Source organism: Pinus tabuliformis, chromosome Q (assembly GCF_031772625.1).
Source record: "Pinus tabuliformis cultivar Carrire ecotype Pingquan chromosome Q, CPIR1, whole genome shotgun sequence".
Lineage (NCBI taxonomy): Eukaryota > Viridiplantae > Streptophyta > Pinopsida > Pinales > Pinaceae > Pinus > Pinus tabuliformis.
In genome coordinates this window covers 953,841,846-953,913,934 of record NC_142296.1, presented here as the reverse complement: position 1 = coordinate 953,913,934, position 72,089 = coordinate 953,841,846, and the positions used below count along the sequence as shown (strand labels likewise).

Below are 72,089 nucleotides of genomic sequence, written 5' to 3'. Positions count from 1 at the left end.
TCAAGAGAGAGAAGATGATGTGATGATATGATATCCAAATGAGGAAAAGTGATCTCCTATTTATACACTTCATTTAGGATGAAGAGACACATCTATTGAGCTTCATGAGCCTACATTTGACTGGAGTCGACCTTGACAATTTGTCCATAAGAGAAATAAATTCATAATTCCATTTTTTCTTGTCAAAATTAGATTATCTTTATATCATAATTGTATCTCTCTGAAAGAGGAATCCAATGCAATAATCATCTCCATCATATGAGCTTTCCCAAGGTGGAAGTTGGCCCTAGTTTCCAAGTTTAACAAAACTTCATGGAAGATGTTCAAAGGAAGAAGATATTGAAGGTGAATAAGACTTAAATGAATTAAGTGAAGGAAGGAATGCAATAGAGGAATATGGAATTATTTCTTGGTTAGCAAACATAGATCTAATGTGCACCAAAGAAGCTCCCTATAAGAGACCAACCCTAAGTGAGGTTGAGGCATTTATCACTTAGTAGATAGTAACAAAAATTTAGTTCCAATTTTCAAAATTGATTATAAAAAATATTCTTTCAAAGTTTAAAGAAGAGAGATGGATATGATGGTGCTATATTTATTTATTATCCAATTAAACAAATATTTATCTATATTCATTTTAAACTTTATAAACAATCAAATCATATGTAATGCAAAATCTTAAAAATAATAAGTGAAAAATAGCATCTATGTTATAATTTAAATAATAAAATGTATTTGAAAATATATAAGTTGAATCAACAATTTCATGTGTTTTAAATACTCAATATATTGTTAACAATTCATAGAATCAATTTTAAAACAAAAAACATTCATATTCAAGTAGTAGTATAGTGCTCCACCACATAGTACATGCTTGTGTTTAATTCTGGACTAGGATAATTGAGTTTAATTTTTGACTAGGATAATTATAATTTATTAGTTTGATTCCTATCTATTGTAATTATAATTCATTTTCATATTAATTGATGTATGATTTTGAAAAAGAAAAAAAACCATTCTAGTTTTGAATATGGATTTTTACATTATATATGTGTGTATAATCATGGAGTTGGGAAGTTTTGGAAGAAGAGATTAATATATTATTTGTTGAGTTTTGTAGTTCATAAGGTATTTCTAGTCTTGTGTCTTGACTAGAAGAAGATTTATTTGCTTATTTAGGATCTTGCATGTGACATGCAAAGTGTACAAGTGATTTGCATGCATGTGAATGTGTATGTGACATGCATGAGATGTGCATGTAAAATAAGCTAAATTTACGACTTGGACTTGAGTTAAAGTAAAGAAAGCTAAATATAGGATAGTTCACTAAAGTAAAGTCACTTATCTTCAGTTAAATTTACGAGTTAATTTTGACCATCAATATTAGCTTAGGAAAGTTATCAATTGAGCATAAACTGAGGAGCTAAGACACAACTACAACAAAATATTGAGAGGGGCCTCACAGTGAGCGTGTGTTGGGTTCAAGAGAGTGTAGTGAGGCTAATGATTATTTTTGTATTTTCACAGCTGGGCTATTATCCTAAGACAAGAGCCAAGTAAGTTCTATGATTAATTTATTAATGAAGAACTATTGATTGGGCATAAATTTGTTTATGTACATGTGATTAAAATTGAGAAATTTTGCTTCCACTAAATATTTTTGTGTTAGGAACTTAGTGTTGAAGGAAATGTAACTAGGTTCGGTCTTCACAAAATGTTCTTTTGAGATTTGTATTTATTCAATAAAATAAATATTATTTTTATAATATATGCTAATGAGTTTCTTTCTCATTGAAGTAGGTCCATCACATGTCAAAGTACTATAGGTGAGTCAAAGAGTTAAAATAATTGAGTTTAAGACCTTAAGGGTATGTTACATTATGTATATTTCTGTATAAAAGTCAAAGAAGACACCTCCAAGAAAATTCAAGTATCCTCCAAGAAAATACATCATCAAAAGAAGCAATGGCACCATTAAAATCACCTATTGTAGCAAAGAAAATCAAGTCGGCCTAAACGAGGGACATACCTCTATATATAGAGGTTGTCCACTCCCTCAAAAGACAACACATTCCTCTCTGAAATCTGTGAAGGTACAAGGCAAGAAAAGGGTAACAATAGGACAAGAAAAGGGTCTCCAAGGCAACAAATAAAGGAAGAAGAAAATTGAAGTGTTAAAGGGCTAGTTACAACCACATGTGCGAGGAAAGGAGAGTTGTCTCTGTGGTTATGACAGCTGTAACTTATAGTTTACCATATATCATTGTTTAGGTTTCAAACTAGGCCTACAAGGCCTCTCTCTCAAGTGTGGAAGAAGGGTATGCAAGAGAAGGGAGTAAGAGAAGTATAACAGAGTTCTTGTGAGGGTATTCCCTCACATGTGTGAAGAACTAGGGATGCATCACTCCTACTCTAAATCTGCAATCTTTGTGAAAGATAAGAAGGCTCAGTTGCGAGGCAACAAGGTCATCTTCTCAAGTTAGGAAGGCTCCATCTCAAGCGAAGGAAGAAAAGCTCAAGGTTCATGCTTGAGCATACAATCTAAGGTCTCTACAGTTGTGGAATAAGTGTCGAAGGGAGGAAGAGAAATTGTTGGACGGAGAAGGACAAAGTGTTGCAAATGGAAGTAATATTGAAAGGACTTCATTTGTGCTTGGAGGATATTCTTATCAAGGGTCTAGGGTTTGGAATTAATCAATAGAAACTTCAATAATATAAATTCACAAAAGGGTTTTTCTCTCAAGAGAAGAGAGGTTTTTGTCTTGGCAGAGAACCAATATATTGTGTTCTTGTTCTTTTTTTTTTAGCAGTTTGATGAAGTACACACACATGCATTAATAAGAAGAAGAAGAATATTAAGCTAACAAGAAAAAGTAAAAAGACTCCACAAATTGTTATCAAGCAATGAAGAAACACACTACACATATTTTCCCTGGATTCTTCAACATGGTATCAGAGCTAAGTTGAAACATCAAGGAAAGGGAAACTCGAGAACACTTATCACCGAAGGACATCTACAAGGTTGAAGCATCAAACCTAGAAGTCTCAATCACTTCAAGGAAAATAAGGCCTATCACCTATAATTCACCAAGGAAGACTACATAGCAAGAAGAAGAGCCTTACATAAAGGAACCTACAAAGAAGAGCAGAAAGGTCCTACATCAAGCTACAAGTCATCAAGAAAATCTCATCATCAAGCAAGTCCACTTAGAGAAGGAAACTTGAAGAACATCAAGATCCTAGGAAGGCAAGCCATCAAGTCTTCAAGGAGAAAGCAAATCCGCTACATCTCAAAAGATATCAAGTAAGTACATGTCCCCTTTTGAATATAAATCTATGTCTTTTTGCAAGGAAAGCGATAAATTGGTAGGTACCAATAACTTTCTTACATGGAAGAAGAGGACTAATTTACTTCTCAAGGAGAATGAAATTCTAGAACATGTCAAATGGAATATCACTATCATTGTGTTGACGGTGTTGGATCCGCCAACATGTAAGGGGATCTCCCTAGTAAGAAGTCCCAATTAGACCTCAGACTCTTTGGTGTAGAAGTCCCAGTAGTGGGTCGTATGGTAATGCCTTGACTTCAATTTTGCACAGAGGCAAGTAGGATAACTCTATTGATAGCAAGGGTGTGATAGTTGTAGTGAGCCAAGGAAGGTGCATGAGAGGTTCTAACACATGGGGGGTTGAGGTGAGTGCGCCCCTTGGAAACCTGTGATAACACACAGTTAAGAAGGGAACACACGAGCAAAGATACATCACAAAATGGAAGGCAAGTTAGCAAGCAATCCAAAGTGATGGTTAAACCAATAGCACATTTCATAAAGATTCATACATACATACACAAATAGTTATACATGCATGTGTAAGAAAACCAATACATATATCATTTAGAGTAAACCAGATAACATAGAATACAATATAATATATGCATGAAACATGTTGGCTCTTGTTATATAAAGTGTGAGTTCCAGTCATACAATACATCCATGTCCAACCACTAGTTCTGATAGCGAAACGTTACAGCCATAACCGCCTGCTCCTCCAAAGAGATATACTAGCTCTGCGCAATGGAGAAGCCAAGGCTCATTACAATACTGTCCAAGCTCTCTCCAAGATAGTCTTATCGTAATATTGGTTGAGAAAAAGCTTTTACAATGAGTTATCAGTTTCTATTTATAACAAAGGGCGGGGTGACCCTTGACATTCCCCTTTGTGATAGTTCATCTACCCTCATGACTCTTCATCTACTCTATGGTTGTTACATCCAACTATCAACACTTGAACTTCCACTTGACAAGACATTACATTACAATGCACATGTGCTCATGTGAGACAAAATGGCTTGACCAAGCCATGCAAGACATCACTGACACCTGGGCCATTGTGGTGAGACCAACTCTTTGACATGCTTGTGATGGTGAAGGTGATGAGCCAATGCCAAGCTTGGTCGCCTGTGATGGTGTGCATGCGCTCAATGGTGACATCTTGTTGAAGCAAAATCTTGCCTCCATTGCATCTGGGTGCATTGGTGTGGCTCCTCCATCCAACCCGTCTGCTAACATGCCCATGGTCTTCTTGGGTGCATTCGATCTGGCAAAACACTGACACATAGTGTCCTTGTTGATCTTTCAATGTGTGTTGGTGGTCATGTGCATCAGCTGTCGACTACATGTTCAGCTCCAATTGGACTTACTTCTTGTCTTTGCCTCAGTGAGTGTGCGGAATGGGTGGGACCACATGCATGCACATGATGACATGCATGTTTTTGAATTCCCTTGCATGCGACTAATAACCCTGCTCACCATGTCTACCCTGTTCCAGCTATTAGGACGGATCTTTAACTTGTACGGGTGCAGTTTCATCTGTGAGTGCATGTTGTGCCTGATGTTGTACCTATTCTTTTTGTAACCCATTCTCTTGTCTATGCAACTCCTATTCTTCCTTGAGTTGCTGCTTGAGCACATGCAACTCCTTCTCTGTTCCATTCTCTACCTTCGTGTGATATTCATGTCATGCCATCACCTCATAGCTTGAGTCTCCAAAGTTGCTTTCATCACAAGTGGATCTTCTTGAGCTTGCAACTTTGTTTTGCCTCTATGTTGTCAACAACCTTCATCTTGCATTCGTTGTATCTGGTATGTTGTTTTTCATGATGTTTCTCATTGTGATGTTGTTGTCATCATATCTTGATGTCCTTGTCTACAAGAAACTTGATGTTTTCGTGGGTAGGCAATTCCATAGACACTTGATTAACTGTGTCCCCAAGTGTGCTCTAAACTATGTCTTCGACTCTTCTCTCTTGGAAACCATTGTACCTGTACTGTTGATAGGTAGGTGAACACCCGAGATACCTGGAGACATGGAAACACTCATGGCAAGAAATCTGTTAGTTGAAAATCAAAATGAACTTGAGAACTGACTTGCAACATACATGTGTGATTGATCATGAAGGTTGCACAATTTCCATAAGGAAGTCAGGATATTGACAGCTAAGACTATGCAAGGCACAATCTGGGTTGCTGGGAGGTTGACTGAATACTAGAACTGCACAATGCACAGTCCAATCTGGCTGTTGACTGCTAGAATTGCACAATGTGCAATCTTAGATGGCAATGGTTGCAGGCTGAGTGACTACATTGCGCAATTTTTTGGGCCAGCAGTCACTGTCCCTTAGAATTGTGCAATGAAATACTGGAGGACAGTCACTAGGAAGAAATGTTCATTTCCTGAGAGGAAGACAAAGCCTTCCCTCTCAGGATTGCACAATGTTGCCTTGGTGAGGCAAAGTCCGGGCCAAGGCTGCTCAGACTCGTCGACAGGCAACTAAAAGTGAATTTGAATGTGAATGCATGGCGATACCAAGTGTAAGCATAAGTGAATTATCGTGCATGAAAATGGTGAATGACAGCAGAAAACAGAACAACATGCATGTGGGTGAGGTGAGTCGCCGAATCAACGACCGTTCGTGAAAAACAGTTTCATGTATGCGACAACAATGAGATGTTAACGAAAACTAAAACGGTGCTAGTACAAGCTAGTATGTATCAAAATGACAACAAGCGCTCGTTGAAATCAAGAAGATAGCATTCATAAAAAGTGAAACACAAAAAGCGCCAGAAATGTAACACAAGACATTGAAAGTGGGCTTTCCCCAAAAAAATTGAGATGAATGTGTCGATGGCTCCTAGATGCAATGTGGGATGTCAAATTTGCAAGGTTGATGTTAGGAATGAGCTCTGCAGTGTCTAGTTCATGAGTTTTGATAAAATTGAGATGTGACATGCATGCCACAAATCTAGGAAGAGCGAAAATTGGTGGGAGGTTTCCAAGATGATCCTTGCATGAAACCTCTAGTTGCTAAAAGTAGATCCCTAAATCAAGGTATTCCTTTGCATGTTGCCTTGCAAGAAGTAGCCCATGCATGAAAATCAGTTTTTCTCGGTCCGGGAGGGAACCGATCAACTCAACTGCACATGCAAGAGGCTGCTTAACTGCTGGGAGAAAATTTGCATTTCTGGAAGTGAGTTGGTCTGGCTGCCCAGGGGATTTGTGCAATTTCTAGGCAGAGCAAGTGAATGCTGCAAAGGATTGCGCAATTTCTGCTTTGAGCAGCCCTGCTGGGAGGAATTGTGCAATTTTCTGGATGAAACCTAACTGGTAGAATTGTGCAATTCTGGAGCCTAGCACACTGCCAGACTAAATTACACAATGTCTAGAGGGAAGACTAGTTTCCCTCCAGAATTGCACAATTTCTTGAGGGAGCTACTCAACCTACAGCTGGACCAAGTTCGGACAAACAACCTATGAGGGGGGTGCATCAAGCTCAGATGGACAGGCTACCATTCTGCAAGAAAATCACTGAATCTTGTGTACTTGACGAAGCAAGACATGCTGATGTGAAAGGTTAGTAGGGAGGCTCCAAAACGAAGCTAAGGCAAAATTTTGGAGGGTGGTTGTAGCTGCTACAACACTTGGAAACACAATGGTAGAACTCAAACTCTTTGAATGGACCTTGTTCGTGAAAAGCAAGTCTAACACCTCCGAAAGTATTGTTTAGTTCTCAGTTTGTCTTGGTTTCCACACTTGCTTGATTGTAAGATGTAGCATCTACCAAGCTCTTGGTCGATTGAAACACATTCCAAGCCAAGTTAACACAGTTGTTTCAATTCAGGTTGAGGGTTATATCGGTGCACAAGAAGTATAGTTTTCAGAGTCTTAGTTTCATCTTTGGTGTTGCTCCACTCCCAGCAGGCTTGGACAATACCCCAGTGGAGTCACATAGGAGCACAAGCATGGCTCCGCTGCCAACGAGCCTGGTTAGTACCCCGGCAGAGTTACTTGCATCACCTCTCTGTGTAGGAAGCCTTTTTCTTCTTTCACCTTATTTATTTTCATTTTTTCAAACTTTTTTCATTTTTCATCTTCATAACTATGCATAACACTTATTCATTTCAGAGGCGGAATAGGGATCCTGACTTATTGAGAGTAGAAGAGGTTGTTCCTGCAAATAAGTAGTTTATTTATACCTCTGATGTGCTTGTTACTGTTTCCCCCTCACCTTACTCTACTTGACTGAGCTGACAAGGATTAACCCAAAACAATCGATTAGAGTAAGTGATACTAGTTAGCGCGCAAGCATTGTGTTTTCACCAAGATTCAATTCGAACAACATGTATTTTCCATTGACATATCATGGACTGAAGATAACAAGTTCTTACATAAGAGAGCGGACAACAGATAACCAAATGTTGATAGTTGTACAAGTCCTCTCATACTTTACCTAGCTTGTTTCACGAGTCATACATGGTTTCACGTGAAACTAACCTACGAATGAAACAAGAAAACCAACAAAAAACAAAGAAAAGTAGAAGCAAAAGAAAAAGAGAAAGAAAAGTGAGTAATAAAACAAGCAAGTAGACAAGCAAACCAACAAAGAAAGTAAGTAGCAAGCATGCAAGAAAATAGACTGAAAGAAAACACTACTCCTACTCCTAAATTAACGGTGCATGGGTCATCTTATGTGAAGTGACACTTCCAATGCAGCCACTGGTGCATTGGTTGACCCATGTTGGTGAAGGCATAGTTCACGAATAAGACAGTCGTGCTAACCAGCAAAAAAGAAAGATGTAACAGTGAAGAGAAACACATTGTTGGGCATGGAATCCCCCCACAGCATATTTTGGGGCTCAAAGCCCAAGTTTTGGTCAAATGTTTTGTAAGACTCCACGAATTTCGAGCGCGGATCATGAAGTAGAGGTTAAGTCATAGGGTTGTTCACGGACCATGGGATTGTATAAACAAATCGAAGCTCTAAGTTGTAAAGAGAGTGAAGGAATAAGAGAGAAGAGTACGATTGGTTTGAGCTTAGAGTAGGATTCTAATTGTATTGGGTCGTAGTAGTAGGAAGAGGCTCTACAGCTGAGTGCGCAGAGGCCTAGTAGAGTCCGCAGCTGAGTGCGTGGACCCCTGCAGCTGAGCACACAGGGCGGTGTCGAGTCTATAATCGGGATTGAAGATTAATAAAAGAGAATTTGATTCTTATTTTTGTGTATTTGTTGTACATTGCCTTCTTTACGGTCGTGTTGGTTTACTTGTCGCGCATTGATATGATTGTTGAATATGTTGTAATAACCATTAATATTACACACACAAGTTAAGTAATTAGATAATAACAGATTAAATAGCAAGAAACTTAGGTATTATATAGGTTGTGCCCCGACTAGGGCTGCGCAGAAACAGCACCACAATTTGCAAAGGGATAGCAAGTGCGCGTAGCGACAGGTCAGACTGCGGACCTTCAGAAGCCCATCAGACATCCCTAGCATTCAGAAACCTAGTTCTAGCACCCTCACATACTACTTTGGGTGAGACCTCAGTCTGCGCTCCACAGACTGTTGCCGAAAGGGCCAGTAGTATTGGGATTTGCTTGGCTAAATCATCTCTAAACCTGGGTCAGGCCCATACAAGCCAACAAATGGTTCTGTTATCGGGACCAGAATCTGCATAAAGGATGTATGATGTCGTGCCACTGGAATCCAGCAAAGAAAGAAATTGAAGAGTGGTTGTACAAGAATATTCATGAGTTCATGACACAAGAGAATAGAAATCTATGAGTATCTAAGGAATAGTGGTCGGAGCGCCACTTGTATACAGAAATCCACGAAATTTTCTTTTCATCCTTCCTTCTGAGATCTATGAGTGGATCACGAAGTTAACAGATAGCCAGGCAAGGTGTAGGCTCGATAAACCATTAGTGTGGACTCCAGAATTAGTGCGCAGACTAGAAGCACCAGGAGATAAGATAGCGTGATATGTGGACCATTGGCTCGACAGAATAATAGGAGGATTTATCACTGAGTTCGCGGTCGACACGACCATCAACTACAGTGAGGTGAAACGACAGTTTCTCAAGGGATCATGAGGTAAGTATATTAAATATTTGAACACTTGGATTAAAATGTTATTGTGTGAAAAGCGGGTTATGTGAATAAATTAATTTTTGGAACTACGTGAAGCAAGAAGATCTATAGAAGAGGAATTAGTGAAGAGTTGGAAAATAGTCCCTTAATTTCACCCTCATGGGAAATCAAGGAAGAGCTCGCGAAATTTTCTCTGAGAAGCGCAGTTAGCCTGATAAGGCAACGTATTCCATGTTTACAACCTCCACCCACACCACCACCCATTTCACCCCCCTCACCTCCATCTTCACCCACTCCACCTTCGCCACCACCACAGTTCAGTATGGCGAGCGCGATCAAACTACTAGTATTCAGAGGAGTGGGGAATGAAGATTCGGACCAATTCTGGTTCATGGTAAGAGCAGTATGGGAAGCACAGGGCGACATGGATGGTAATATTAAAAAGGCTATGCTGGTGATCATGTTGTAGGATCGTGCATTAACATGGTATATCGAGCATTCTAATGACCACCCGAATGCAGTAATAAGATCCAGGCTGCACTGAACAGGGAATTTAACAGGCCAAAATCAGAAACATAATCAATCATCGGGTTTAAGGAGATTACGATGCTCCCGGGCGAGACCCCCCGGGATCTGGACCAAAGGCTGAAGAGTACGATCCGCGAAGCCAATATGATGTTAACATATGCATAGCATCGCGCATAGTTTGTGGCCTCACTTATGCCACACTTAAGGATGGCGTTGTCACAGCAAAAATTTTCCACCCAAGCTAAAGCTTTGGAGATAGAAATGAGATTGAATGAGACCCCTATACCAGACCCTGGGTTGGGAGCCCAACAAATCCATGTGCAACTACAGAATCTGTGTCTAGAAATGCAAAGTTTGAAATAGGATAGGACACCTTGGCTGGAGATGCGCGAGGAATTATGGTGCTTAAAATGCAAAGGCCAAGGGCATGATAAGGACCACTGTTCAGTATTCTCGAACTACTTGGCAAGAGGAGGGTCAATGCCATTAATACTAGAGGCGCAGGTAGGGCCAAGTGTGGTGTCTATAGTATGGTGCGTGATTTGCCAGATAGGAGGAAAACACACCACGGATAATTGTCATTTGTTACAGAAGTATACGCAGACGTCCTAACAATTGTTTTGTAATTTCTATAGGTCGTTAGGCCATGAAAAATGCACCTGGAAAAGCTATAAACTAATGATGACAAGACTCCTGCCTATAGGGTGCAGACCAAAACATGAGCCCTCGACCCAAATTCAGGGATGGCGTGAGATGGGATTTAGGGGCGTAGTCAGGGTCAAGAAGGAATGGGACAAGGAACGGGTCACGGAAAAATAATTTGTTATAATTGCGGAGGGTTAGGGCATTATGCCCGCGATTGTAAAAACCCAACAAGAATATCACGTTGGTATTGTTAGAGTCGGTCTACTAGTCCTTCACCAGAGATCAAAGCTCTTTGCATTTCATGGTTAGGTGTCCCATCAGTGTGATCAGTTGCATTCCATTAGGCATGCCATAACTCTGATGGAATAATTTTGTGTCATTTATCCCCCTCGTGTTTGCCACTGGTGGTTCGGGTCTGTTTAAGTAAATAAAGTCTTCAAAGGTCATTCATCATCATGTTTTAAATTTCGAGGTTTTAGGTCTAGGGTTGAGTCAATTTTGTCTTGAGAAGTCTTAAAAGACCAGCAGGCCAGAGGGATGTCCTTCATAGAGCATCATTTCAATAATTATCATCATTGTACAGCTAAATTTGGACTTTGTTTTCAAAACTCTGTTTTTGAAAAACATAAGTCGCCATCTCGTTTTTGTAAAAAATTGTCAAAATTTCAAGTTCTCCAAATGTTGAAGCGTAGCCTTGGTTTCCTTTGCCAAAGCATTTCAGAGCTATCCCTGCAAAAATCATCAGAAGAAATCATTATTTCAACCAATTTATTTCAAAAAGTGAAACCAGAAGTCAGAGACAAAGATATGCTCCACCATATGAAGAAACATTACTGGGCATGCATGCATGTTTGCAAAGCGAAAATGAAGATCCTTAAGAGGCGATTAAGCAAGGCATTAAAACAGCGAAAAAGGCCCGATCCACTCCAAATTTTGGCCGAAGCCTCCTTGAAGGAGCATGGTACTTGATGATACACCCCCAGCTCAAATCTCAAAAAATTTGGAGAAGTTTTGGTCAATTTTGAAATTTTTGTATTGAAAACAGGTTTTTGCCCTCAACGCGTAGCGCGCCGCGCGCTACCCTGAAGATGGGGAGGTCCAATTCAGGAAAGGTTTGAATTTTTGGATTTTTCATGATGAAATACATCTTCTCAGCCACTGCCAAGGCATTTCATCAAGGTTTGGATCCCCAAAAGGTCAAAAAACATGCAAAAAATGACCTCACTGCCCCTTTTTGGACACACAGGTAGCAGTCTTCGGAGAATGCACTTTTGGAGGGGAAAATAGTCACCAAATTGAAAAATTCCACTTGGATTGGAAAGTAGACATCCAGATCTTTCCAAAAAGCCCATATGAGCTCAATTTGGATGCTGGGAAGTGCCGCAAAAGTGAGATGAAAGGCGCACTACGTGTAGGGTTTCGGCACGCTACGCATCAGGGTATTTTCTAAGTTTTTCATCTTCAGCACAGGAAAACGCAGCTATTTGACCAGTTTTGACTTTTGATGGGATTTTTCACCCTCTTTGATGTAATTAATGTATTTTCCTGTTGAAATGACACTTATTTACCTATTCTAGAAGATTCATTCATAAAATAGCAAAACAATAATGAATGAATTGGTTTCCTAGCTTATAGAGGCAAGTTGTTTTGATTGCCTAGATTGTAGTGCTTTGTTTAGAATTGGTTGAAACAGCTCCTAGGATGATGAGATCGACCCCTAGAGGCAAGGAAATGTGTTAGCTTGACTATATTATGTATCTTCTTAATCATTTTCATGGTTTGGACTCTTGAGGGATAAGCTTAGACTATATTACACATTGTATCTCTGCAATTTTGGCAAAGGAAAGACCAGGGTTTTGCAGCACTATTTGGGATTCCTGTGGTTATTTGTGTTGATGGTGTGTTTCTCTCATGTAATTGTAAGTTTTTATGTGTATCATTTTCCTACTATTCTCTTCTGCAAATTAAACAAATGAAGTGTTGAGGTAGAATTCATAATCTTGTATGCTATGCCTTTAAGTTTGTTTAATATCTATGTTTTCATCTGTTTAAGGAGAACTCCTGAAAGTTTCTCGCTCTCCTTAGCTCCTCACCAGTCATATCTATCCATTCAATTCCTTTAAAGACATCAGGGCGATTGCCTACCTTTCCCAAAAAAGACCTCTGCAAAAACTGTGTCACATCCCCGCACCCAAAATTGCCCTTCCCTGTTTTCCAACAAAACCCTAAAAATCTTAAATCAAACTATCTTTATCAATTTACTAGCCTAAAATCAGTATTCTTATTGGTCATCTCAGCCCCTTTGAAAACCTTTTGCCGAGATAGACCCGAAGAGAGCCCTCTCCTGTCCTCGTAGGGCTAGCTACGATACTGAGCTTGGTTTGATGTTGCCTTGAGTTTTTTGCCTTCCTCAGCCTGAGGCATATTCGAGCGCTAACATATTGGTGACCATACAGGGGAAGAACAAATGGTTTGCTGGTTTATGTCATTTGTTTTATAAGCTACAGACAGAGCCTGAAGTTATGCCAGGTAGCCTTCAAAACTCTTTGCTTTGCATTAGCGAAAGTAGATAAACGCTGCTTCAGTCAATCTCCGGTCTAGCTTGTAAACGTGACATTTAACTTGTTAATTACCCCAGTACATGTATCAAGTTCAGATCTGATTGTTGATTGTGGACAACGATCAGGCACTGGCAAGCCTGAAATCATTCACCTGGCGACTTCATTCACTGAAAAATCCAGAGATCAATGTTTCATGGTGACTTCACTGCAGGAAGATTAGTAGCTTTGAGCTTTTCAACATGGATCGGGTTGCAAGAAGATATGCTCCCATGAGCTGAGATCACATCCCTGGTTTTCCAAATAAAATTCCGAAGGTCGATTGGTCAAGGAATCTGCCTACATTTAAAGATGATGGTAAGAAGGATGCTGCTTTATATCTAGTTAGATTTCATATGCATATTCGCAAGTTGAAGGTGGATTTTCCTGAAGATTGCTTGATGAATATATTCTTGGCCACTCTGGAAGGTAAAGCCCAATCTTGGTATGAAAATTTGCCGCTGGCCTGTATTTACTGTTTAAAGGATTTTCATGCCTTGTTTATTGAAAGATATCAAGCATCTTATCCCTCATTAAATTTGGTTCATGACTGTTGCAAACATGCTTCTACTTTTATTGAAAGCCTTGAGAAATATTATGAAGATGATAATTTTATGGATGATGAAATCATGGAGGCCCTGTACGAAAATCCGTTTCAGCAGCATAAAGAAAACTTAGAGGATACTTGTCAAAATGATCAGGACATTTTGCAGTAGAATCAAGATCAGCAGGCTGAAGATGGTCATATGGCTGAAAATAATGAAAGAGAAAGTGTCGTTTTAGATCTGCCCACAGAAGAAGACAGCGTGCAGGGTAGTCAAGATTCAATTTCATAATGTGATGGAGTCAAGTCAGCTATTTCAGATGATCATGATGACCAAGAATACCTTGTGCTGAATCCCATCAAAGAGAGCTCTGCTGTTGAGATCATAGACAGCGGTATGGATTCAAATGTTCTCAGTCGTGCTACCGGTCTGTCATTAGAACCGAGTCTTCATGAGGAGGTCATTCAGTCAGCTCATGAAGAGCAAGGTGAGATCTTTGCTCAAGCAAGTGAAAAAGTTTCTCTGAATGAATTTGTGGCAGACAACATAAATGATAATATTGTGCTTCAAGGATCATCTGAAGTTTCTTTCCTTATGATTGAAGAATGTAATAAGGAACATGAAAATCTAGCCGTCATATCATATACAAATGACCTACAGCACATTCACACCACAGAAGAACAAAACATTCAGGATTTCCATTAAGATTCCTCTTCATATGTTTCATGTGCTGAAATGCTTTTCCAAGAAGAGATCTGCCCATCCATTTGTTCAGAGTTTTTTGAAGCCCATGAGCATACTTTTATCGAAGCACACGATGAAGGCAGATCAGAATTTGAAACAAAAGACACCTTGTTCTTTCAGCAGGAGGTGGCAGTGGCAAATCTTCATGTTTTTCACGATCCTCTAGCAAGTTTGTTGCAGCCAGCAGTGAAAGTGTTTATTACAGTGTTTTGTTGCAACCATGGTCAACCATGTTTTTGGATGCCCAGTGATAGGTTTGTACTGTTGACCAGAAGATCTGATAAGAAGAATCAGTCAAGAAGCCATCTTCTTGATTGGTTGCATTGGCATTTTGATATAGTTTGAGGATATATTGTCTTTTAAGAAACACAGGTGGCCATGTACTGCCACCAAGCTTTTGTTTTAATTTTTAGGTCTTAGTATTTATGAGTACAGTTTGTCAAGTCAGTTGATTATTCCTTTCAATTTTAAAATAGAGTCATCAGTTTTCAGTCATGCATTTTAGTTTGACTTATTGACTCCATTGCCCAATGGCCGAAGGCACTGTCTGCTCTCCCAAAGATCTACCGTTCTTGGCATCTCCAAGGAGCTACCATCCCCATTGGAGCCAATGTTAGAGTCGGTCTACTAGCCCTTCACCAGAGATCAAAGCTCTTTGCATTTCATGGTTAGGTGTCCCATCAGTGTGATCAGTTGCATTCTGTTAGGCATGCCATAACTCTGATGGAATAGTTTTGTGTCATTTATTCCCATCGTGTTTGGCACTGCTGGTTCAGGTCTGTTTAAGTAAATAAAGTCTTCAAAGGTCATTCATCATCATGTTTTAAATTTCGAGGTTTTAGGTCTAGGGTTGAGTCAATTTTGTCTTGAGAAGTCTTAAAAGACAAGCAGGCTAGAGGGATGTCCTTCATAGAGCATCATTTCAATAATTATCATCATTGTACAGTTAAATTTGGACTTTGTTTTCAAAACTCTATTTTTGAAAAACACAAGTCACCATCTCGTTTTTGTAAAAAATTGTCAAAATTTCAAGTTCTCCAAATGTTGAAGCGCAACCTTTGTTTCCTTTGCCAAATAATTTCAGAGCTATCCCTGCAAAAATCATCAGAAGAAATCATTATTTCAACCAATTTATTTTAAAAAGTGAAACCAGAAGTCAGAGCCTATTAATTCAAAAAAGTGTCAATACTCAAACATTACAAAGTGGGTTTTGGTCAAGTAAAAATTAAAAAGGAGCCTATATAAGCACATTCCTCTTCATTAACACCTCATTCATCTCTTACAAGCAAAGTGGATCCTTGCAAAGGCGATCTCACAAATAAGTGAACGAATCGGGCAGTTCCAAGGGCGCGCTACGCATCAGCAGAGGCGCGCTACGCACCCAGGGCGCGCTACGCATCAGCAGAGGCGCGCTACGCACCCAGGGCGCGCTACGCATCAGCAGAGGCGCGCTACGCACCCAGGGCGCGCTACGCATCAGCGCGATTTTCTGAGTGTAATTTTGTTCAGGCGCTACACACCAGAGGGGCGCTACGCATTGGGCAAGTTGCGCTATGCGTTGGGTTTTTCGCCCAGTGACTTGCCAGCAAGCTCTCAAATTCTCTCTTAACTCAAGAAAAATACAACATTTGAAAAAGTCAAACAGCAATCAATTGTGTGCACAGTCAGCATATACATTTTAGCCATCATGTCTTCAAAACTATGTCAGAAACCGAATCAGATTATGAGCAGAGTTATGATAGTGATTCAACACCAGAGATAGAAGTGCCAAGGAGGCATCACAAGGGCGATAAAGGTGGTCGGCATGTCAGGGAGGAGCCCACTTCTTTGGCTCATTTGCAAGCTTGTCCACTTGCAATGAACTGTTTTCAGTACCAATCATGTTTTGGATATTGTGAGTGGATCTCACAAATTCAACATCACAGAGAACTAGCTCGCTTGTTTGTCCTACATTTGCAGAATGGTCATGTGAACCTTGCAGGAGTGGACTTCACGCTATCACCCGAGATTGTTGCTCAAGCCACCGGGATACCAAATGTAGGGGAGGAATGGAATAAGCGCCAGTAGTTAGACAGATTTCACTATGAGCCATATATCAAACCCGGGTGTATGAGACACTTAACTGTTGTTTTTCCTTTCAGATTCCTAAGGGATGAGTATGCACCGTTGATGAGACTCGTTATTCGCTATTTCACTTGTGAGGGCAGATTTTCACGTCTCTATTCGTACCATATTCGTTTGTTGATGCATTTCACAAGGGTACGAATGATGAACATTCCTTTTTTCATGTGTCGCAATATAGAAAGGATGGTGCCCTTGGTACAAAGGAAGAGCCCAGCACAGCAGCACAAGAGTATTTATCATTATGCACTGATTAAAATCATAGTGATGCATCAGTTGGCACAGCAGGGTATTGCTTGGGAGGATTTCATTTCTCGCAACTTTTTCACGGTACCAAGGCCACCTCCTGAGATTTTCCATGATGAGGGAGGGCTTTCACATCAGTTTGACATTCCAGAGCCCGAGCATGTCAGCACTCCAGCATGTATTACATATCAGAGAGGCCACAGGGCCTTATTTGCATCTTCACGGTGAGTATTATCTCCACATCAGGTGGAAGGGGTCTCGCCTTCTTCATCAGCACAGCGAGTGTTATCTCCACTTCGTGTAGAAGGGGCCTCGCTTTCGACAGCAGCACAGGTACAGGTACAGGACAGAGGCAAGCAACCCATGTTTGATGAGGGACCATCAGAAGATCCCGACATAGATATTATCGACCTTGATATCAGCTCTCCTAGCATGGAGCTAAAGGAGATCATTCAGCAACAGAAGGCTGAAAATCGCTTGTTGCAACAGAAATTGGAAACGACCAATTGGACAATCAACTACTTGGAGCAGCGTAACAAGCAGCTAGAAGATGAACACACTCTTGATGAGTTGCGGCGAATCCGAGAAGACCGAAACTTGGCCCGCAAGAGACCGGTGATTTGACACCTATTAAGCAAGGGTCTATGCTCATCCGGGTGAACACTCATTTAGAGAAATTTTTAGCCAAGGCAAACAGAGACAAATATATGCTCTGCCATATGAAGAAACATTACTGGGCCCGCATGCATGTTTGCAAAGCGAAAATGAAGATCCTTAAGAGGCGATTGAGCAAGGCATTAAAATGGTGAAAAAGGCCCGATCCACTCCAAATTTTGGCCGAAGCCTCCTTGAAGGAGCATGGTACTTGATGATACACCCCCAACTCAAATCTCAAAAAATTTGGAGAAGTTTTGGTCAATTTTGAAATTTTTGTATTGAAAACAGGTTTTTGCCCTCAACGCGTAGCGCGCTGCACGCTACCCTGAAGATGGGGAGGTCCAATTCAAGAAAGGTTTGCATTTTTGGATTTTTCATGATGAAATACATCTGCTCAGCCACTTCCAAGGAATTTCATCAAGGTTTGGGTCCCCAAAAGGTCAAAAAACATGCAAAAAATGACCTCACTGCCCCTTTTTGGACACACAGGTAGCAGTCTTCGGAGAATGCACTTTTAGAGGGGCAAATAGGCACCAAATTGAAAAATTCCACTTGGATTGGAAAGTAGAAATCCAGAACTTTCCAACAAACCCACCTGAGCTCAATTTGGATGCCGGGAAGTGCCCCAAAAGTGAGCTGAAAGGCGCGCTACGCGTAGGGTTTTGGCACGCAACGCATCAGGGTATTTTCTAAGTTTTTCATCTTCAGCACAGGAAAACACAGCTATTTGACCAGTTTTGAATTTTGATGGGATTTTTCACCCTCTTTGATGTAATTAATGTATTTTCCTATTCACATGACACTTATTTACCTATTCTAGAAGATTCATCATAAAAGAGCAAAAAATTAATGAATGAATTGGTTTCCTAGCTTATAGAGGCAAGTTGTTTTGATTGCCTAGATTGTAGTGCTTTGTTTAGAATTGGTTGAAATAGCTCCTAGGATGATGAGCTCGACCCCTAGAGGCAAGGAAATGTGTTAGCTTGCCTATATTATGTATCTTCTTAATCATTTTCATGGTTTGGACTCTTGAGGGATAAGCTTAGACTGTATTACACATTGTATCTCTGCAATTTTGGCAAAGGAAAGACCAGGGTTTTGCAGCACTATTTGGGATTCCTGTGGTTATTTGTGTTGATGGTGTGTTTCTCTCATGTACTTGTAAGTTTTTATGTGTATCATTTTCCTACTATTCTCTTCTGCAAATTAAACAAATGAAGTGTTGAGGTAGAATTCATAATCTTGTATGCTATGCCTTTAAGTTTGTTTAATATCTATGTTTTCATCTGTTTAAGGAGAACTCCTGAAAGTTTCTCGCTCTCCTTAGCTCCTCACCAGTCATATCTATCCATTCAATTCCTTTAAAGACATCAGGGCGATTGCCTACCTTTCCCAAAAAAGACCTCTGCAAAAACTGTGTCACATCCCCGCACCCAAAATTGCCTTTCCCTGTTTTCCAACAAAACCCTAAAAATCTTAAATCAAACTATCTTTATCAATTTACTAGCCTAAAATCAGTATTCTTATTGGTCATCTCAGCCCCTTTGAAAACCTTTTGCCGAGATAGACCCGGAGAGAGCCCTCTCCTGTGCTCGTAGGGCTAGCTACGAGGCTGAGCTTGGTTTGATGTTGCCTTGAGTTTTTTGTCTTCCTCAGCCTGAGGAAGATTCAAGCGCTAACATAGTGGCGACCATACTGGGGAAGAACAAATGGTTTGCTGGTTGATGTCATTTGTTTTATAAGCTACAGACGGAGCCTGAAGTTATGCCAGGTATCCTTCGAAACGCTTTTGCTTTGCATTAGCGGAAGTAGATAAGCGTTGCTTCAGTCAATCTCCGGTCTAGCTTGTAAACGTGACATTTAACTTGTTAATTACCCCAGTACATGTATCAAGTTCATATCTGATTGTTGATGGTGGACAACGATCAGACACTGGCAAGGCTGAAATCATTCACCTGGCGACTTCATTCACTGAAAAATCCAGAGATCAATGTTTCATGGTGACTTCACTGCAGGAAGATTAGTAGCTTTGAGCCAAGGATAATTTTAGGGGCGAATGTTCGCCCTTTGGCGAAATTAAGGGGTTTTAAATTTTTAGTGGGCGAATATTTTGTATCATAGTACATTTTTACAAATCACCTCAAATAGCCCACCTTATTTTAAGGGAGAGGGTAAAAAAGGTAAATTTAGCCCTTGAAATTAGGACTTACAACCTTCCATTCACCCATTTTCAAGAATAGGTTTTATTTAAGTGAATCCATTCGCCCATTTTCAAGAATAGGTTTTATTTAAGTGAATCCATTCGCCCATTTTCAAGAATAGGTTTTATTTAAGTGAATCCTATGGGCCAAATACCATATTTATAAAAGAGGTATGGTAAATTAATAAAAATATAAATAAATGAGAGGTATGGTAAATAAATAACACATTTTTATATTTACTCCATAAGTCACCTTATATACATGTAAGAGTGTAAATAAATAAAAATATAAGTAAAGTGGAGGTATGGTAAATAAATAAAACGTCTTTTTATACTTACTCAAAAGGTATGGTAAATAAATAAAAATATAAATACTCAAAAGGTAAAATAAATACTAGACCTATCGTAAATAAATAAAACCTCTTTTTATATTTAGTCCATAACCCTCGTTCTGTTTATGAAGGCTCAAGAAAGAGGTTTTGTTTAAGTGAATCCTATGGGCCAAATACCATATTTGTAAAAGAGGTATGGTAAATTAATAAAAATATAAATAAACCAGAGGTATGGTAAACAAATAAAACATTTTTTTATATTTACTCCATAAGTCACCTTATATTTACGAACACTCAAAAAATGGGTTATATTTAGGTGAAACTTATGGCCAAAATACTATGGGACAAATACCATGGACTAGATTGTTATTAATACCATGCAAAAAACCATTATTAACCCTAATATTAGAATTAATAAAAATAAAAATGACACATGGTATTGACCCATGGTATTCACCAAAATGGCACATGGTATTGACCCATGGTATTCACCTCGAATGTAGCCTATTTAAATGGGGGAATTAAACCAGCATGTAGCCTATGCTAAGATTCACTAGGACTTTACAAAGTTTTATTATTTAGTGAAAGACTCACCAAGATCTTACAAGATTTTATAATTGAGTAAAATATTCGCCAGGCCTGGTGAGAGATTCGCCAAAAAATTATATATACATATTATATTATTGATAAAATCGCCTTCCATTTTTCCTATATACCATGGAGATTCGCCCATTTATTATATTTATAAATTTAGGGGGGGTTCTTAAAATTTTCCCTGCTTTGAGCTTTTCAAGATGGATCGGGTTGCAAGAAGATACGCTCCCATGAGCTGAGATCACATCCCTGGTTTTCCAAATAAAATTCCGAAGGTCGATTGGTCAAGGAATCTGCCTACATTTAAAGATGATGGTAAGAAGGATGTTGCTTTACATCTAGTTAGATTTCATATGCATATTCACAAGTTGAAGGTGGATTTTCCTGAAGATTGCTTGATGAAGATATTCTTGGCCACTCTGGAAGGTAAAGCCCAATCTTGGTATGAAAATTTGCCGCTGGCCTGTATTTACTGTTTAAAGGATTTTCATGCCTTGTTTATTGAAAGATATCAAGCATCTTATCCATCATTAAATTTGGTTCATGACTGTTGCAAACATGCTTCTACTTTTATTGAAAGCCTTGAGAAATATTATGAAGATGATAATTTTATGGATGATGAAATCATGGAGGCCCTGTACGAAAATCTGTTTCAGCAGCATAAAGAAAACTTAGAGGATACTTGTCAAAATGATCAGGACATTTTGGAGCAGAATCAAGATCAGCAAGCTGAAGATGGTCATATGGCTGAAAATAATGAAAGAGAAAGTGTCGTTTCAGATCTGCCCACAAAAGAAGACAGTGTGCGGGGTAGTCAAGATTCAATTTCAGAATGTGATGCAGTCAAGTCAGCTATTTCAGATGATCATGATGACCAAGAATACCTTGTGCTGAATCCCATGAAAGAGAGCTCTGTTATTGAGGTCATAGACAACGGTATGGATTCAAATGTTCTCAGTCGTGCTGCCGGTCTGTCATTAGAACCGAGTCTTCATGAGGAGGTCATTCAGTCAGCTCATGAAGAGCAAGGTGAGACCTTTGCTCAAGCAAGTGAAAAAGTTTCTCTGAATGAATTTGTGGTAGACAACATAAATGATAATATTGTGCTTCAAGGACCATCTGAAGTTTCTTTCCTTATGATTGAAGAATGTAATAAGGAACATGAAAACCTAGCCGTCATATCATATACAAATGATCTACAGCACATTCACACCACAGAAGAACAAAACATTCAGGATTTCCATTAAGATTCCTCTTCATATGTTTCATGTGCTGAAATGCTTTTCCAAGAAGAGATCTGCCCATCCATTTGTTCAGAGTTTTTTGAAGCCCATGAGCATACTTTTATCAAAGCACACAATGAAGGCAGATCAGAATTTGAAACAAAAGACACCTTGTTCTTTCAGCAGGAGGTGGCAGTGGCAAATCTTCATGTTTTTCACGATCCTCTAGCAAGTTTGTTGCAGCCAGCAGTGAAAGTGTTTATTACAGTGTTTTGTTGCAGCCATGGTCAACTATGTTTTTGGATGCCCAGTGATAGGTTTGTACTGTTGACCAGAAGATCTGATAAGAAGAATCAGTCAAGAAGCCATCTTCTTGATTGGTTGCATTGGCATTTTGATATAGTTTGAGGATATATTGTCTTGTAAGAAACACAGGTGGCCATGTACTGCCACCAAGATTTTGTTTTAAGTTTTAGGTCTTAGTATTTATGAGTACAGTTTGTCGAGTCAGATGATTAGTCCTTTCAGTTTTAAAATAGAGTCATCAGTTTTCAGTCATGCATTCTAGTTTGAGTTTTTGACTCCATTTCCCACTGGACGAAGGCACTGTCTGCTCTCCCAAAGATTTATCGTTCTTGGCATCTCCAAGGAGCTACCATCCCCATTGGAGCCAATGTTAGAGTCGGTCTACTAGCCCTTCACCAGAGATCAAATCTCTTTGCATTTCATGGTTAGGTGTCCCATCAGTGTGATCAGTTGCATTCCGTTAGGCATGCCATAACTCTGATGGAATAGTTTTGTGTCATTTATTCCCCTCGTGTTTGGCACTGCTGGTTCAGGTCTGTTTAAGTAAATAAAGTCTTCAAAGTTCATTCATCATCATGTTTTAAATTTCGAGGTTTTAGGTCTAGGGTTGAGTCAATTTTGTCTTAAGAAGTATTAAAAGACCAGCAGGCCAGAGGGATGTCCTTCATAGAGCATCATTTCAATAATTATCATCATTGTACAGCTAAATTTGGACTTTGCTTTCAAAACTCTGTTTTTGAAAAACACAAGTCACCATCTCGTTTTTGTAAAAAATTGTCAAAATTTCAAGTTCTTCAAATGTTGAAGCGCAGCCGTGGTTTCCTTTGCCAAAGCATTTTAGAGCTATCCCTGCAAAAATCATCAGAAGAAATCATTATTTCAACCAATTTATTTTAAAAAGTGAAACCAGAAGTCAGAGTCTATTAATTCAAAAAAGTGTCAATACTCAAACATCACAAAGTGGGTTTTGGTCAAGTAAAAATTAAAAAGGAGCCTATATAAGCACATTCCTCTTCATTAACACCTCATTCATCTCTTACAAGAAAAGTGGATCCTTGCAAAGGTGATCTCACAAATCAGTGAGCGAATTGGGCAGTTCCAAGGGCACGCTACGCATCAGCAGAGGTGCGCTACGCACCCAGGGCGCTACGCATCAGCGCGATTTTCTCAGTGTAATTCTGTTCAGGCGCTACGCACCAGAGGGGCGCTACGCGTTGGGAAAGGTGTGCTACGCGTTGGGTTTTTCGCCCAGTGACTTGCCAGCAAGCTATCAAATTCTCTCTTAACTCAAGAAAAATACAACATTTGAAAAAGTCAAACAGCAATCAATTGTGTGCACAGTCAGCATATACATTTCAGCCATCCTGACTTCAAAACTATGTCAGAAACCGAATCAGATTATGAGCAGAGTTATGACAGTGATTCAACACCAGAGATAGAAGTGCCAAGGAGGCATCACAAGGGCGGTAAAGGTGGTCAGCATGTCAGGGAGGAGCCCACTTCTTTGGCTCATTTGCAAGCTTGTCCACTTGCAATGAACTGTTTTCAGTACCAATCATGTTTTTGATATTGTGAGCAGATCTCACAAATTCAACATCACAGAGAACTAGCTCGCTTGTTTTTCCTACATTCGCAGAATGGTCATGTGAACCTTGCAGGAGTGGACTTCACCCTATCACCCGAGATTGTTGCTCAAGCCACCGGGATACCAAATGTAGGGGAAGAATGGAATAAGCACCAGCAGTCAGATAGATTTCACTATGAGCCATATATCAAACCCGGGTGTATGAGACACTTAACTGTTGTTTTTCCTTTCAGATTCCTAAGGGATGAGTATGTACCGTTGATGAGACTCATTATTCGCTATTTCACTTGTGAGGGCAGATTTTCACGTCTCTATTCGTACCATATTCGTTTGTTGATGCATTTCACAAGGGTACGAATGATGAACATTCCTTTTTTCATGTGTCGCAATATAGAAAGGATGGTGCCCTTGGTACAAAGGAAGAGCCCAGCACAACAGCACAAGAGTATTTATCATTATGCACTGATTAAAATCATAGTGATGCATCAGTTGGCACAGCAGGGTATTGCTTGGGAGGATTTCATTTCTCACGACTTTTTCACGGTACCAAGGCCACCTCCTGAGATTTTCCATGATGAGGGAGGGCTTTCACATCAGTTTGACATTCCAGAGCCCGAGCATGTCAGCACTCCAGCATGTATTACATATCAGAGAGGCCACAGGGCCTTATTTTCATCTGCACGACGAGTATTATCTCCACATCAGGTGGAAGGGGTCTCGCCTTCTTCATCAGCACAGCGAGTGTTATCTCCACTTCGTGTAGAAGGGGCCTCGCTTTCGACAGCAGCACAGGTACAGGTACAGGACAGAGGCAAGCAACACATGTTTGATGAGGGACCATCAGGAGATCCGGACATAGATATTATCGACCTTGATATCAGCTCTCCTAGCGCGGAGCTAAAGGAGATCATTCAGCAATAGAAGGCTGAAAATCGCTTGTTGCAACAGAAATTGGAAAGGGCCAATTGTACAATCAACTACTTGGAGTAGCGAAACAAGCAGCTAGAAGATGAACACACTCTTGATGAGTTGCGGCGAATCCGAGAAGACCGAAACTTGGCCCGCAAGAGACCCGGTGATTTGACACCTATTGAGCAAGGGTCTATGCTCATCTGGGTGAACACTCATTTAGAGAAATTGTTAGCCAAGGAAAACAGAGACAAAGATATGCTCCGCCATATGAAGAAACATTACTGGGCCCGCATGCATGTTTGCAAAGCGAAAATGAAGATCCTTAAGAGGCGATTGAGCAAGGCATTAAAACGGCGAAAAAGGCCCGATCCACTCCAAATTTTGGCCGAAGCCTCATTGAAGGAGCATGGTACTTTATGATACAGCCCCAGCTCAAATCTCAAAAAATTTGGAGAAGTTTTGGTCAATTTTGAAATTTTTGTATTGAAAACAGGTTTTTGACCTCAACGCGTAGCGCGCCGCGCGCTACCCTGAAGATGGGGAGGTCCAATTTAAGAAAGGTTTGCATTTTTGGATTTTTCATGATGAAATACATCTTCTCAGCCACTGCGAAGGCATTTCATCAAGGTTTGGGTCCCCAAAAGGTCAAAAAACATGCAAAAAATGACCTCACTGCCCCTTTTTGGACACACAGGTAGCAGTCTTGGGAGAATGCACTTTTGTAGGGGCAAATGGGCACCAAATTTAAAAATTCTACTTGGATTGGAAAGTAGACATCTAGACCTTTCCAACAAGCCCACCTGAGCTTAATTTGGATGCCGAGAAGTGCCCCAAAAGTGATCTGAAAGGCGCGCTACGCGTAGGGTTTTGGCGTGCTACGCATGAGGGTATTTTCTAAGTTTTTCATCTTCAGCACAGGAAAACGCATCTATTTGACCAGTTTTGACTTTTGATGGGATTTTTCACCCTCTTTGATGTAATTAATGTATTTTCATGTTGACATGACACTTATTTACCTATTCTAGAAGATTCATTCATAAAATAGCAAAAAATTAATGAATGAATTGGTTTCCTAGCTTATAGAGGCAAGTTGTTTTGATTGCCTAGATTGTAGTGCTTTGTTTAGAATTGGTTGAAACAGCTCCTAGGATGATGAGCTCGACCCCTAGAGGAAAGGAAATGTGTTAGCTTGCCTATATTATGTATCTTCTTAATCATTTTCATGGTTTGGACTCTTGAGGGATAAGCTTAGACTGTATTACACATTGTATCTCTGCAATTTTGGCAAAGGAAAGACCAGGGTTTTGCAGCACTATTTGGGATTCCTGTGGTTATTTGTGTTGATGGTGTGTTTCTCTCATGTACTTGTAAGTTTTTATGTGTATCATTTTCCTACTATTCTCTTCTGCAAATTAAACAAATGAAGTGTTGAGGTAGAATTCATAATCTTGTATGCTATGCCTTTAAGTTTGTTTAATATCTATGTTTTCATCTGTTTAAGGAGAACTCCTGAAAGTTTCTCGCTCTCCTTAGCTCCTCACCAGTCATATCTATCCATTCAATTCCTTTAAAGACATCAGGACGATTGCCTACCTTGCCCCAAAAAGACCTCTGCAAAAACTGTGTCACATCCCCGCACCCAAAATTGCCTTTCCCTGTTTTCCAACAAAACCCTAAAAATCTTAAATAAAACTATCTTTATAAATTTACTAGCCTAAAATCAGTATTCTTATTGGTCATCTTAGCCCCTTTGAAAACCTTTTGCCGAGATAGACCCGGAGAGAGCCCTCTCCTGTCCTCGTAGGGCTAGCTACGAGGCTGAGCTTGGTTTGATGTTGCCTTGAGTTTTGCCTTCCTCAGCCTGAGGCAAATTCGAGCGCTAACATAGTGGCGACCATACTGGGGAAGAACAAATGGTTTGCTGGTTGATGTCATTTGTTTTATAAGCTACAGACGGAGCCTGAAGTTATGCCAGGTAGCCTTCGAAACGCTTTTGCTTTGCATTAGCGGAAGTAGATAAATGTTGCTTCAGTCAATCTCCGGTCTAGCTTGTAAACGTGACCTTTAACTTGTTAATTACCCCAGTACATGTATCAAGTTCAGATCTGATTGTTGATGGTGGAAAATGATCAGACATTGGCAAGGTTGAAATCATTCACCTGGCGACTTCATTCATTGAAAAATCCAGAGATCAATGTTTCATGGTGACTTCACTGCAGGAAGATTAGTAGCTTTGAGCTTTTCAAGATGGATCGGGTTGCAAGAAGATATGCTCCCATGAGCCGAGATCACATCCCTGGTTTTCCAAATAAAATTCCGAAGGTCGATTGGTCAAGGAATCTGCCTACATTTAAAGATGATGGTAAGAAGGATGCTGCTTTACATCTAGTTAGATTTCATATGCATATTCACAAGTTGAAGGTTGATTTTCCTGAAGATTGCTTGATGAAGATATTCTTGGCCACTCTGGAAGGTAAAGCCCAATCTTGGTATGAAAATTTTCCGCTGGCCTGTATTTACTGTTTAAAGGATTTTCATGCCTTGTTTATTGAAAGATATCAAGCATCTTATCCATCATTAAATTTTGTTCATGACTGTTGCAAACATGCTTCTAATTTTATTGAAAGCCTTGAGAAATATTATGAAGATGATAATTTTATGGATGATGAAATCATGGAGGCCCTGTACGAAAATCCGTTTCAGCAGCATAAAGAAAACTTAGAGGATACTTGTCAAAATGATCAGGACATTTTGCAGCAGAATCAAGATCAACAGGCTGAAGATGGTCATATGGCTGAAAATAATGAAAGAGAAAGTGTCGTTTCAGATCTGCCCACAGAAGAAGACAGCGTGCAGGGTAGTCAAGATTCAATTTCAGAATGTGATGCAGTCAAGTCAGCTATTTCAGATGATCATGATGACCAAGAATACCTTGTGTTGAATCCCATCAAAGAGAGCTCTGCTGTTGAGATCATAGACAGCGGTATGGATTCAAATGTTCTCAGTCATGCTGCCGGTCTATCATTAGAACCGAGTCTTCATGAGGAGGTCATTCATTCAGCTCATGAAGAGCAAGGTGAGATCTTTGCTCAAGCAAGTGAAAAAGTTTCTCTGAATGAATTTGTGGTAGACAACATAAATGATAATATTGTGCTTCAAGGATCATCTGAAGTTTCTTTCCTTAAGATTGAAGAATGTAATAAGGAACATGAAAACCTAGCTGTCATATCATATACAAATGACCTGCAGCACATTCGCACCACAGAAGAGCAAAACATTCAGGATTTCCATTCAGATTCCTCTTCATATGTTTCATGTGCTGAAATGCTTTTCCAAGAAGAGATCTGCCCATCCATTTGTTCATAGTTTTTTGAAGCCCATGAGCATACTTTTATCGAAGCACACGATGAAGGCAGATCAGAATTTGAAACAAAAGACACCTTGTTCTTTCAGCAGGAGGTGGCAGTGGCAAATCTTCATGTTTTTCACGATCCTCTAGCAAGTTTGTTGCAGCCAGCAGTGAAAGTGTTTATTACAGTGTTTTATTGCAGCCATGGTCAACTATGTTTCTGGATGCCCAGTGATAGGTTTGTACTGTTGACCAAAAGATCTGATAAGAAGAATCAGGTAAGAAGCCATCTTCTTGATTGGTTGCATTTGCATTTTGATATAGTTTGAGGATATATTGTCTTGTAAGAAACACAGGTGGCCATGTACTGCCACCAAGCTTTTGTTTTAAGTTTTAGGTCTTAGTGTTTATGAGTACAGTTTGTCGAGTTAGTTGGTTAGTCCTTTAAGTTTTAAAATAGAGTCATCAGTTTTCAGTCATGCATTTTAGTTTGAGTTTTTGACTCCATTGCCAAATGGACGAAGGCACTGTCTGCTCTCCCAAAGATCTGTCGTTCTTGGCATCTCCAAGGAGCTACCATCCCCATTGGAGCCAATGTTAGAGTCGGTCTACTAGCCCTTCACCAGAGATCAAAGCTCTTTGCATTTCATGGTTAGGTGTCCCATCAGTGTGATCAGTTGCATTCCGTTAGGCATGCCATAAGTCAGATGGAATAGTTTTGTGTCATTTATTCCCCTCGTGTTTGGTACTGCTGGTTCAGGTCTGTTTAAGTAAATAAAGTCTTCAAAGGTCATTCATCATCATGTTTTAAATTTCGAGGTTTTAGGTCTAGGTTTGAGTCAATTTTGTCTTGAGAAGTCTTAAAAGACCAGCAGGCCAGAGGGATGTCCTTCATAGAGCATCATTTCAATAATTATCATCATTTTACAGCTAAATTTGGACTTTGCTTTCAAAACTCTGTTTTTGAAAAACACAAGTCACCATCTCGTTTTTGTAAAAAATTGTCAAAATTTCAAGTTCTCCAAATGTTGAAGCGCAACCTTGGTTTCCTTTGCCAAAGCATTTCAGAGCTACCCCTGCAAAAATCATCAGAAGAAATCATTATTTCAACCAATTTATTTCAAAAAGTGAAACCAGAAGTCAGAGCCTATTAATTCAAAAAAGTGTCAATACTCAAACATTACAAAGTGGGTTTTGGTCAAGTAAAAATTAAAAAGGAGCCTATATAAGCACATTCCTCTTCATTAACACCTCATTCATCTCTTACAAGCAAAGTGGATCCTTGCAAAGGCGATCTCACAAATCAGTGAGCGAATCGGGCAGTTCCAAGGGTGCACTACGCATCAGCAGAGGCGCACTACGCACCCAGGGCGCGCTACGCATCAGCAGAGGCGCGCTACGCACCCAGGGCGCGCTACGCATCAGCGCAATTTCTTAGTGTAATTTTGTTCAGGCGCTACGCACCAGAGGGGCGCTACGCGTTGGGCAAGGTGCGCTATGCGTTGGGTTTTTCGCCCAGTGACTTGCCAACAAGCTCTCAAATTCTCTCTTAACTCAAGAAAAATACAACATTTGAAAAAGTCAAACAGCAATCAATTGTGTGCACAGTCAGCATATACATTTCAGCCATCCTGTCTTCAAAACTATGTCAGAAACCGAATCAGATTATGAGCAGAGTTATGACAGTGATTCAACACCAGAGATAGAAGTGCCAAGGAGGCATCACAAGGGCGGTAAAGGTGGTCGGCATGTCAGGGAGGAGCCCACTTCTTTGGCTCATTTGCAAGCTTGTCCACTTGCAATGAACTGTTTTCAGTACCAATCATGTTTTGGATATTGTGGGCGGATCTCACAAATTCAACATCACAGAGAACTAGCTCGTTTGTTTGTCCTACATTTGCAGAATGGTCATGTGAACCTTGCAGGAGTGGACTTCACCCTATCACCCGAGATTGTTTCTCAAGCCACCGGGATACCAAATGTAGGGGAGGAATGGAATAAGCGCCAGCAGTTAGACAGATTTCACTATGAGCCATATATCAAACCCGGGTGTATGAGACACTTAACTGTCATTTTTCCTTTCAGATTCCTAAGGGATGAGTATGCACCATTGATGAGACTCATTATTCACTATTTCACTTGTGAGGGCAGATTTTCACGTCTCTATTCATACCATATTTGTTTGTTGATGCATTTCACAAGGGTACGAATGATGAACATTCCTTTTTTCATGTGTCGCAATATAGAAAGGATGGTGCCCTTGGTACAAAGGGAGAGCCCAGCACAAGAGTATTTATCATTATGCACTGATTAAAATCATAGTGATGCATCAGTTGGCACAGCAGGGTATTGCTTGGGAGGATTTCATTTCTCGGTACCAAGGCCACCTCCTGAGATTGTCCATGATGAGGGAGGGCTTTCACATCAGTTTGACATTCCAAAGCCCGAGCATGTCAGCACTACGGCATGTATTACATATCAGAGAGGCCACAGGGCCTTATTTGCATCTGCATGGCGAGTATTATCTCCACATCAGGTAGAAGGGGTCTCGCCTTCTTCATCAGAACAGCGAGTGTTATCTCCACTTCGTGTAGAAGGGGCCTTGCTTTCGACAGCAGCACAGGTACAGGTACAGGACAGAGGCAAGCAACCCATGTTTGATGAGGGACCATCAGGAGATCCGGACATAGATATTATCGAACTTGATATCAGCTCTCCTAGCGCGGAGCTAAAGGAGATCATTCAGCAACAGAGTGCTGAAAATCGCTTGTTGCAACAAAAATTGGAAACGACCAATTGGACAATCAACTACTTGGAGCAGCGAAATAAGTAGCTAGAATATGAACACACTCTTGATGAGTTGTGGCGAATCCGAGAAGACCGAAACTTGGCCCGCAAGAGACCCGGTATATTTACATATAAAAGTCAAAGAAGATGCCTCCAAGCAAAGTCAAGTATCCTCCAAGCAAATACATCATCAAAAGAATCAATGGCACCATTAAAAGCACCTATTGCAGCAAAGAAAATCAAGTCGGCTTCAAAGCAGCAAGTTGGCCTAAAGGAGGGACATACCTCTATATATAAAGATTGTCCACTCCCTCAAAATACAACGCATTCCTCTCTGAAATTTGTGTAGGTACAAGGTAAGAAAAGGGTAACAAGAGGAAAACAAAAGGGTCTCCAAGGTAGCAAAGAAAGGAAGAAGAAAACTGAAGTGTTAAAGGGCTAGTTACAGCCACACAAGCGAGGAAAGGAGAGTTGCCTCTACATTATGATAGTTGTAACTTATAGTTTACCATATCTCATTGTTTAGGGTTCAAACTAGGCCTACAAGGCCTCTCTCTCAAGCGTGGAAGAATTCTATGCAAGCGAAGGGAGTAAGAGAAGTATAACAGAGTTCTTGTGAGGGTATTCCCTCACATGTGCGAAGAACTATGGTTGCATTACTGCTGCTCTAAGTCTACAATCTTTGTGAAAGAGAAGGAGGCTCGGTTGGGAGGCAACAGGGTCATCTTCTCAAGTTAGGAAGGCTCCATCTCAAGCGAAGGAAGAAAAGGTCAAGGTTCATCCTAAAGCGTACAATCTAAGGTCTTTACAGTTGTAGGAAGAAGTGTCGAAGGGAGGAAGACAAAGTGTTGGAAGGAGAAGGACGAAGTGTTGCAAGAGGAAGTAATCTTGGAGGATCTTCTTATCAAGGGTCTAGGGTTTGGCATTGTAGAATAAAAGCTTCAATAAGAGAAATTCACGAAAGGGTTTTCCTCTCAAGAGAAGAGAGGTTTTGGCCTTGGCAGAGAGCCAATATATTGTGTTCTTGTTCTTATGTTTTGGTAGCAATTTGATGAAGTACACACACATACATTAATAAGAAGAAGAAGAAGATTAAGATAACAAGAAAAAGTAAAAAGACTCCACAAATTGTTATCAACGAAGAATCACATTACACTTATTTGCCCTAGATTCTTCAACACTTAGCAGTATATTCGTTTAGTTAATAATTGTTGGGAACTAAATGTTAGGTGTTGGGTTCAGGAAATTCTAACATGGTATCTTCTAGATCACTTGACATTGAGCAAACTGAACCTGTGTTGGGTCCCAAAAACTATTGTATCTGCACCTTTCCTCTGTCAGCTATGGCATGAGTCGTTGTTCGTTCGTGCTTACTCTGTTGCACTACTCCTTTCTTGTTCCCCATCAATTTTCCTAACTCGACTTTTTCTGTGGGCTTGATCGTGTTTGCCCCCCCCGGCCCCCAAACCTCTATCGAGTGTTGCTCTGCGATTAGTTTGCAAGTCCACTGGCCATACTAGTGACCAACAACATTTGAGAGTGTGCGAAGGATCAAGAATATCAAATGATTGCATACCCACAACAATGGCACTTCAGTGCAAACAGGATGAGAACAGGGGTCGAGCACTAACAGACCGAAAAAGTATTTGATGTAGAGGCTCGTGAAAAGAAAACGATAGTTTAGCAAGGCTGCAGACTGCAGAGACTAGGCTAACAATCATACTATAGCATGAGGGGTCCACTCAGGAAGCAGTGTGTAGGCCTGAGTAAAGAAACAGGTCAGTTAGATAATAATTAATTGTTGGTTAGTTTGACAAAAATGACTATTGGGTTATGTTATGATGAAAGGTTGGATGGGGTAGGAAATTTCAAGCCATGGAAGGAACGAATTTTTCTATTATTTGAGGTGCAGGAACTATGGGACATCATGGAGAAGGTTGTCGAAATTCATGCAGATCCTATGCAGTTGGCTGAGTTTAATAAGAAGAACATGAAGGCCAAGAGAATAATCCTAGACTCTATTAAAGACCATCTTATACTTCATGTGACGGGGAAGAAGTATGCCTTTGAGATGTGGGCATCCTTAACAAAGTTATACCAAAGCACAAACCAAAATAAAAAGATGGTGTTAAAGGAGAAACTAATAAATGCCAAGATGTCTGAAACTGACATAGTTGCATCATACCTAACCATGATTACTCAAATTAGAGATGACTTGGAAGCAATGGGGGAAACTATTGATAGTGAAGAGTTGGTCAAATCAACCTTGAGTGGCTTTTCTTCGAATTGGTATGTGTTTGTTGATGGGATTGTTGCATGGGAGAATCTTCCCAGTTGGGATAGATTGTGAGATGATTTTGTACAAGAAGAGAGAAGGAGACATTCCAAAACTCTAGGCCAACATGATGGTAAGGATGATGAGAAGAATTTTTCTTTCACTCTAAAGGGAAAAAGTAAAGTAAAGGGAAGTGGGGGATTTGAATTCAAGAAGGTCATGAACAAAGTGAAGTGTTTTTCATGTCATAAGGCTAGTCATTTTGCAAGCTAGTGTCCATACAAGAAGAAGATTAAATATTAAAGAGTCTGTCATTAAATATTTGCATCCCTCTCATAGCTTAGTAGATCTAGAGTTAATATGGATCTAGGTGGGTTTAATTCCCCATTTAAATAGGATATATTACACATGAATATCATGGGTTCTCACAAAACCTGGAACTAAAAAACCACCGATAACTTGACCAAGTCAATTTTACCTCAACTACCCAAGAAAAATTAATTAAAAAATAATAATATCATAAAAAAATTATTTTAGGGTTCTTTTTATTTTTATTTCAAATCTAAATTAACTACCCAACAAAAATTGATAAAAAAAAAACAATAATGTGGAATTTGTATTTGAACATAGAGTTATTTTTATTTTATCTTATTTTGACTGAGTCAAAATGTTTACATGATAGGACATCACAACATCTCTTGCATAACATAGAGAGCATCTCTTTGTGCGATAATTGTAATAGTATTGTTCAACATTAATAAAATGAAATACTTTTATTTACTTCCGTGATTTTTATAATCACATGATTATCTCAAATATCATGGTAATGTTAGAATTTCCCCAAATAATTATTAAAAATTATCAATTGAAAATTTTGGTCATAGCCACATAATTTTAGTAATTTTTTTATAAAAATCACATTTCAATTTTAAGCTAAAAACCAATGTTGAATACTATACATCATGCTTAGATGATACCAACCCATAATCTAGCTAATCTATATGTCTTGTACGCTATAATTAGAAGTGAGAGTGACTTTATGTGAATTAAAATTAACCAAATAAAATACCAGAGAAAATGAATAGTCTAAATATTAAATGCTTTTTACTTTTTCAAATGAATAATCTAATTATTAAATGTTTTTGTCTTTTCCATTAAAAAATAATAAAATATTTTTGACAAAATTATAAATTTTAATAATTTAAAATGAAATTTTAAATATAAATAAAATCACTATCTTAATTTACAAATTATTAAATGTTTTTGTCTTTTAGTAGTCTAATTATTAAATGTAATCTAATTAACCAACTCCCATATCTTCATTCCCAATAATTATTAAAAATTATCAATTGACAATTTTAGTCATAGCCACATAATTTAGTAATTTGCTATAAAAATTCACATATCAGTTTTGAGCTAAAAACCAATGTTAAATACCATACATCATGCTTAGATGATACCAACCCAAATCTAGCTAATCTATGTCTTATAAGCTATAATTAGAAGTGAGAGTGACTTTATGTGAATTAAAATTAACCAAATAAATACCAGAGAAAATGAATAGTCTAAATATTAAATGTTTTTGACTTTTTCAAATGAATAATCTAATTATTAAATGTTTTTGTCTTTTTCATTAAAAAATAATAAAATATTTTTGACAAAATTATAAGTTTTAATAATTTAAAACAAAATTTTAAATATAAATAAACTCACTATTTTAATTTACAAATTATTAAATGTTTTTTCTGTCTTTTTCATCAAAATGAGTAGTCTAATAATTAAATGTAGTCTAATTAACCAACTCCGAGTATCTTGGTTCCCAATTATTATTAAAGATTATCAATTGACAATTTAAGTCATAACCACATAATTTTAGTAATTTGTTATAAAAATCACATATCAATTTTGAGCTAAACATCATGCTTAGATGATACCAACCCATAATCTAGCCAATCTATATGTCTTGTACGCTATAATATGTCTTGTAGGCTATAATTAAAAGTGAGAATGACTTTATGTTAAAATTAAGCAAATAAAATACCAGAGAAAATGAATAGTCTACATATTAAATGTTTTTGACTTTTTCAAATAAATAATCTAATTATTATATATTTTGTCTTTTTCATTAAAAAATAATAAAATATTTTTGACAAAATTATAAATTTTAATAATTTTAAATATAAATAAATTCACAATCTTAATTTACAAAAAGAAAACAACATCAAACAAACTTAAATTATACAACTAAATCTATTATATAATGTAAAGTAAATAATCCATTCACATTAATTTATTTTGTGAAAGGGACGACCCACGATTCAATGGATATGAAGGGGCATATTAGACGAGTAGGACAGCACAACCTCCATTGTGTGGACCAATCACATGGTCAAAGGCTGATGATAACGATCAGCCAAGAAGCTCCCTTATCATTCCAAGATTATCCTTTAGTTAAATAATATTTAATCAATTCAACTTACTATAATATAAGTTTGTTTTTTTATATTTTGTGGTTTAATTTATTTGTTTTTTTATATTTTGTGGTTTAATTTATTGAAAATTTGGAAGGGATTTGTTGAAATAATAAGTTTGAGTTATGAAGTCTTACAACCTAAGTGTTTTAGGATTCAAAAAATAATTAGACACTACCATATATACAACCATTCAAGACAATTTCACATTCTACAAGTCAAAAAGTTAAAGAAGATGTCTCTATATCACAAGCTATTAAATTCATACAATAAAAACCAAAACAAAAATAACTATTATTAATAAATTTTTATCAAACAAATAATATACATTTAGCAATAGTGTATTAAATATTATATAGATTAAGATATACACTATCAAATTTAAATGTTATATATTTCAATTTCAATGTTATACCACTTGAGTGGGCTTAATGGTCAAGAGCATGTATTTCTTCCTAAGAGGTCACAGTTTCAAAACTCGAGGGGGTAGAGTATGTACGCCTTTGTAGACTTAGAATCAAATTGCTGCAAGGAGGTGGGTCCCTTGTCCCACAAACAAGGGGGTCTCATACACCAATTTGGTGTTTTTAGCTTGGCTGTGACCTTAAAATTGGATAGTAATAATATCAATATATTTTAAATTTATAAATTATTCCCTTGTCCCACAAACAATGGGGTCTCATACACCAATTTGGTGTTTTTGGCTCGGCTGTGACCTTAAAATTGGACAGTAATAATATCAATATATTTTAAAATTTTAAATTATTCCCTTGTCCCACAAACAAGGGGGTCTCATACACCAATTTGGTGTTTGGCTTGGCTGTGACCTTGGATAGTAATAATATCAATATATTTTAAATTTATAAATTATTCCCTTGTCCCACAAACAAGGGGGTCTCATACACCAATTTGGTAACCAATTTGGTATAAATTGGATAGTAATAATATCAATATATTTCAAATTTATAAATTATCTAATATATTTTCGTGTGGGGAGGTGGGTCCCTTGTCCCACAAACAAGAGGGTCACATACACCAATTTGAAATTGGATAATAATAATAACAATAACAATATATTTTAAATTTATAACTTATCTCATATATTTTTCTAATAATGGGAAGATCTATCATTATTTAGTTATCAAACTAGTAGTTAGGATAGCTATCTTTCGTTCTTATTTGTAAATACAGTTGACTCATCGTCATTATTCAAAGAAAATCACACCACATGGAATGACCACCTGACAATCCATAAAGAGAAAAATATCTATAAATCTTAAATTGTTACTATATTTCCTTACATCCAAAAAAACCTTTTAATTAAACAAAATAAATTTTAAAACGTATTCTAAACCCGTATATTATATTATTTGATGTATTACTATAAAAAAAATATTATTTATATTTCACTACAGTAATTTTAATAATTGAAATATATTATATATAACTCATGTGTATGAGATTTTTAAACCCATAAATTTATTATTAATAAAATAAATATTATTTATATTTGAAATATATTATACATAGCTCCACGTGTATGAGATTTTTAAACCCATACATAAACATTCAATTCGCTTTTCTATGACCGTATTCCAACAAATATGATTTGAGATGTTAAAAATGGTGAAGTTTTTTTCCCAGTAGGATATATATATATATATATATATATATATATATATATTGTATTCATTTGAAATTTATAAGCATACATGTCTCGGTAATATTGCCATTTGTATATACTATGGAGTGGATCATGCCACATTCTTTGAGATTTGACAAAAATGAAAGATGTCTTATATATACAACATGATGATTGAATGGATACTTCAGGTCAGCATGTATAGAAAGCAAAAAGATTTTTATGACTGCAAAGTATGTGTGTGTATATTTTAACAGTGAGATATGTCATCGTATGGGGATTGTTTAGAAAAAAAGATACCAGAAATTTACCATTATTTGAAAACTATATACCCGGAAGACAAAAGTCCTGGATCTGGACGCTGTTGTTGTCCATTCTGATCTGCATCCTCCATATGCCTTGGGGAGAAGCTAGGCCCAAAAAGATTTTTATGACTGCAAAGTATGTGTGTGCATACCTTAACAGTGAGATATGCCATTGTATGGGGATTGTGTAGAAAAAAAGATACCAGAAATTTACCATTATTTGAGAATTATATACCCGGAAGACAAAAGTCCTGGATCTGGAAGCTGTTGTTGTCCATTCTGATCTGCATCCTCCATATGCCTTGGGGAGAAGTTAGGCCCATTTTAGATAGTGCATCAGCTTTTTTGTTTTTGTTCCTGTCAATGTGAGAAATAGAATAGTCCCTCCTGTTGTTCCATAACGCTGCAATCCTGTCCAACCATCCAACAAGATGAATGTTTTTTATATAGTGCTTTGACAAAACATGATCAATAATTACCCTCGAGTCTCCATAGATTTTCAAATTCGGGATGTCAAGAAAGATACAGAAGGAAAGGAGACCCGTTAATGCCACCGCTTCAGCTCTGTTGTTGGACCCCGGACCAGCATTCCAATAGATTTCAATGGCCTGATCATTTGTTGTTCTGATGTATACACCGCATGCACATATCCCATGTTGGGCAGCTCCATCGAAAAAAGCACAAGGGGAAACCATGGACGTCAATATCGGGGGATCTCTTCCATTCCTGATTCCATTTGTTGTAGTCGTATGGTTCCTTCCATACCTGTTCCTATTCTTCCCGGACAATTCGAGGGCGCTGTATAGTGATAATATAGATGCTACAACAGAAGCGTTTGATTCCACTTTAGAACTGAAGATCCTGCCATTTCTCCATTTCCATATGGCCCAAATGGCCAATAAGGGGATGGCCCTCCGTTCTTTGTTCATGGTGCTCCATCTTTTGAAAGCTTCAGAAATTGTTGGGAAAGAACAGAGGGTGAAACCATAGTGTGCAGCAATATTCTGCCAGATGGGCTGCACCTGTGGGCAGGTGAGGAATAGATGTAAATTATATTTAGAGTTTTCCTTGCAAAGTGGACAGATGGCAGGCCCATGCCAATTCCGTTTTTGTAAATTTTCCCAAGTGAGGTTCCTATTGTAAAATACCAGCCATGCGAAGATGATGATCTTTATGGGGCATCTCAATTTCCAAAAAATAAGGGGAAATATATCTCCGGAATTATCAACCTCAGAAATTAGAAACTGCAAATATATATGTTTTACCTTTGCAGTCGCGGATCCATCCAGTCCCTTCCATATAAGAAAATCTTTATCCTCAGAGCGAAATATTCCATGGCCACGCAACAATGATATAATAGAATTCCATTGAACCTCCATGTCATGTCGGAGCTGCAGTTCGGTCGCTGTTTTCCATATGGGGATAGCTCCTTCCCATTTTCGAATGGCGCTGGCCCAGAAGAAGATCCCCTTGTTGTGAAGCGCTCTCATCAGGCAAGGGGATACATGAATTTTTCCTTCCCCTCCAACGAACTTGTCCCTTCCAATCATAATCTTTGCTCCCGTCTGAAATTTCCAAATAAGATTTTGTCTGAAAAATGGTTCCAATTTCCTGAAGCCTCTCCATATGGCAGATCCAAAAGAGGACCCAATGTGATTTTCCCTGATCCAAAAAGACATGTCCATGTTGTCCATGTATTTAGCGCGGATGGCCGAGCTCCACAACGAGTCCCCCATGATTGCCTTCCACATAGATTTGCACAAAAGTGCTTTCCTGAAATGGGATAAATCTAATATGCCCCATCCTCCCATATGCTTTGGTCGCGCCAACGCTAATAATTTAGTTAGGTGGAATTTATATTGATCTTTGTCACACCCCCAAATAAAATTGGCAATCATCCTGTTCAAATTTTTTATTATAGCAGATGGGATATAGAACAGGTGCGCCCAATAGACCATTGTTTGGACGAGAACTGCTTGTGTCAGGATCATGCGTCCTCCTTTTGATAAACACAAATACTCCCATGCTGCAATTTTCTTATAAAATCGATCTGCAATCCAAGTCCAATCCGCCACCCGATACCCTACTGATTTTAGATTAAATCCCAAATATTTAAGTCCGTTCCGGATTGGAATAGCTTGGATATTAAACAGCCGAGTAAGGAATTGGATCAAATTCCCATTTATATCTTCAACATGGAAGGAAGATTTTCCTTCATTTACAATCATCCCAGTTGCACATTGAAATCTTCCCAAAATATCATATAAGCACACCCAGGAAGCTCTGCACAGAATTGCAGAGATGAGGATGTCATCAACGAAAAAGTTGTGGGATATGTATATCCCTCTGCATATAGGAAGGGGCCGGCATAAATTTTGATGAATCACCTTCTTGATATGGAGGCTGAGAGAATCCATTACAAGAATGAATAGGAGTGGAGACAAGGAGCATCCTTGTCTAAGCCCCCTAGCTGCTTTACTTCCACATATTGAGAGATTGACATATGAGATAGAAAGGGATGATCTCGTTACAAAACAAAGTGTTTTTATATATGTGTTATTAATATATTTTAACAAAGTGTTTTTATATATGTTATTAATATAGTTTTAAATATATGATTTAAGGTGTGACTCAATATCTAATTAAAGGGTTATTGCAGTATCCTTAAGGGTTATTTTAGTATCGATTAAGGATATTGTTGTAGTTACTGGATGACAAAATAGATTTTCAAATTGATTCACTACAAAAGACACCATCAATGATCTTGTGAGAATAGAATAGATTCTCAAATTGATTCACTACAATAGACACCGTCAATGATCTTGTGACAATAGAAGAGGTATGGGTTAATGAGAATATATTATATAATAGTTTTGCATTTTGAGAATAGAAAAGTTATGTGTTAATTAGTATATTATATAATATAAGAGGTGGGTCTTAGTGAATGTTACTAAGAGTCAAAGTCATAATAAAAAGAGATATTATGATCGTTAAGCTACACCAGGATGAGAACATAAGTCACATGAAGTATCATGTATTTGTTATGCACTCACTAACATGTTGATCCATCAATCAAATATGTGTAACAAATATTAGAAAATCAAGTCATCGCAATCATCCAAGGAGAAAATGAATCCCTTCTACCAATACATCATCTAATCAAGGAAAAGTACCATTTCCAAGTTAAAAGCCTAATAGAACATGATGCATAGTTGAAGCAATGTCTACCAAAATTCCAACCTTTGGAAACCTAAAATCATCATTTCATATTACAAATCTCTAAATCATGTGATGAAAATCACATGTGCTATCCTCATGAAATGGGAAGGATTACAAGACCAACCATAGTGGATGAATTAAAATTGAGTAGCTAGTAAGTGGCGATCTCGAAGTGGAAGAGGTACTGAAGAGCTTTACATAGATAAGCTAATTGTGAGAGAGTTAAAATTTGGGTTTGGTGTGGATGAAATGTACCTTTTATGAGAGATAGAAAGAGTAGGTGTCCCTCCTAACAAAGGAGGGAGGTTGTGAAGCCTATAACACATAATCACTATGAATTCACTATAATTTTAAATTTTTTTGAGTTACAAGGTGAAAGATAGAAAAATAATGTTAAAAATGAAATTGTCAAAATCGTGTCCCTACATTGAAATATATGCATAAGAGGTGCAACAAGTGATTTGCAGGTGTGTTTTCAATCAATATGTAAAAAGATGAAAATAAAAAAGAATGATCTTGAGACTCTAGTAATCCTTGCACGAACCTAAATTGTAATTGGACCTTCAAATTGTCTCAACAAACAGTGATGAAATCCATTGAAAAAAGCAAGTGAAGGTGTGATAGAAATAGTTATACTGAAGTGCCCTTTGGGGTAAAGGTGCAAGGGGTCAACAACTATTCATATTGGGTGTGTTTGCAATCCATGAAAGCCACTTACTATAAACCTAAAATTTCGTAACTGGAATACCCTTTGCAAATTGTGCATTGAATAGCCAAGGGTTGACACGTAACTTAAAAGAGGGAGGCGGCTCCATCAAATTTCCAGTGCTAACCAAAGAATTGACACTCAAAAGAGAGTATTAGGAAGGATTTCAAGAAATTTAGACAAACAATTATGTTTTAAATGAAATACTGCCTAGACTAGACTGTCTATCTATTTTTCATGCTTTATTTGGAATTTGAATCTTAATAATTTGGAATTTGAATCTTAATAATTTGGAATTGGAAATCTTAATATTTCGAATTGGTAACTTCGGTTAGTATTTAAATATCAGGTAAAAAATTGAAGTTTGAAACTTTTCTGTATACTGAGTTATACATTCTTGTAGCTCATCGAAACCTCTTATGCACATTGTAAATATCTAAATTGACAAGCTAATCTGTGGAATCGATAGCTTCAGTTGGTATTCAAATATCATGTAAAAGATTGAATCATTTCTATACAATGGGTTATCCTTTGTTGTAGCTTATCACAAGCCCAACAATATCAAATGAAAAAATGCAATCAACCGAAAATTGACAGAAAATAAAAAATATGTCATTACAACACAACTACCTAGGCATTTGTGGGAATTAGAATTGCTGGAGGAGTTTATCAGCAGATCTAGATATAAAAAAAATTGACCACCTACATTGTCAGATAGAATTCCAAGTTCCATTATTTGCTTCTACAGTATTCAAATAAAGTGATGGAATGGATCATCATCATCCATATTAGAAGTAAGGCTAATCCACAGAAGGCTAAAAGTGAAGCCAATTTGCCTCATTCAGTCCATGAGATTCCTAGTGGGCATCACATTGCCATTGTTAAGTTGCCAATCGCAACTATAGCAGGGACACTTGTTAGGGAAATTATAGGAACCTATATGCTGTTTTAGCTGTACAACATTAGCAATGACTGAAGCATGCAAATCCTGCTATACTCCAAGGACTTATGACAGACCTTCAATACTACAAACAGATATATCCATATGGAAAGGAAAGGGAATTCTTGTAAAAAATTCAAACGGCATGCTTCAGACGGTAGATATTTCTTCAATTTTTTTCCTGTTAGTTAGTTGCTGCTCAGCTTTGGCTTCTGTGGCAGTACCATAAATGTATGAACCAAACCCCCAAATCATAAGCAGGACAGAAAGAACTTTGAAGCCACCCATAGGGTCATGGAAACATACAACTGCTGCAATACTAGTCACAGGGACTCGTACTACATTAAGCACTCCAGCCATCAGCGTAGATGTCAGGTAAAGCACTGCTACACTTCCTAGTATTCCAAGCTGGAAAGTTAAAGCCCCCCAGAAAAGTACCATATAGTACGAAACTGCCCCATGTTTAAACGCAGCTGCCTCTAACTTCATAGCTGTGAAATCCTTATTTATAATTACACCAATTGTCGTAAAAATGCAACCGAACAGTGAAACCATAACCTGTTATTCTAGGACAACATGAAAAGATTCCCTTCCTAATATCTTAATGAACAGAAGCTCTGATAATGCAAAAATTAGGCCATGCAATGCAGAGCCTAAAATGTCCCATATGAAGCCAGCAACATATTGGCGATGGCTTACACCAGCTGGCTTATCAGAGTTTGAGTCTATGCCTATAATCACAACTGTTGCAGTTATAATCACTATTGAATTCAAAGTGGAAGCATTCAGCTTTTTTCCCACAATGAAATAAGCAAATATTGCAGTAAATATGAGTGATGATGAAGCAAGAAGAGAAGAAGTTGATGCAGGCAAAAATGAATAAGCCCACGCATACATTAGGTTGTCAACAGCACTGAACAAGCCAAGTACAACATATGACATAATGAGTTTCCAACTAAGTGGTGTAGGTGAAATTCCTTTCTGAAAATAAAATGGAAGTAGAAAAACAGTTGTTAGAGGCCAGCCTGCTACTGCTATCCATGATAGAAGCCACCTACTCTTTCCACCATCAACATAGTATAGACGAGAAAGAAGGCCAGAAACTGGGAAAGCAACCAGCATTGCAGAGCTGCTTAGGAAGAAGAGCACCCAGTGAATAGCTGGTTTCCTTTCAAAAAACTTCCGCAATCTGGAATAAGTCAAAGAGCTTTCTGACACTCCAGAGAAAATTCTTGGTTCCTGATATATACCTGTTATATTCAGACGCGTCACTTGTTAAGCAGGATTCAAATATTTGATGAAAGACAAGTAAAGTAGATTGAGAGGTAAAAGATATACTGAACTTGAAACATGCAAGGAAAATATATGCTAGCAGTACTAAGTCTTGAATGATGCAAGAATTATTCATGGCACACAGAAGCATACATTAAGTCAAAATACAACTCATTATGTTTTTAGCCACACCAGATCCAATAACACATTACCACAAAGTTTGAAAATGCGCACTCAGGAAACACAATGGTTCTAATGAAGTTTGAAGATGTGAAGCATTGATACTGAAAGTTTGAAAATCTACACTATATTATGATGAGAAAATATTTCAAAAAAACAAACTTCATATCTTAGACATGATGAATAGTAGTCTAGGATTGAATCAGCTGAGTTTTTAATTCCTACATTTCTAATGCAAATGATCAGATGAATTTGTACTAGAGGGCAGCTTATCCCTTGACAATGAAACTTAAAATCTTCACACACACGTGTTTGAGAGTGTATACCAAACAAATAAGAAATTGGAATATAAAGAAACATCAAAACACATAACGTAACTTCTTCCTTCTTCATTATTGTTGGTATGGATTCCAAGTTAGGAAGAAGGTGAATCCAAAACCTACTCTAGCACCATCCACCACAACAGAATGACAGTGACAAACCAGAATTCATAATTTTCTTTTACAAACAACTAGTGAATCATCAATACCTCTGTGTCTAAACTGGAAGATAGATAGCATGAAAAATAGGTCACTTCTTCAATAGAAGCTATCAGTCAATTGGGTCTATTGCAGGTGGTTGGAAGTAAATGGTTGTCCTCCCACCCAACTTCAATTCCCACAGATGACATGATGAGTTCATAATGGATAATTATTATCATAATGGCTTGAGCCCTGAAGAATATCTTACGAACAGGAAGGCGCTGTGATTTATTATGTGGAAAAAAAAAGCCAACTTCTACCAGCTGATCAATTTTGAAGACTTTCAAGTTGTTCCCTGTATAAACTGTATTATAAGCTAGCATGAAAAATAGCTCATTTCCTCAATAGAAACTAGCTTTTACCAGCCGATAACCTCTGAAGAATTCCTCAGTGTTAGTTTGGCAGGTCTACATCATAGCTAGCATGATTCTTTTAGGGCATAGATCCATGAATTACTCTAGAATACTAGAGATGCCATTTGAGCTAGTTAACTGGAAAAGTTATTGTTCCAATACATTGAGACAATGAAACAATACAACATGCAAGACAGTCTGTTGCATTACAGTTTTCCAGACAACATTGACACACAATTGCAAAACGTCATGCTTGGTCCGAAATCATCAGAACCTAGTACATACACAAATTCCTACAAATGAGATGGTTTTGATGCAGAGTCACAAAAGTCAAACAGGCTTTTCCAAAACATGCCACAAATTCACATAACGGTTGCAAACCGTTGCCATCTCTCAAGGGGCATAATATAGTTACTGCAATATTAGGAATTCACAGCCATTAGGGTTAATTTCCATTGCCTGGTTCAGACAATTTTTAGGAACAGTGTCAAATCGCCTTATTCTGCTTCGGCCGAAATTTTATGAATAAAATCATGGATGCCTTTAACAAAATCCTACGGAATAGACGGGATCGTCAGCAAGTTAGAAGCCATAGGGGCAGGGGAACGGCATGGTATGAAGAAAGGATGAAGTATCAGAAAGGGAAAGTCAATACCCTACTCTTACTGTCTACATCCATTCATGAATGGTGGATGGGGTTTGTGTTTGCACAATTGGTGAATATCCGACTGACATTCATATAAGACGAATTCGAAAATTCATACCATTTTGAAACAAATTTACCCAGCAATTTCATATGTCACACCCCCATAATAGTTTCATACAAGGCATCGGATCGGTTATGCTCACATGGGTTAATGCTGTCTGCTTCAGTTGCTTCTTCCGCCATGCTGAATCATACAAACCTGCAGGACTGGCCTTGCTGATAAATTGAATCCGACAAGGCTTGTTGTCATGAACTAACGGTGTTCTTACAGGCTTGCAGAAAGTCGGAAGTGAGATATTTGAGCTTAACATAAGATATATATATATATATATATTGAAGTAGAATCCGAACACGTGATTTGTGAGAATTGTGATGGCCATTCTCTAATGTGTTTATTTGTCGAGCATGTAATGATTGTCTGAAAGTAAATGGAAATGTTCAGTTGCAGTTGATGCGTCCTTTTAGCTATTTAGGTGGATACCTACATAGCTCCAATTCCAAAAAAAAGGGAATCTTCTGATTACAGGCCGATTTCATTATGCAATGTCATCTACAAAATCATTTCTAAACTTATAGCAGAGAGAATCAAAGGCAATTTATCAGCTCATATTTCAAGGGAACAACCTGGGTTCCTAAATGGCAGAAACATTCTAGATGTTGTGGCCATAATTCAAGAAGCCTTGCACTCCATGCAAGCTAAGAATATTGGGGCTGCTATCCTTAAAATTGATTTAAAAAAGGCCTTTGATTGCCTTGACTGGAGCTTACTCAGATGTTTACTTATCAAAATCGGTCTGAATGACCTGTGCACAAATTGGATCATGGCGTGCATGCAAGGTATCAATTTCGCAATTCTCATTAATGGATTCCCGACAATTTTTTCCCGGGCAGAAAAGGGACTCCGCCAGGGGTGCTCTTTATCTCCAATTTTATTCATACTGGCCATGGACACCCTTAGTCTCCTTATTAAAAGAGCAGTTGCTGCGGGAAAAGTTGGCCCCCTTGCCCTCTCCAGAGGTAATCTTCACACACACAACTTCTTTGTGGATGACGTTCTTTTGTTTGCTAGGCTTTGCAGAAACACATGGCAGATTTTACATGAGATAATTCTTTCATTTCAAAAGGCGACTGGCCTATCCATTAATGAAGGTAAATCCACTTTCCACTTTGGTAAGGTGAATGAAGTGGAGATGGAATACATCTCTCAGCATTTTAACATACAGGCTATCTCCATAAATGAGGGGCTTAAATATTTGGGATTTCATCTCAAGCCCACGAGATATAACAATTCGGACTGGTCATGGTTAACTGACAGATTCTATAAAAGAATATCATGTTGGGAATTTAAATGCTTATCGCTTGCTGGCAGAATGATCTTAACACAGTCTGTCCTTGCGCAAATCAGTGTTTATTGGGCACATTTATTTTACATCCCATCGGCCATTGTCAATAAACTGAATAGCTTAATGGCAACCTTCATCTGGGGCGGAAACAAGGACAAGAGAAAATTCCACCTTACCAAACTGGAAAATATCACCCTCCCAAAAAAGAAAGGCGGTTGGGGCATCATGAATCTGCGCCTCTTTGGCAAGGCTCTACTATGCAAATCTTTGTGGCAGGCGATTTTTGGAAACTGCTTATGGAGTCAAGCTATCAAAATGAAATACCTTGGGAACAATGATATAAACTATTGGTACAGGAACAGTTTCAAATGGCCCTCACAAGGTTCGGGAATCTAGCGAAGTTTTCAAAGGATTCTTCCTTTTTTCAGCGGAAACTTCATTTGGGCATTTCAAACCAGCAACAACATCCTGATTGGTGTAGATGCCATCAAGTGAGTTGATTTGTAACCAATCTCCCCTCAGCTACTTTCACTCCTCCATAGTAAAGGGCTTTTCTTCTAGGCTCAAGTTATTGAGGGATGGAAGAACGCCATTCCGAAATGGAAGGCTTGCAGAAAACTGGGCCTCGATGGAGCTATGGCTGCACAATGGAATAGAGTTATCTGTAATATGAGGAATGCAGGGATTTACATATCCGAGGACAGAGACGGCATAGAATGGCAGGCTAAGAAAGGCAGTCCCCTTGTATTGGTTAGAGACATTTATCTCTCTTTGATAGATCTACAAAGAGGATCCTCCCGGATAATCTTTCCTCCCTCTTTATGGAAGGTAAGCTGCCCCCTTAAAATCATTTTGTTTTCATGGCCAGTATTTCATAATAAAAACCTCACTTGGACAAACTTACAGAAAAGGAGCTGGCAGGGTCCAGCAATATGCATGATTTGTCTTGACAACTCTGATGATAACTTACATACTTTTTTATACTGCCCTCAATCGCTGTCTTTGTGGGGGCAATTAGCCACATATTTTGGCTTCCCTGCAATTTCACATCCTTCCATTATAGAAGCATATATTTGGTGGGCAGCACAAAAATCTATGTGGCGCCCCATCCCATTAATTGTTTTCTGGTTCATCTGGAAGTGGAGGAACAATAGAATCTTCCAAAACAGCGAAGAACCTTTCAGTCGTATTATGGATAAGGTTATTCCTTACTACTCCTCCATTTTACAGAACTTGCCCTTACAGAAAAATCACTAGATGGCAGCCACTGAAGATCAGCAACTCTCATTCCCAAGGGCACATTTCGACGGGGCGTTAAAGGATGTCTATTGCGCTTGTGGAGTTTACATTACTATTTCAAATGACCTCCAATTCTCCTTATATTGGAACGGCGGCAAAGGAACAAGTAACAAGGCAAAGGCAATGGCCCTACATGGTCTACTTTTATTCTGCACTTTCATGGATATAGGGCCTATTAATGTATATGGTGACTCAAAAATTATCATAGAACATGTGAAAGGCATTCATGCAATACAGACTGACAACCTTACAGGATGGTTAGCAAGGATAGCATCTCTATGGAAGCCCGCAACTTTCCCTATCTCACATATAAGGCGCAAACATAATGAGCAAGCAGATGTTCTGTCAAAGAAAGGATTGCATACGCCTCTCGGTAAGTGGCACCTGTTTATCACTTTTGTCCCCTGTACATATGACATATAGCCCTTCACTATGCCCGGAATATGAAGTCAACAAGAACAGGTATGCAATAACAGCCAAATTTTTGGAAATACCTCAATCTGCTGGCATTTTCTATATATACTGGAAATTTAAAGAATATTTGCTATGATGATATGATAACAAGATCCCCAAAAATTTTGTAATGTATAAGGAAAGATATCTACTGATATACGTTGGAAATGTTGCCTATTCCCGGGACAAATGCCCGCATTTTTGTATACAAAACTGTTACTTGAACATACTATAATCAGTACTGCCTTTTCTTCTGGAAAAAAAAGAAGAAGAAGAAGAAGAAGAAGAAGAAGAAGACATGCTTAAATCTTTATATATATATATATGATTTTATAATAATATGGCTCAATGTAATTACAATAAAATATTCAATATGAATTCAATTTGTTATTTGTATGAAGGTGGAAGGATAATAGTCATTTTTTTTTTTTTTTTCCAGTACTCTAGATAAATCTAATTAACTTAAGAGAATAAAATTTATACCTTAGATAAATTCAATTGACTTAAGGGAATACAATTTATTTTAATTTACTTTATAGTTATATGAGAACAATGATTATTAGTTGTTATTTGTGAATGTAGGTTGATGGTTCATATGGGGCAAAGTTTCATTCTTGTAGGTGTTAATGGGTCATGGATCATTGACCTATTTCGTTAAGTTTAAGGATAACCTATTTCCTTAAGTTTAAGGAAGGTGTGCTCTTGGCCAATCATAAGCAATGTTAGTACTTACTTTGAGACTATAAGGCAATTTCGGCCTCGATAGTATCTACAAGAAAGTCAATATTCATATTGTCATCATTGAGGGCATAGCAATATGGTCATGTGCTTTCAAACGGATCCTAACTTTAGTCTCATACATGAAACCAAATACTTGTTATTTAATAAACTTAAAATTTTAGAAATCTAAATAGAAATGTATTTATTTATTAGTTGTCAATTGGATATTTAGTTTAATTTGTAAAGGATTTCTATCATACTTATGTGATTATGTGATTGGTTGTTCTTCTAGTGTTTAGCTTAGAGTTGAGCTATATAAAATAAAATAGCTCATTATGACGAGAGGCACATAGGATTTTGGCTCTCATGATCTTTGTAACTCTTTTTTCCTTATTTGATAAAATTACATATATGAGACCACTTCTTTAACATTGGTATCAAATCCATGTTGAAAAGTGTTGAGAGAGAATTGGTGATTGATTGAGGGCGCAAGGATAATGCGACAAGATCAACCTAGATCTCTTCAAGCTCATGGGTAATGACACTAAGGTAACTAATCTTTGTTTCAATAAGAAAAATTAATTTTTTAAGTGCAAAATATTACAAAAATCAATTTGTTGATTTTCTTCTAGATATAATTCTCATTTTATTGTAATTTAGAATCCTAAAGCTATTTCCACTATTTATAGTTCTAGATAAGTAATTAATTCTATGTAAATCAATAGTCGGGCTTGTAAATCTCAAGATAATAGTAGATACACAATAAATCTTCGTTGGAAACATAATCCATTATAAATCTATGTTGGAAATGAAATCCATTCTCATTTATAATCTAACATGTCTATAAGATTCACAAGACAATACTAAGTTTCTCCAACTTGAATCTCAACTCCAACAAGATTAACTACCATAGGAAAGTCATCATTATAAATTAGTATTTGTTCAAAACAATTTTCTTTTTGAGTTTGAGAAAGATTCATATTAGTAGCTAGCACAATATGCCAGTTTAGTTGATGATAAAGAAGGATATGAAAAAGAAATGTTCTTTCACATTATAGAATACTCTAAATCAATCCAATTTTAGAGTGCTTTGTTTGCTTAAGAAAACTCATCTTCACTTGCTCCACTTCTACATTAGATTCACAAATGACAAAATTGTCATCAAGTTGGCCACATGAAATATTGATGTTTTACTCTTCATCCTTGTTAGGATTGTGAAACACATTCAAAAATGTATTCCAATCACAAGAACCTTACAAGAGTAAAGATTCACCTTTGATGGATAATTTTTTGGAAATACTCTTCAACGGCCAAGAAGATATATCAATTATATCAAAGAATAGATTCTTGAGTATTGAACCATCTTGTAATGGATATATTTTCATATTATCACCTTCTATTTGACAAAAGAGGAGAATTGATAGTCAACTGCTAGTTTAAAAGTCATATCAAGTGAGCTTGAGCCACAACTAGAATGAAAGCCAACAACTAATCTAGCTTAGAGTCAAAGTTAGCCAAAGCTAGAGCCAGATCTTTAGCCATAGATAGAATCATGTTACATGAACACCAATTGGTTCGTGGTCCTCTTTAAACCACCACTCAGTAGAAGACTTATACTTCTACAAGATTTTGGGTTTGTGGTCATCCCAAAACTACTAGATTCAAGGAGCACATTCAACCATTTAGAAATTTTCCTTCTTCTTTATGCTTGGACTCACTAACACCCCTTTGGATTAAAGGGGTAATGTTAAACACCTAATTCATTAGGGTCATGGTGTGGAATATGAATTTTCACGGGGATTCCAATATCTAAGGGTTAGAAACAATGTACATAAATGCTATATCATTTAAATAAAAAATGAATACATACTTATCTTTAATTATGGATTACAGTCCAATAGTGGTATCAGAGTAAGTGTATTTCTGCCTTGCTCGATTGTGTGTGAGACACATTTTTGTATTTGTCGACATGGGAATTCTCACCATTCTCACGTGCATATGCATGCTCATTCTTAGGTGCATGAAACCTTTGCTTGAAACCCTCATCTACTATATAAGGAAAACCTTGTGTCCCATCCTCACGCCCATCCTCCATTCTTTCTCTAGTGCAACCTATTTACATGCTATTAATCTTAATGTTACTGTCATGATGTGATATGAGCCTAATAGTTGCAACCACTTGAAATGAAAACCTCATTTGGCTTTGCTGACTATCGTTTTCTCATTACCACTTCTTAGCTTTTTGTAGTTTTGAAACATTCATACTATAAGTGTTTAAACCAGGGTTAAATACTACCTTCACCTAGTTGAATATATCCTACACTCTAAGCACAATCTTGCATTCACACAACATTGAGGAGCCCTCCAAATATCTCCATGGTGTCGAAGGTGTAAACAACCTCTTCCACCTTCCTTAAAATGAGAGCACCTCTTTTTTTTCTCTATTACTATCTCTTCCTATGCACTCTTGGGTGCTAAAATTAGAGTGAAACCTAATCTTGGGTCTCACCATTCTATGCCTCATGTAGATATTGTGTGTAACACCCTCCTCCCACATCTACCCAAGTAACCGACCAACCGAGGTAAACATGTGATGAGAGGCTACTATGATATGATTCAACCTCCTAGGTGACCTTTAGGAAGTGGAATCAATGGAAACCCATCAAACATGCCTTCCACATCAACAACAACACTCCTAGGAGCCACCCAACCACACATGTATCATGCCCTTGGGTCCCACTGAGTTTTTTGACCTCTTGACCTCTGGACGCTCTCAAAAGCTTGCATGCCTCCGTCTAGGGACCTGTTACAGGGAAAAGTGTCTATGCATAACTGCTAATCCCACTAAGGCGTGGTAGCTACCTTAGAAACAAACAAAGTAAAACTACTTTCGTTTTCCTTTATGAAAGATAGATGAGAGAAGAATAAAGGAGACCAACCTCTGTCTTGCGCTTGGCTCCTTGCTCGATTCCTCTCTCTTCTGATAGTCCTTTGCTACTTGTTTTCTGGTATGCCCAGCTTCACAGAGTACCTGTAGAATCAAAGCAGCATAACAATATACAAGAACATGGATCTACTATCATAAAAAATCTAGGATCAGATGTAAATTGACCATACAAATGCATAAAACATAAATGACACAAGAGTATGGAGGAAAACTTGAATAGCTTTATTGATAATCAAGAAAGAGCCAAGAGAGTTACAACCAGTTGTTCTGACCCAGCATCATCCTCTCAGCAAGTGAGTCCTTCTTCACCTCATGCAAAGCTTAGATCACCCAACACTATGATGTTGCCTCAAGAAACCAACGGAAATTCTTTACAAGATGCAAAATTCCAGCCTCTGGATCTATGGGATGAGGGATCCATATATAGATATCTGTAAGGGAGATGAGTCAGCTTGTGATTCGATTAGTGTCTTCCCTCCGATAGTTCTTGCTTCCACTTGGAGATTGATGATCTCTTACTCATCCTTGGTCGAATTCAGAGAGGCAAGTGTCACAGGAGAAGTTTCTGGAAGATTCCATGCTCCTCCACCTCATGGATTGGCACTGCCATTTGTCTCTTCTCGCCCATCGCACCCCATAGAAGGGCTTTTTGAAATGCAATGCACCCACTGAGTGTACTTATGTGAGATGCAACACATTTTGCCTATGGAGCAGGTGAAATGATCCTGTTTTGACCAGTTCTAAGTAGTTTTTCATGGAGAACTTCTGGTAGAAGCTGTAATCAGTTGACCTTATTCCTTTAGGGGTTGGAACAACATTTTTAGGGACTTAGGAGCCCTTGGTTTATGGACATTTTATGCTTGGGGTTGCAGTGCCCAAAAATGTCTATAACAGTTGCCCCCTAAAGCATGAGGTCGTTAATCTTTTTTGATGTCAGGTGAAATGCTTTATCATGAGGATCTGAAGTTCTTTCAAGCTGGGAGGAGACCTGTAATAAGATATAATACAATACATTATCTTCATAATATTTTCATGATCTAGCTAAGGCGGGCATTCCCATGCTCAGCTTTATAAATTCATTTTCATGTACATAGGACAGACAATCGTCTGAGTTTAGACTGATGATTCTGGAGGAGCCATCATCCCATAGATTGGATGATTATCTGTGCAGCAATGATGTACATTTGATGTCTTTATTTTCCTGAATATATATCACAGCCCGGATGGATGAAACTAGATCCGGGGTCTTCAATCTCGTTCAATCTTCACTCGAAGTACAAGTCGATCCATGTGAGAGATGTTCTGGAGTCAAAAATGGAAAGACATCGCCTGATTACCAGCCAATGATGTAAGTTGTTAACAGGCGCGAGAGGAATCACTGATAATGATAATGATCCTCAAGGTACTACAGTACAATTCACGTGGTGTGAATAAGGGACTTGGCATCGAACACCACACAAAATCTTTCGGTCGAAGGCCATTGATGTAAACCTATCGCCGGAAGTGAGAAACTTGCCATTGAGGCATGCAAGCTTCAAAGTACTGAAAGGGTTGTCCCTAGATCGGCTTCTTGGATAATGAGATGATGTCGACAAGAAGCGATCTGTCATAGGAGGGCCTTAATGAATCCCACATCAATGACATGGAATGGAGAAAATGATTTTAATGGAGGTAAAAACGATCTGGTGATATAAGGTTCAGGGTGGCGGTCATGAAAGAATGGAGCGTAAATGTATTGCAGCGGGTGAGACACAGGTGAATTCTCTGAGTGACTTCTCTTGAACATATCGGTGACACTGACATGATGGATTGGTATCACTAACACTAAATGTGGATGGTGTGATGTGACCATGGTGATGTGACCGGTGAATGAAACAACCCAACCCGACTTGGATGCCGAGTGAAAGTGTCATGTTCAAGAGCGACTTGCTACCAACAAAGTTTCTTCAAGTTTTCTTCCCAATTTTTCCCCAGTCATTGCTGACCAGTACCTCTTTATTTTTGTCAAGCTTGAGGAGGATAACATATGCTTGTTCTATAATTTTCCCTTCGGGCAAACCCATCGCTATGTTTTAATGAGCCTAGCGATAGTGAAACTCGTTCTTGTCTGCTATGGACAAGTTTGTCGCTATTAGGTTTTAACGAGTTTAACGACAAAGATAACTCGGTCCTTTTCAATTTTAGAGAGTCTGAAAAGGGACGTAAAGGAAACTCCAAAAATCCTTTTTCGTCATCTAATCCCTTAAATCCAAAAAAGTATAAAACAATACAGAAGGGATGAATTTTCGATACTTTTAACGAGCCGAATAAAACAAGCGCTCGATCTTTTTGTGTAATAATCCCTCAAGTCCAAAAATATTAAAATCTAAAGGAGGGATAGCACTTCTGGTCCCTTTAACGAGCTGGAGAGGCCAATGGCTCAGCAATCTTTTCATATTTTACGAGTCAGTTGAAAAGAGCTTAAAGGAGACTCGTCTTTGAGGAACGAGTGATAAAATTGGGTAGCAGTTGATTCCAGGTAAGGTTTGAATTTTCCAATCACGGCAGTGTTACAAGGATGGCTAATAGGATCACTCTTCGCAGCTGTTCCTCAAAAGGGGTAAACAATCAAATGGAGGTGAATGATCGGCCAATTCAGAGTGGAGGTGACGATGAGAACACGACCAAGGCTTAAAAGGCTGAAGTACTACATTCACGATGGTTATTTACCGGGAATTGGTTCATTTTTTATTGAGCTTAAACGCTAGGGGAAACATTTGCTCATTGCTTATGTTTATTTTTTAACGAGCATGAAGTCCATGTTAAAACTGCTTGATTTGACAGTCATTTTTTGACTTTACCATTAATAGCTTTGTTCTTTCAAAGATTGTACTGCATGTTCAATTGCTTCATCAAACTAGTCAGAAATGAACAATATATGTTTGAAAAATGATTTAAGACACTAATATTTTACTCAAATTACGTAAAAGTAATTTAAAATTGCTTTTACCTCTCATTTTACCATTTCATTTGAACTTTGGCTTGTTGGAGCTTTGGAGGTGCTTTTCCCCCTTGATTTTCATCAGCTGATTTCGGGAGATTCTGTGGACAATTTTCGGCGCCGTCTGGACCATGTAGGAGCTAAACCTGAGCTCTTTCATTTCATCCTTTCCATTTTGCATTCTGAGCTTGATTTCTGGTTTTTCTGAGTCTCTGGGGTTTGAAAAACTCGTCGTGGCTCCATCGCACCCTTTATGCATCGAAAGGTGCATTGGATGTTAGCCTGTCCACTGGCCAATTGACATGCAACGCACCCAGATCACTACTGTAGGTACGATGAGCGCAAGGAAGGAAATTTATGCACAGTTTTTTGATGGAAATTTTGTCTGTTTCTCACCAAATCAAGATCTAACTCTTCTCTTGTTTGTTTTCAGAGATTCATTGGAGAAAGATGACCATTACATGGCGATAACGTGAGCATGAAGAAGATGACATGCTTGCTTTACACGATCCAGTTACAGTAAATGCACTGCGGAACTGTGGCTTGTTGAAGTTTTTCCGCATCTCTAGCATGAGACAATAAATCAACTTGCTGCAGTATTTGCTTGATGCTTGGGATCCTACCAGCCAGGTGTTCCAGATTAGGGGCAAATCCATCCCCTTGACTGTAGTGGACATCTAATTTTTGACCGGCTTATCGAGGCAGGGTGCCCCTATCTCTTTATCAAGTTCGGCCCGTGGAGGTGAATCTGTGAGAGATTATGTTCGTAGGTATTGCAGAGAGGGATCTCAGCCGAGTAAAGACGGCAAGATCATCATCCGAGATGTCACTGACAGGTCTTTGAGGACCATTCTGCTCACTTTTGGTAGGATGGCTGGTGGTGCGGCTCTTCATGTGGCCAACTGATTTTATATGAAGTACGCCTTGGAATTTCTCGAACCGAAGGTGTTCAACTGGTGTGACGCAGTACTCCTTGTGATGAAAGAATAGTTGACCAAGGTGAAAAGCGGGAGGTTGAAGAAATTTGGATACGGTTCTATTTTGACCACCTTCGCCTTGGAAAAGATACCATTGATGCAGCCACAGTATATTGCACTCGTTTTACCTCCACTGACTAAACCACATATGCAGAGATGGGTCGACCATATGTCTAGGCATGCTAGTCAGTCTCAGATTTCCTTTTCTGATAACTTCTTCAGGTGGTTTGATCGTCAGGAGATGGTTTATTCCGAGTATCCATATGCTGGTATGGACTTCCAGGGTGACCCAGATTTGGTACTGCCGGCTGGCGAACAGTGGGGTGCCATTGGTAAATTCTTGACCATATTTCTGTTTATCGTTTTCCTTTTATAATGTCCTCGTGCTTTATTCTATCAAGATTAATCAGAACTCATGTGCTCATGAAGATGTTGGTCCTGTTCGGCCAGTAGTACGCCTGAGAGTGCCAGCTGCCACCCCAGCAGGAGAGGTTGTTGGAAGGGCTATCCTTCGCGACCTTGATGTGGCCGAGACTCTTTCAGCATTACAGGATCAGGTCGAGGGCCTCACTCTTGGTATTCCAGATGTGAGGACTGACGAGCTGCCTTTGAGGTTGCAGCGACATACTACTGGTGTGCCAAGATGATGGACTAGGCTTTTACGCATGATTGCACAGGGGGTGACTTGTTATCATGAGCATCATTAGACTAGGGTACCCCCTAGCGTTTTGAGTTTTGGGTCATTTGACCAATTTTGTCTTGGTTATAGAACATTATGTGTAAACCATAAACAGTTATATATATATTTTTGATTTTCGGAGTTTTATTTTGGTTAAGTTCCATGATCCTGATGAGATGCTTCTTTTTATAAATGTTGCAAATGTCTATCTAACACATAATTTGCTAATGAGGCAGTTAATGTGTTTGAGCTTCTGGAAATATGCTGATATTGGATAAAATCAAATTTCCTTTCCAAAATCTTGACCCTTAGGAACATGCGATAGATAGTTGGATTTCAGACGGAGTAGATACCCATGAGCTGTAGTATGACGAGCTGTGAGTCTAGCCTGACGACCAGTTGACATATGCCATGTGTGATGGCATAAGAGAGAAGTTCTATCAACGCGCTATATTGAGCGATGTTATTCGTTGAAAGACCAATACATACCCCTCTGAAACTTACTAACTCACCGCTTGGATCGAAAATGGCCCAGGCCATAGAAGATAGGTTCTACGAACTACGACTTTCTTCGTCGGCATTATATCCAACAAATGATTCCAATAGGTTCGACATCTGCGACAAATGTAAAAAGCGGATTTACTCGACCAAAATAAATACTTTAGCGAAAACAAAAAATGTAACAAAAGCATATAGGTTACCACACTGAATCATGCATAGTAACGCTTAAGGTACAACCCATTACGAGGTTGTGCCAGTGGAATCCCGTCATAATCCATTAAATCGTAGGCTCCTTTTGCTAACACTTTCTTAACAATATAGGGGCCCATCCATAAAGACTTGAATTTACCTGCACCCAATTTATCGGATTCTTGGTCATAAGACCAAGTCACCTTCTGAGAAGACACGGGGTTTGACATTCTTGTCGAACTGCGCCTTGAGTCGTTTCTTATGGGCTTCGTTAGCCAAAGCGGCATCACGACGGGTTTCATCCAATTGGATTAGTTCCAAGAAACGAGCCTCCTCTTTTGAAGTTCCGGGGAGAAGGTCGATTGCGAGTTTGAGGGATGAGATTTCACACTGAACTGGTAAGATCGCTTCTAGGCCATACACCAGTTGGAAAGGTGTAAACCCGATCGCATTCCTTACTGATGTTCGGTATGCCCACAAGGCTAAGTACAGGATCAGGCGCCAACTCCTTTTGTGAACTCCAATCATCCTTTGCAGCATACACTTCAGGACCTTGTTGATTGCTTGAACTTATCCGTTGGCTTGTGGGTAATATGGAGTAGAGCTGTCATGCGACAACCCTAATTTGGCAGCTAATTCGACCATCATGTGATTGCGAAAATGCGATCCATGATCTGTGACTATAGCCTGTGGGACGCCGAATCTGGTGACTACATGATTGAAAAAGAAAAGGGCAGCTATTTCAACAGTGTTATCTAATGTAGGCATCGCCTCGGCCCATTTGGTAAAATAGTCAACTGCGACTATGATATACCCATGCCCCTCGGTCGAGGTGGGGTTACATGTCACGAAATCGATGCCCCATTTGGCGAATGGCCCAACAGCCACTATTGGCTACAGAGGTGCGGGTGGTCTTCTGGTTTTGCTATCGAAAATTTGACAGGCATGACAACTTCTGACTGCGGTTATGAAATCTTTGAACATTGTTGGCCAGAAGTATCCTGCTCGTAAAATTTTTTGCGCCGTAGCGTAACCAGATTGATGCCCCCCACACGCGCCTGAATGGCAATCATTCAGGATTTTTTCGGCCTCCTCATGGGTGAGGCACCTCCTCAGAACTGTATCGACACCACGACGGTAAAGTGTATCACCGACGATCATGTAGTCTTTTGATTGGTATCGAATACGTTTTTGTTCGGAGCGGGAGGTATTAGGCCTATATTTTTGGGTTTGGAGATAAATGATTATATCTCCATACCACGGATTGCTTGAAGATATCAGAAACAAAGATTCATCCACGATAGTTTCTTCGGATGTTTCATCATTGGATGACGATGGGAGATCGCATAATAATTCTGCGAAAACAAGGGCTTTCTTTGACTTGGATTTTATGAATTCCAGATCAAATTCTTGTAGAATTGCTATCCATTTTGAATATTTGCCCCCCAGCAACTGTCGCGACAATATATAAGTCATGGGGTTGTAATCTGACAGAATGGTAGTTTTTCGAAAGAGGACATAGTGTCGAAATCTCTGTATCGCTTGAACAGCTGCTAGCGCTAGCTTTTCAACATAACAATATTTGATTTCTGTATCATTTAAGTTCTTACTCAAATAATATATAGGATGTTCAATTCCGTTTTCTTCTTGAACTAAAACCATTGCGATGGTTGTATCCGCTGCAGCCAGATACAGGTTAAAGTCTTTTTGATAATCGGGAGCATACATTAATGATGCTTTCATTAGAGATTCTTTTAAAGCATCAAAGGAAGCTTGCGCAACCTGATCCCAGACGAAGGGCACTTCCTTTTTCAATAGACGTGTATAACCTTTAGCAAGTTCGACGTAATTTGGAATGAATCTCCTCAGAAAGTTTGCTTTCCCTTGGAGTTTCTGAATCTGAAGCAAATTCGAAGGTGGAGGAAAATTTATGATTGCTTGAACCTTACATGGATCGAGATGAATCCCGTCCTTTGAGACTACAAAGCCAAGTAAACGACCAGAGCTGACACAGAACACACATTTGTGTGGATTGAGTCGTATCTTGTAGTGTCGGCAACGTAGAAATATCGCTCTTAGATGCTGCAGAGATCAGTCCGCTTTCTCGAATGAGCCGGAAGGTCGTCGAGATATGGTTGAACGATGTTTTTGATGTCATGGAAGGCATAATTCATTGCCCTCTGAAATTTTGCCCCTGCGTTCTTTAAACCAAAGGGTAATTTTCGATATGCGAATGTGCCCCACGGACAAATAAATGCAGTTTTTAACTGGTCCTGTGGGCGGATATTTATTTGATTATACCCGGAGAATCCATCCATAAATGAAAAGATTTCGCATCCGACGCACTCATCAATTATCTGGTCAATGAAGGGTGTAGGGTAGTTGTCTTTTGGACAAGCTTGATTTACATCCCTATAATCGACGCACACTCTAATCGTTCCTTGTTTTTTCATAACAGGAACAATGTTCGACACCCAATCAGTTAGAGGAACCGGGTAAATGAAACCAGCATGGAGAAGCTTTTCAACTTCCGCCTTGATGACAGTGGCTTTCTTGGGGTGCACCTGCCGTAGCCGTTGTCGTACTGGTTTGACATCTGGATACATCTTGATTTCGTGTTCAACGATACTCGAGTCAATGTCGGACATTTCATTATATGACCAGGAAAAGACATCTTTGAATTCGCGTAAAAGAGCGTTGTATATTTCCAGTTCCGAAGGAGAACAACATTTTCCAACATAAATATTCTCTACAACATCTGTTTTGGTCGAGATATTTATGGCGATAGTCTCTTCAATGTTGGACAAGTTTCGCTCGGAATCCACCGTGTTTACAGTATTTGATAGGAAATCAAAAACTGAGGGATGATGAAGGTCATCAAGAGTATCTTCTTCACAATCCAAAAGAAGGGAACGATGGTGGTAATATTCCCATGGTGCCCCTTCAATTACCATTGATTGAACAATTCCTTCGTCGGTGTAATGCACTCGTGACCAAGGATCTGAAGGGGTGCCATATTCCTTAGACCTAACTATCCAAATGCTTGATGAGCGTTGATTTGGGTTTGCCTCCCATGCTAGGAACATTGATTGCTACAATATTTCCATTTGGCTAGGAGGCAATACCTTTGTATGATCCATGTTTATATCGTTTTCTGAGATCTTTTTAATCGAAGATATCATATTGCAGGTTCCTACTGATGCTACTTCCGCCAGATTTATTGGAGGTGGAAGGCAAAAAGTTCCCATTAATATAGGGCCTTTTAGTAGGCCTACTCCGATATTTTTAAGTGAATGGGGGCTTCCATGGATCATTGGAATGCTTCCCGTAACTTGAGAACTATTGGGGAGGAAAGTTTGTTGATCGACGATTGTAATCCCTCCTTGAAAGGGAAATGCAATCTTCCTAAAATAGGTCGACACAATAGTTGCCATAGCATATATCCATGGTCTTCCCAGTAGGATGTTGTAATCGAGGTTTCCGTCGATTACTTCAACATCTATTTCTACTGTTTTCCCCCCTAGTTCAACTTGCAAGTTACTTAGAATACCATATGGGGTATATGTTCATCTGTCGAATGCTTTTAATGTCGTCGAAGATCACGACAAGGTTGGAGATCCTAAAGTTTTTCAGCAACTCATTGACATAATACATGTAGATGCCCCCTCATCAATAATTGTTCGATGAACAGTTTTGTTGAGGGCTTTCACTTGTACAAGGAAAGCTAGTTGAGCTGGTAACTGAGGATCGTATCCTTTATGATTAAAGGATACAAGATTGGAATCCTTTGGGTCTATCCCACCGATAGCTGATAATAAAGTCTGCTTTTGGGATGCGCAATTTTGCAGTACTTCAAGTGTCGACATAGCGGATGGCGATTGGGCTAGATCTTCCACTATATTATAATGTTGTGCTGCTCTAGCACGAGGATTAAATGTCGACTTGTATACTACTCCCTTTGGCGGTTTTATTTTCAGATCAGGAATGATGGGCAGCAAAACTTCTGTCGAAGTTGTTGTCGAACTACTAGGTTGATCTTTATCCTTGTTGTTCGACAGCTGTGGATTCCCATAATCTTTGTTCATTGTCGATATCAAAGCATCATTTAGCTGTTTGGAAACCGACAACATCAGCACTTGAGACGGGGAAGCATTTCCACTGTCAACCAGATTTGTTCCTGGATTTGGAAATGGATCAATTAATACTACCGAGGTTTTTGAATTCTTGAAGAATTTTTTAAGCTGAGCTCTGTGTGGACAATCTGTTGTCCAATGATCCTCATCGCATATAAAGCATGGACGATTTGGTTTCCTATTTCCAGAAGGGTTTGTAGAATATTTTTCAGGTAATGATTCCTCCTGTTTCTTCTTCTTCCCTTTGTTCTTATTCTTGCCTCCTGGTTACTTGGTTTCTTTGCCTTTATCTGTCAAGACAACATTTACTTCCGAGGCAAGAAGTTCTTCTTTGCATTTTGACTGGAAATCTTACGGGCCTTTTTAGATGTAGCCTTTGTCGATTTCGTGTCTGTTGCGCCAATCATGCCATCATCGGCATGAGAGTCATTGTTTGATTTAGGAGGATGAGGGACTGAGAATTCCGGTCTGGGAGCGTCAGGTATTTTATCGTAGAGCGTGCCAGACTGAGTGTAAATCAAGTCTAAATATTGCGCACGAGCGATAAATTGCTCTTCGGTGACGAATCCCCCTTTTGCCACATCTTCTGTAATGGAAGGTAACAAAGACTTAATAAACCGTTCAACTAAAAGCTGATCAGGAACATATGTTTTTACCATTCTATGATGACGTCGCCACTCATGAATATGATCAGATATGTGAGTGGCTGTTGTTTGTTTGAAATTGGTAAGAAGTTTTGTTCCCATTTCGTACCTTATTGGTAACTGAAAATGGGTTAAAAAGGTTGTGGATAGGGTACTGAAGTTGTCAAACGAAGCTCTAGGCAATTCGATATACCATTTTGCTGCCAGACCAGTTAACGTCCTCTGAAAAAGGTGAAGCCTAATCGAATCATTGTTTAGGATGTTTGATGAACACCACAGATGAAAGGTCATCACATGATTCGATGGATCTTCACCTGGATTTCCATTAAATTTAGGAATATCTGACGGAATTTTATGCAGAATCGCTGGCCACCAAGGAGCGTAAGCGATTGGATCGTTTGTTAACCGATTTAGGTTTGGTAACTCTAAAGTCGCCACGAAGGGTAACTATTGATTCAGGTTAGGTGAAGCATACCCAGGATAAGATGGAATCGCATGAGCAGTTGGTCTTTGCATACCAGCATAATGCATTTGATGTTGGTAACCTTGGTAAGGTTGGTGGGCATAACCATTGTAGAATGGTTGATTTTGACCGTTTTGAATATACGGCTGCCCACTATTTGCAAATATTTGTTGCTCAGATCCTTGGTATACTTGTTGGAATTGTGGTTGTTGGTATTGCACCAGCCATGGTTGCGAAGCCATGTGCTGTTGCCCGATACTAACTGTTTGACCAAGATGAGGGGTAATTGTACCCGTTTGGGCCTGTGTCATTCCACCAGTCCGCGATTGTGGTTGAGTTGCAGGGTCAGGAGGATATTGCATTACAACCTGAGAAACCTGAGGTTGGCATACAACAGGCAGCGCTTGTACTTGCAACACCGTCACAATAGCTGGCGTAGTTGGTATATTTGACATAGGTAAACATTGTTGCATCGAATATACAACTCTTGGTTGTTGAGGAAGTATCAGCACCCAACTGCTAGATGTAATTCCAGCATAACCTGAATTTTGTTGTGAACTCCCGTATGACTGTCCTCCCAAAGGAGACAATGAAAGGGTATATTGCCCCCCATACGGCGGTAATCCAGTACTTAAAGGAATGGTTTTCCCTTGAGGACCGGACTGCCCAAATTGACATCCTGAAGGATCAATTTGTTGAGACTCAACATAAGAGTTTCCAGATACTATTCCGGATGAACAAACAGAACGAACCATACTGTCTAAATAGCCCCTGGGTGGGCTCCTTCTAGCGATTGATAGCTAGTTGGGACAGATGGTATACCGGCGAACATTGTTGGAGTGACAACAGGAAGTTCTGTCGTCACTGTGTCGGATGACACAGTCCTAGATGTCGACGGTTGTTCAAACATTTCTAGTCTATCCAAAAGATTACCTAGTGATTCTATAGGAGCCTCGCTGGCGGTAGACTAATTTCTGATGAAGAAGGATACAGAGTGATCCCGACTCCAAATTGCGATGGAGTACTAGATGAAGGATCCTCCACAATCTCTTCTATAGCAATCATACCAGGTGGAAGAGGTAGATCGTCAGGTTCGTAAAATATTTATGGTGCCGAAGAAGGTATGGAATCTACAACGACAGATGTTTGGGGAATAACACTCTCTGAACCGGTTGTGGATGAAACAGGTTCAGTAACAAAAGTGTTTACCCTCAAACTAGGATCAAAGCTACTATCCCTCTATGGCTGCTAAACTTCTTCTATAGAGCTAGGGATACTAGAAATGTTTGGAGTAACGGAGTCTCTGATGTTGTTGAAACACTTGTTCTAACTTTACCAGGAGATTTGGAACCAGTTAAACAAGTTCGCTTTGTACGTAATAGTTTCGATTATGGAGACAAAGATGGTTGACTCTTAAGTCTCCGCGAACGACGAGGTTTAAATTGACTTTCTTCCACGATTGTGGATTACTCGATCAACTAAAAATCAAAGGGAAGTATGTTTCCGAATTAGATGAATTTTAGACGCTTTGACACAACTTGTTTTTTCAATTTTCAAGAGTCGAGAAAAAACAAAAGATGACTCTAGTCACCTTCGATTTTTAATGAGCCTAAAGTGACAAGTGCTCAGATGGACCTTTTCCGTTAAGGAGTCTGAAAAGGAACGAAATGGACTGCTCTGGAAATCTAGGCAGAGGGATTACCAAACCAATCGCAAAACTGCAGAATACTTTTTATGGTACGACAGTCAATCTTCCCGAATGCTGTGTTCAGTGCATTGCTATCGATAGGGCGGTATACATGGCTTCCTATGGATAAAGGATTAAGCTTATTGTGGTCTCCCAAAATATACTCGACGTTACGTGGGAGCACAAGTCCGTACTGGCACTTATCGTCTCAATGTGGAGGAATCACCCAACCAACAGTGAGAACAACAGTTACCAGGCTTTACGACACCGGAATACGTCTCTAGTCTAGACTTTTAGATGTTGTGCGTTAGGTTCCAAAGCGTTGTTAGATTCATTAAATTTATTTTATAGTTGATCTTGCTTAAGAAAGTTTCCTTTCAGGTTCACCGTGTGATGTAGATGTACAATTCCTAAAATGCAATCTAAGATGATAAACAGTCTTTTTATCTTCTTTGTGCAATGAAAATCCTAGCTACTAAGGAAAGAGAGACAATATTCTTTCAACAAAGAGCAAAGAGCACACACTATATGCACCGTCCTAAATCAAACCAATCAAACAGTCTAAATGCAAATGCACATGCATGTATTTGTTTTCAGCCTTCTTAATATGTGAATGATAAAAGAAAGCTAATGCGCAAATCTGAATTATTTTCAAAGCGACAATTACTAACAAGTTTCTTTTCAAAATAAAAAATGAAGATAATGACAACACTTTACGATTTGGAAATGAAAACTTGCTTTCGACACTAGAAAAACTACTAATTCAAATCAAATACAATAGTAACAGGGTAATCGACTATCAAGAGCAATCAGACTCTCTTCTATGACTGAAAATGACACTTGCGACACTTTCAAATCAAGAAACGACAGTACAATTACGTTACTTTTTTGCAAAAGAGAAGTAAAAATGACTCAAAAAATACACAAAAACATTTACAGTCCTTTGCACAATGGAGGCAGAATAATAGCAAGGAAAGGGGTTTCAAACAGAGGCGTACTGACTACAGGCAGCAAAATTCTTGAATAGATCTGAAAAGAGTGAACAGAAAACAAAATTCAGGAACAATGCCTAGTCTGATCAGCGCACCTGTAACACAGTGAATTTGAAATGCAGCACACCTACTACACTCGGGAAGTGCGCTGAATTTGAGATTCACAGAACAGACAGTGCGTTGGACCAGAAACAAGACTTTTCTTGGGTTCCAGGTCACAGTTTGCAGTTCAGTTTAGGGATTTTGGCCGAGCAAGTGGTAATCAGTAAATCAACAATAGGGGTAGATCTAAGGAGGTTACTAGAGCTACCACAAGGGCAATTAGAGAGTTTGTAAATCCATTGTTTAATTCATAAACAAAACCCGGAGAGTGACTGAAGCAGCATTTATCTACTTTGCATTTGCATAGCAAATGCAGTTCGAAAGCTACCTAGCTCGACTTCAGGCTCCGTCTGTAAGTTTATAAAGTAAAAAAATGTAGATAGACAAACAACCTAGTCGCTCCCCAGCGGAGTCGTCATTTTGTTACAGGGAAAAGTGTCTATGCATAACTGTTAATCCCACTAAGGCGTTGTAGCTACCTTAGAAACAAACAAAGTAAAACTACTTTCGTTTTCCTTTATGAAAGATAGATGAGAGAAGAATAAAGGAGACCAACCTTTTTCTTGCGCTTAGCTCCTTGCTCGATTCCTCTCTCTTTTGATAGTCCTTTTTACTTGTTTTCTGGTATGCCCAGCTTCACAGAGTACCTGTAGAATCAAAGCAGCATAACACTATACAAGAACATGGATCTACTATCATAAACAATCTAGGATCAGATGTAAATTGACCATACAAATGCATAAAATATAAATGACACAAGAGTATGGAGGAAAACTTGAATAGCTTTATTGATAATCAAGAAAGAGCCAAGAGAGTTACAACCAGTTGTTCTGACCCAGCATCATCCTCTCAGCAAGTGAGCCCTTCTTCACCTCATTCAAAGCTTAGATCACCCAACACTATGATGTTGCCTCAAGAAACCAACAACAATTCCTTACAAGATGCAAAATTCCAGCCTCTGGATCTCTGGGATGAGGGATCCATATATAGATATCTGTAAGGGAGATGAGTCATCTTGTGATTTGATTAGTGTCTTCCCTCTGATAGTTCTTTCTTCCACTTGGAGATTGATGATCTCTTACTCATCCTTGGTCAAATTCAGAGAGGGAAGTTTCACAGGAGAAGTTTCTGGAAGATTCCATGCTCCTCCACCTCGCGGATTGACACTGCCATTTGTCTCTTCTTGCCCATCGCACCCCATAGAAGGGCTTTTTGAAATGCAATGAACCCACTGAGTGTACTTAGGTGAGATGCAATGCACTTTGCCTATGGAGTAGGTGAAATGATCCTGTTTTGACCAGTTCTGAGTAGTTTTTCATGGAGAACTTCTGGGAGAAGCTGTAATCAGTTGAACTTGTTCCTTTAGGGGTTGGAACAACATTTTTAGGGACTTAGGAGCCCTTGGTTTATGGAAATTTTATACTTGGGGTTGCAGTGCCCAAAAATGTCTATAACAAGACCTCTCGATGCTCTCACAAGCTTGCATTCCTGCGTCCAAGGACTTTTCCCAGCAGACCTGTGCTAGTGTCTGCGAAATTTAAGGCACTTTTCTAGCCCAGAATTTCAGCCACTGCACAGAACTTGTTGTAACCTCTAGATTCCATTAAACACATGATGACAAGACTAATGAACCAAAAACTAACTCCAGGACTAGGCCTAACCATCCCCAACCGGGACTGAAATTCTATCAAACACTTGGCATCAATGCAATCTATAGATGTAAACAACAAATTTAAGCATATGGATCTCATTCTTATCTAAGAATAACTAAGAACCATTGTTCCCTCATATATTTTGCTGCATTATCATCTATTAGGTCATAGATACACTATTCATTCATTTACAAGTAAAAACATGATGATATCCATACATGGCCACTGTCATAAAACATATACATAACCAACATAATAGCAACATAAATACCAAGGAAATCACAGCCATATGATCCACATATAAACCAATATAATACTCATAGAAATACAAGGAGAAATAACCTCATATTGATGATGCAAATCCAAACCCGGTATGGGACTACGATGTTCCACTTGATCGTAGAATCACTGAGCCAAATCTCTCTTCAGTCATTCACCCCCATGCCATGTTCCAAGCATGAATGCGAGACTCAAACCAAAAGAACCAAACAGGGCATCTCGAGGCTAAACCACCTCACCCTCATCAATAGAAACTAGGCTTTACATAATCCATCCCTGATCACTATGCCAACACAATGAATATGTAATAGCAGGCTTTACCATGATCTCCACCAGATCGCTAGGCCAAACAAGCATGGATGCCACCATATTTATCCACTTACGTCGTGAGGAATTTTCCTGTCTCCTTGTCTCTTAGGCTTTACCGCAATCCACACCGGATCACTAGGCCCTAAGCCGAGACCCACTCTCTAGGCTTTAATGCATATCCAAACCCAAGATTACTATGCCCAATCGAGAGCAATTCACCTCTTGGCTTTACCGTATATCCCGCCATTCACCGACAAGGATTCCTAGGCCCACTGAGGTAGCACAAAATTCGGCTTTACCGCAACCCACAGTTCGTTTCAGGGGTTACTAGGCCATGTGTTCTATCATTCGGAGATCCACCTCACTCAACTTCAAATCCATACGGCAATCCAGATCAACCAAAACATGAAAACCCCATCACACCATGGCTATACGGAAATGGAAAGGCTAGGCTGAAAACATTGTCACACCTGGAAAAACTCATGCCATAACAACAAAAGAACCACATGCAATACCATGCATGCCAAATCTATCAAGGAAAACACACATGCAAATCAATACCTGCAAAGCATCCTAATGTAGTTGCTTGATCATTGTTGGGCCTAAGAATTATCCTTAAAATACATCCACTTTCACTCCATTCAACATCCACTTTCTCTCCATTCACACATTTTCTCACCTCTATTCCACCACCATGTCATCACATTAGCTTCACTTTCATCATTAAATGGGTTATCATTGTGTTTTCCAAAACATTATTAATTCTTAGTATTTTTAAGAGAATTTGTGGTTAAACTTTAGAAAATAATATCCATATACTTATACCTAACAATTAGAATGAGTTTGTTGACATGTGTAGGTACAAAGGAAGCTTCTAAGGCACCCTTATGTGGCACTCTATGTTCAAATTCGAATTTGAGGAGATCATGGACCTCATGGATAAGATCATGGATCTCATGGAGAAGATCATGGAGGATAGGGTTATGTGTCACCATTGGTTGAGAGATAAGTGGATTTGAAGAGGGAATAGTGGATCCACATTTATGAGTTTGTTATCATAGCTTTTGTATAAATAGGAGTGTTATCTCCTTGATTTGTAACTTTGGAATTTAGAATTTAGAATTGAGAAGTTAGAATTTAGACCTTGGGATCTTATAAGTTGTAATGAGAAGTTAGAATTTGGAATCGTTGTAATGGAGATTTTAGAGCCTCTTGGGATGTAGAACTTGTAATTGCAATTTTCAATTGATGATAAATAAAATGGAGCTTCTTTGATCTTCTACATTTGGCTTCATTTTTGATGTGCTTGTGAATCCTTGGAAGGGCCCCCATTGTCTAGCAAGTACACTTTGTTTTGGTAAGATTTCATTTTATGTTTGTTTGTAAATTTCATTAGGTTCATATGTTTGAAATATTAAATGATGACCTTTCATAAGAAAGTATTAATGTTTCTTTTAATGAATCTGATTTGTTATTTAATGTTTGATTTCATTAGTTTAAATAGTTTGTTCATTAAGATGATTAGAAATATTAATGAACAATCTCCTGTAAGGGAGATTTAATATTTCTTACACTTGTCACAATGTCTTTAGATTTCATTTTGTTAAATGACTAAATAGGTGTTGGAGATTCCAATGAAAGACCTCCTGTAAGGGAGCTTTGGCATTTCTTCACCTAGCTTAGTTTAGTTTGTCTCTAAGTCCATATATATTGGATGATCCTCGAAGTTTACTTACCCAAATTGATAGTAAATAAAACCCTAATTTGCATCCGCATTTTAGGCCAAACAATCCTGCTCTTCTTTTCTTTCTCCTTCCTTCATCTTGCCTTCTTTGTATTTCTTGATCCAATGCAAAACCTGAGCAAAAGCTTACCAACTGATCCTCAGAAGCCTTTTTATTAATGAAGCCTCTTTTTTTCATTTTCCATTATTTTCCTTCAATTTTCCTCCTCACATGCAACCTGTGACCTTTCACCTTCATTCTCTCTTAATTTCCATTATTTTCATAAATAAATGTGCCAAAAATGCCATTTGCCCTTCCAAACTGCTAGCCATTTCCTTTGCCAATTTCCTTAGCCATAATAAATCGATGAACACCCACACTAGGATGTTTTGCCCAACATTCATCTTGGAATACATGTCCCATCAACCATGGTCTTATATATTTTTACATGGAGTTTTAACTAGGATAGTTACAGAACCCTCCCCCTTGGGGGAACACTGTCCTTGGCATTCAACAACACTTATAACCACAAGATTGCTATAAGTAAAACATACTGATGATGGAGATTTATAACTTAACTTGTTATAGTATTTACAATGACCATCTGCTAAAACATGACAAACATGCTGTTTACTGGAGCTTTATAACATAGCTCATTACAGTATTTACAATAATAACCACATATACACACATACACATTTTCTCAACCAACAAATAAAAGGATACGATGCCTGCATCCACAACAAGGGAATCCAGAGGCTCACACCTCCACCCTCAAAGTAATACCAAGATTCACCTCCTTCCCAGGAAGTCCAGAATCCACTACAAGGTCAAATCTACATCCAATGTCCAACATTATAATCATACGCCACTTATCCTCTTAGTGAACAGTTACCGGCTCATTATTCCAAGGTGCACTCCCAATGTGCATATGATTCCATCTGGAAATGCTAATGACCAAAACAAATATATTCCTGACCTTCCCTTCTCTACTACACAGTCCGTGCAGTCACTCACCTTCCAAGTTCTCTGACATCCCCTATCCCGGGCGATCCATCCCTTGGCAAGGATTCCTTGCATCGGAAGGTCAACAACCATGGAATATACCTGCCTCAAAACCATCATATCGATCATAGCATGCTCATGGAAATCAGTGGACACTATTAGGTACCAGTGTCCCACAATGGCCCTGCTCCTAAAGTGCTTTACCAACACATTGCTACCTGTTCCATTTCCTTTTGTTGTTGCTGCTAATTCTTGCACTCAGTTTAAATCATCCAACCAGGTAGGTTCATGCATTCCTGTTCCAAGCACATCATTTCCATTAGATTCAAAATAAATTGAAATAAATTCAAATCATACCTCATTCGTAGCCCATTAATAAGGTACATACTTGCAATTCTATTTTCTTCCTATCACAACAAGTCAAACTAGCACCTTTGACCAAATCATCATGTATAAACATATCACATTAGGTTAGCTCAAAACATAACCATCATAGATCAAAATCATAAATCACATGTAACCATCATAAACCAAGATCATAGATCACATGTAATAATCATAGACCAAAATCATAAATCACATGCATAATAAAAGTGAAATAAAATGTTGATACATATCCTTTAATCAAATCTTAGCTTCTACCTTTGTCTTTATTCCGTACGCACTCCAATTCAGTTTCCACACTCGAGAAACACCCAGTGCCTTCTCCTCAACCATGTGCACATACACATAATGCGCATCACACACATACAATTGCACACGACATACAACACCATGCAATATATGCACCTACACCTAACATACAACACATACACCTACACCCGGTGCACTCAAAACATACGCCTACATCCAGTGTACACCACCACATAATGCATACACCTACACCCAATGTACGATGCAACACAAATACGTACACAAAGTACAAAACAGTGAATACATATGTCACGATGCCATGACTACACAATTCACATATGTAGTATCGCATGTACACAACACAATAGTATGACATGCACATAATTCCACATGTACACCATTACCACATGTAGAACATGTACACAGTACCACCTGTAAAATGTGTACACAACATCACATGTACATGACACCACCTGCACAACGTGTAAACAATGCCACATGTACATCGTACCACCTATACAACGTGTACACAACGCCAAACGTACATAGCACCATATGCACAACATGTACATGACCCCACATTTACACAACACCATATGCACGACATGCACACAACATCACTTGCACATAGCACCATATGTAAAACATGTACATGGCACAACATGCTCATAACACCACTTGTACAATCATGCACACAACACCATATATACATAGCACCCTATGTACACAACACTGCATATCCAACATGCACACAACACCATATGCACACAACATTGCATATTCATTGTGCGCACAGTACAATATGTACACAGCACTGCATATCCAACATGTACATAGCATCATATGTACACAACACTACATGCGTATAAAATTATAGATGAAACATGTAAAACATATACAACCTATGCACAACAGTAGTACCACACATCCATATATCACACTATCTCTACCAGGCAACCTTGTTTCAAGTTTCTTTCCACAATCCATGCTTA

At 38.7% G+C, this 72,089-nt stretch overlaps 1 protein-coding gene across 1 annotated transcript; it reads right to left on the bottom strand.

The window, feature by feature from the left end:
• Positions 1-42,236: 42,236 nt before the first annotated feature.
• On the bottom strand, positions 42,237-45,813 carry PUP5 (purine permease 5). The gene is given in 2 exon segments (XM_089385539.1): positions 42,237-43,604; positions 45,530-45,813. Coding segments are annotated over 2 exon segments (1,140 nt in total). The 5' UTR covers positions 45,570-45,813; the 3' UTR covers positions 42,237-42,504.
• Positions 45,814-72,089: the final 26,276 nt, after the last annotated feature.